We start from the raw sequence: 72089 nt of genomic DNA, 5'->3' as shown, positions 1-72089 counted from the left end.
CGTTATTTCATACTGCCACATTTATCATAGAAATCATTTCTATACATATATATATATCATGTTCCATCAATTTTCCAGTAAACATATCCAGATTACATATTTCATCATTTTTTAGAAAATACTCTTCGATATATCACTTTTTCATTGTTTCTCAATAAAACAATTCTCTTATCATTACAGTTCAGTATATAAACATCACTGGGTTTCTCTTATATTCTTTTCTGTACAAAAATATTTCAGTATATGTTTATCTCATATTCTCATAATTCACCATGCAGTTCACACAACTTAGTTTCAAACATGTTCTCATTATAACTCATATGCCACACAGTTTTGTCTGTTATTCATATCAATATATATAGCTAAAATATCATATCACCATTTCACATATTTATTCCTCTTACCTAAATTAATGAGAGGTCCACTAACACCCTAAATCCTACGCTCAACGACGTTCGCAACTCAAAAATCTAAAATTCACATTTCCCCAAATTTATCAACTCAATTTTCAGAACAATTCTCATTTAGAACTTTCTAGGTTCTGAATACTTCAAATAGTCCATTAAACCCTAAAAAACTTCACTTACCTTGATATTGGAGTGGTACCTAATAACTCCAAATCAACAATCCGCTCCAACTAAGTTGTAGAGAATCTCCCCACAAACCTCATGGCAGTTCCTAATCGTCAAAACAGGCTTTAACGAAATCGAAATAGAAGAGAGAGAGAGATAGAGAGAAGGAAAACCATAGGGTAGAGGGAGAAAAAGAGAGGAGAGAGAAATTGTCACTAGAAATGACAGAAAACCTATTTATAGGCCAGGCTTCGTCAACGAGTTAAAGTGATTCGTTGACGAGCCCACGAAGGCACTTCATCAACGAGGAGGCTGGTTCGTCAACAAACCTAAATTCTCTGAAATTCCCAAACTCTCAGTATCTTCTCATCGACGAAACACATGTACTTCGTTGACGAGACCTAGAGGGATATTCATCGACGAAGACCATTGGTTCATCGACGAACACCTGCTGATCCCCCCTTTTTCCTTTTTCCTTCTCTTTCATTTCTTTTCTTTTATTACTTTCATTAATTAAATTTTTCGGGTCTCTACAAGAAATCTAAAACCTCAAGTGAAATTTGTGACTTTTCTCAAACTTCAAAAGAGATTAGTCCCTTTGTGCTATTTTTTTCATATAAATATATTACAAAGTAAAATTAAATGTTAAAATGAGAACAAAAAACGAACTAGAGGAACAAAAGAAATATAAATTAGAGGAAGAATGTAGAATTAAAGGAATGAAATAACTCTATTCAATTATATATTTTACAACAACTTACAAACCCTATTTATACTTGTAATTGGGGAACGATGGAGTAAATACAAAATCAATCCTAAATCAATTTCCACACTCCTTTTTATGATAAGAAGATTTGCTAGTTTTTCTCAAAGGAAATATCACATAATTGGGGCCTCATGTTTGCTCCTTGATTTGTGGTCTTCCTCAACACTGCCCCTCAAGTTGGAGTGGATATTTATAACACCCAACTTGCTAAGTAGGTAGTTAAATTGTGCAAGTCCAAGAGCTTTGGTAAATAAATTAGCGGGTTGTTGGCTTATGTGCATATGGAATGATCCCATTTTGGAGTTTTTCTCGAACCATATGACACTCTATCTCGATATGCTTGGTTCATTCATGAAACACTGGATTTGAGGCTATATGTATAGCAGCTTTGTTATCACAGTACAGTCTGACTGGTTGAGAATATGTCACTGCAAGATCTGAGAATAATAATCTCACAGCTTGTAGAGGCCATAGATCTATACTCTGCTTCAACTAAGGAGCAAGAGACCGTTGTTTGCTTTTTGGTCTTCTAGGAAATGAGTGATTTTTCGAGCAGGATGCAATGCCCGGTGATTGATCGTCTAGTGTCCCTGCTACATACCCAATCTGCATCATAGTATGCATGGAGTTGGATTTCACTAGAAGTCGATAAGAAAAACCCCTGGCCTGGAGATTTCTTAATGTATTGCAAGACTCTGTGTGTTGCATCCAAGTGTGGTATTCGTGGCTTGTCCATAAACTGATTGAGTACATGTACTGAATAGGCTAAGTCTGGTCTTGTGACAGTCAAATAAATCAGTCTTCCAACAAGTCGTCTACATGATGAAAGATCTATAATGAGTTCACCTTCACTCTCACTGAGTGCGAGGTTTTTTTCCATGGGGAAGTTGCTAGGCTCACCTCTAACGAAGCCAACGTCTTCTAGTATCTCAGGGGTACTTTTTCTAAAACAGAAATATTCCCTTGGCTAAACAAGCCACTTCAAGTCCCAAGAAATACTTGAGAATTCTCAGATCTTTGAGCTTGAAGTGGTCACTTAGAAATTTCTTGACTACATTGATCTGCTCCAAACTGTTTCCTGTAACGATAATGTCATCCACATATACTAAAATGGCTGTGAAATTGTTCTTATGGGATCGGACAAAAAGTGAGAAATTTTCCTTATGCTGTGAATATCCTACATCAATAAGGGTGGATGAGAGCTTGGAATACCATTGCCTTGAGGCTTGTTTAAGGCCATAGAGAGACTTAACGAGCTTGCATACTCTAGTCTCCCCATTTCGTCCGAATACCGGTGGAAGCTACATGTATACTTCTTCTTACAGATCTTCATAGAGAAAAGTGTTCTTGACATCAACCTGATGAAGACGCTAGTTATGCGCGGAAGCAAGAGCCAAAATGGGGTGAATGGTGATCATCTTGGCGACTGGAGCAAATGTCTCGGTATAGTTAATGCCTTTTCGTTAACTGTAACCCTTGTCAACGAGGTGAGCCTTGTATCGTTCGATGGATCAATCTGGATTGTATTTGATCTTATAGACCCATTTACATCCAATAGGCTTCTTACCAAGAGGGAGAGGAGTGAGAATCCAGGTCTTGTTGAGCTCGAGAGCATCAATTTCAACACGCATAGCAGTACGCCAGTTTGGATCAGTCATGGCCTGCTAGAAAGATTATTGTTCTTTGGCAAGAGAAATAGTTGTAGTGAAGGCACGGTGAGAAGGAGTTAAGCGGGAATAAGAAAGGTATTCAGTGAGAGGATAAGGAGTACCTAATGAACCGACCAGCGCAGAGTCAGATGATTGAATGGGCTGAGATGGTAGAACCTGTTCCACATAAAAATCCTTTAAGTATGTCGGTGGCTGAGTGGGACGACTAAATCATTGGGGCACTGGAGAAGAAGATGTTGATGGTGATGGTGATGGAATGGGAGACGGGTCATCTAGAATATGGTCAATGGAAAATACAGGACAAGGTAGGACAAGTTTTGTAGGTTCAGATTTAGAAGAGGCAAAAGGAAAGATATCTTCATGAAAAATGACATCCTAGGAAACAAATACTTTGTGTGTGCTAAGATTATAGAGTCGGTACCCCTTTTGACCATATGGGTAACCAAGGAAGACACATTGGATGGCTCGTGGGTAGAATTTGGCTAGGTTCTGAGAGTGAATGGAAGCAAAACACAAGCATCCAAATACTTACAAGTGATTATATGTGGGTTTGACACCATGCAATCTTTCATAAGGAGATAAACCATCAAAAACGAGAGAAGGTGTGCGGTTAATGAGATAGGTGGCAGTAAAAATAGCATCCCCCCATAAGTGTGTAGGCATATCGCTTGAAAGAGTAAGGAGCAGGCATCATTAAGAAGGTGACGATGTTTGCTTTTAACCACTTCGTTTTGTTGACGAGTGGAGACACAACTGGTTTGGTGGACAATACCCTTGGGTGCATAAAATGTGGGCATGTGAAACTATGGCCCATTATCACTTCGTATGATTTTGATGGTGGTGGAGAATTGGTTTTCAACAAAATGAATGAAAGATTGCAAAAGAAAACGGATGCCAGATTTTTGGTGCATTAAGTCAACCCAAGTACTATGGGTAAAATTGTTGACAATGGTGAGAAAATAATGTGCACCAATAATAGAAGGGGTGCGACAAGCCCCCTAAATGTCAACATGTAGTAGTTCAAAAGGTTTGTGGGAAGAAATGGAACTATTTGGAAATGGAGCACGAGTTTGTTTAGCCAACGGACAAATTAAACACGATTTCAAATTAGAACTAAAAATTTTTGGTATTTTATTGGAAAAAAAAAAAGACAATTTTTTATTGGACAAATGTCCTAAACATTGATGCCAAATATGGGAAGTCGAAGTGGAGGTGGCCACCTAACAACAAGTCTTTTTGGTGTTTGCAAAGTGGTAGAGGTCACCCCGCTCAGTTCCCATTCCAATCATCTTCATCGAGCGCAGGTCCTGAATAAAATAGAAATTAGAAGAAAAGATAATGAGACGATGATGTATTTTGCATAACTTATAAATGGAAATTAGGTTGAAACGAAAGGTCAAGACACAAAGAACATTATCTAAAGTGAGAGTGGGAGATAAGCGAACTGATCCAATATGAGTAACGGTGGCATGGGAGCCATTCGATAATTGGATTGTCTAACCATGGACTAGAAAAGATTTGGTCAGAATAGTGGGTGTGAAAACCATATGGTTGGTTGCACTACTGTCAAGAATCCACAAATGATCATTATTGGGCGTACCTGCCAATGAAGAGTCAACACTACCTACTTGGTGTGTCATGGATTGCGGAGGGGTGGAATTGTTGAGAATAGCCAAGAGCTGATGGCATTGCTCTTCCTTTTTAGCCATGAGGAAAAATGAAACCTCTTTTTTTTTTTTGAAGTATGGATCGAGTTGGGATCAGACCGGACCGGGGCGCAGTTTGAATCGGGGCGCAGGTTGTAGGGACCGGGCTTCTTGGTGTAGGTCGTCTGGGCTTGGATCTGTAGCTGTGAAAAGAAGGTCATCTTCAACCTCTAATTCAAACAAACTAATGTGTTTTCTGATTTGTTGAAGTTGACGACGAAGATGATCTGGAGATGACATTAAATCATACGGAAGAGCGGAAGGAGAATGGTTCCATGATCCCATTACTCGAGATGCGTCACTGATCCGCGAAAGTGCAGATCTGAAAGAGCAATGAACTAATTGAAAAAGATGACATCAGAGAATGAAGTCGACGGAGACAACGATGACGGAGATGCCGATGTCGAAGACTTCAGTGAAGAACGATGATAAAGACAACGACGTCAAAGGTCGTTGATAGCAGAGATGAAGATTAGATAGGGAAGGCCTGGTTAGCGCTGGTGATCTGCAGTGAAGGAGTGATGGTTCCTTAGTTGTCATTGATGGCGGAGCTGGTGGTGAGCTCACAGGACAATTAGAGCATAGGTTCGACGAACCTGCTCTAATACCATATTAAAATGAGAACAAAAAATGGACTAGTGGAATAAAAGAAATATAAATTAGAGGAAGAATATAGAATTAGAGGAATAAAATAACTCTATTCAATTATATATTTTACAAGAACTTACAATCCCTATTTATACTTGTAATTGGGGAACAATGGAGTAAATACAAAATCAATCCTAAAACAATTTCCACGCTCCTTTCTATGAAAAAAAGATTTGCTAACTTTTCTCAAAGGAAATATCACGTAATTGGGGCCTCATGTTTGCTCCTTGATTTGGGGTCTTCCTCATATTAAAAGTTGTCTTTATAAGTACAAATGTCACACACCTAAATTTAAAAAACATATATATAAAGTAACAGTCACACTAATATAAATTTTGTTCTTTATTGTAAGATGGGATTGAGATAAGTTGAGCATTGATTTTTGCATTATAAGGTAAAAAATAATGAGTAAAGACAAGGTTTTGGAAAACTTTCTAATTCTTAAGTTTGTGACTTAATTCAAAGATGGAGAGAGTATTGAATGATGACAATGATCTGCTTATAAATAGCAGTGAGAATATTACGTAGTAATTACCTACTAGTAGCACTAACCATAAGAAATAGGCTCACGAATAGTAGATGTGAAATCTATTGTCATGAGATAAATTATTTTACTATGTTCAAAACAAATATAGGCTTACTAATAGTAGATGTGAAATCTATTGTCATGAGATAAATTATTTTACTATGTTCACAACAAATCTTCTATTGATCCAACCATTCTTCTTATTATTGGCTCGCATGAATTCGTATCTTTTTCTAACCAAGATATCGCTTACTAGCTTTTATGTGTGCTCTACTTGTTAGTACATTTTGTTAATGATGATCTTGTTGGAGTATATATTTTAGTATTAGCTCACTAGTTGGATTCATTGAATTACTATGCGATTTTGGTAAAAGAGATGAATATTGGGTGAATTTCCTCTTGTACTCATGAACAATATTGTATCTTATCCTATTTTTCTAAATTCAATTCATCTTACTTAGTTTATTAATTCTGATAAGACCCTATGACCCTATAAATATTTCCATCACACTAATCTATTTGATATTATGTCCCTAAAATAATTTTAATTCATAAAGCTTAGGTTTTTTAAATCTTATCGATGAAACAAATGTATTTCTGTAAAACTTTATGTTGGAATTAACTTTAATCCATAAATCAAATAATGCAAGATCATCATGCTATTCAATTAAGAAAACTAAAGGCGGATAAATACCCGGATTCATACTAAATGTGGAATAAATACATAAATCCATAGATGTGTCTCATTTGATTGTCTAACAGCCTTTAGCGGAGAGTTTTGATCTTCCACAGTCAAATCCCTGAGTGTTTCACTTATGTTCTTCTCTTTAGATGGGAAAAGCAAGAATGTGAAAATTGTTTCTGATTTGACTTTGGGGACCATAACCCTATTATCTTTTCTTTATATACTAGGTAAAGTTTAGAAGCCCATCAGTCCTAAATTAACTTAGTATTGGGCTTCTATACATTGCAAAACTCATACCCAATAGATGTTAAAATAGCCTAGTAAAACAATTGTTTTTAAATATGTAAGCCCACAATAGGAAATTAAAATTTCCTAATAATCTCCCACTTGGGCGATACATAAATATCAAAAACAATTATATTATCCAAACCTTAAGTGTGCACAATATGGCTATTATCCTTATAGCATCTCTTTAATTCAATCTTGTTCATCTCATATACTAGCATAGGATCAAAGCGGCATTCGTTACACTCATATTCGTAACTAAACCTATCAATGGTCACCACACCAATATACTCAATGGCATAGATCGAGTATGGATGTGTAGCATGGTAATATGCATGCTCCTTAACCTTAACATGCATATCCCAACTGGTTCTACCTTATTTCTTACGAAATCAACCTTAGTTCCTTAGTCCTTAGCTCTTCCAAAAGGAAGATAACATCCAGAGTCACAAATACATAAAAATGCATTCCTTTATTACTTTATTTCTGCAGAAAATAATCTGAAACAAGTGTCTATAAGAAGGAACATCAAAAAACAAATACAAAGTCCCACTAAACCGATACATCGTCAAATAAGAGGACACGCATACGAGCAATATGCTCATGTAACACCTTGGGCGGTAAACCCTTGGTGATTGGATCTACAACCATGGAGTTTGTCCCAATATGTTCAATCTACACTTGATGACTCTGAACCCTTTCCTTAACCACCAGAAACTTGATGTTAATATGCTTTGACTTGGTGGAGCTTTTTGTTGTTATTTGAATATAACACTGCAAACTTATTGTCACAATAGATCTTGAGTGGTTTTTTCAACCCTATCCATGATATGCAGCCTCGTGACAAAATTTCATAACCAAATTTCTTGATTAGATGCCTCGTAGCATGCTATAAATTCTGCTACCATGGTCGAAGGAGCTATAAGAGTCTGCTTAACACTTTTCCATAAAATAGCACCTCTAGCCAGCAAATAGATATAACCTAAAGTGGATCTCTTGCTGTCTTGGCATCCGGCGAAATCAGAATCAGAATACCCAATGATCTAAAGTTGATCTCATTTCCTGTAGGTGAGCATGTAGTCTTTTGTTCTCTGAAGATACCTTATAACCTTTTTGCCTTCCAATGACCCAATCTTGGGTTACTCAAATATCTACCTAAAATTCCAACTATGTATGTCAAATTTGGACATGTACATACCTGAGCATACATATGACTCCCTACAGCTGATGCATAAGGAATCTTCTGCATTTCCTTCTTTTCAACCTCAATCTTGGGGCAATGACTGAGACTGAACCTTTCTCCCTTAGTTGTGGGTGTATCTCCTTAGTGACAGTCCTTCATGCCAAATCTAGCAAGTACCCTTTCGATATAGCTCTTTTGTGATAACCCAAGCATACCTCGAGAGCGATCTCGATGTATCTGAATTCCTAATACAAAAGAGGCGTCCCCAAGATCTTTCATCTCAAATTTTTTGGTTAGAAATCTCTTGATTTCGTGCAATAAGCATGTATCACTACTTGCAAGCAATATGTCATCGACATACAAAATCAGGAATATAGCCTTACTCCCACTAACCTTATGGTATACACAATCATCAACCGAATTTACCTTAAAATCGTATGAGATGATTAATTGATAAAACTTGTGATACTATAGACAGGAAGCTTACTTGAGCCCATAGATGGATTTCTTTAATTTGCAGACTATATTTTATGGATTTCCAAAAATAAAATTTTTTGGTTGCACCATATTAATCGTTTCATCAATGTCATCATTGGAAAATGTTGTCCTGACATCCATCTGATGAAGCTCTAAGTCCAAATGAGCCACTAATGTCATTATAATCCTGAAAGAGTCTTTCAATGAAACTGAAGAGAAAGTCTCTTTATAATCAATGTCTTTCTTCTGAGTAAATCCCTTAGCAACTAGATGTGCCTTATATCTCTCAATATTAACCCTTGAATCCCTCTTGATCTTAAATATCCATTTGAAACCAATGGGCTTCACGCCTTTGGGTAATTTAACGAGACCCCAAACGTCATTTGCTTTCATGGAATTCATATCATCATTCATGGCATCAATCCACTTATGAGAATTAGAACTTTGTTTGACTTGATGGAAGTTGATTGGATCATCTTCCACCACACCTATGTCAAACTTATGTTCTTGGAGAAAAACAATATAATCATTAAAAACCGCACTTCTCCTCTAGTGGATCTCCTTAATGGCATCACTTCTTGAGGTTGTTGAGTTTGCTCTTCTGGAGCAATATCCTCATTTTGTGTAAGGAGTACAATGATATTGTCTTGTATTGTTTCTTGAACATGTTCAATAGCAATACTAGGAAAAGAAATAAATTCATCCTCAAAGACAATATCCCTGACCTTATCTCCCCCCCCCCCCAACAAACTCATCTTCCTTAAGAACCTGGCGTTTCTCGTCTCAAAGAAGGTCCTTGTCGAGGAATCATAAAATTTATAACCCCTTGACCTTTTAGCATACCCAACAAAGTAGCAGCTAATTGTCCTAAGGTCCAGTTTCTTTTCATTAGGCCTAGCCTTGGTCGGACACCCCCAAATGTGTAAATGCCTAATACTTGGATTTTTACCGGTCTAAAGTTCATAAGGGGTTTTAGCTACTACTGTAGTGACCCAGAGAATTTATAATATTTAAATGATAAAAGGAAGGGAGAAAAGGAAATTAAAAAGGAACGCACAGCAAATCTTCGTTGACGACGCGGTATATTAGACTTGTCGACGAGGGTGTAATTCGTCGACGAGAAAATACCGAGAGAGATTTTGGGTGATTCTGAATTTTGTCGATGAGGAGAGGGTTTGTCGACGAGTCTTCTTCATGACCTTGTCAACGAGGTGACGTGGCTCGTCGACGAAGGCCAGTGTATAAGTAGGGGTAAAATTCATTTCTAGCTGAAAACCTGCGCAAATCACTTCTCTCTCTCTTCTCTACGCCCCTCCTACCTTCTCTCTAAGATCTCGAGCCGATTTTTTGTCGGTTCAACGATTTGAAGCCACCACGATGCTCCTTGAAAAGTTTTCTACCAGTCTGCCGGAGCGGATCGTTGGTGGGACGAGTTCGGAATTCATCCCAAATTCAGGGTAAGGCTTTCTACTTAGTATTTGACTTTTTAACAGTTGTAGAAAGCATAGTACGCGTAGAAATACTGAAGTTTAGTTCTGAGGAATGTCGTTTTCAGGGTGTTGATTGGAGAACCCTGCGGGTGTAGGACTGTTTTCTTAGGGGGCTTTTTCAGGAATCGGGTAAAGGGATAAACTAAGCTAGTTATTTTATGAAAATGTATTATGTTATTGCAACATTTGATTTCAGGAAAATAAATATATATTTATATATGTTTTATATTTGAAAAATACTACTGAAAATGATGGTATGTTAAATATATGAAAAACCTATTTCGTGTGGCATGAGTAAAAATTATAATGAAATACTGTTTTTTGGGAATATGATAAAAATATGGATTTTTATAATGAAAAATTAGCATACAGGCTGAGATTTTATATGATTTGCCAGCGTACGGACCGAGCTATGGATATGTTTGCCGGTGTATGGGCCAAGCTATGGGTATGTTTTGCCGGCGTACAGACCGTGCTATGTATACGATTTGTTGGCGTACGGGCCAAACTATGAATATGTTTGCCAGTGTACGGGCTGAGCTATGGATATGTTTGCCGACGTACGGTCCGAGCTATTGATATGATTTGCCGGTGTATGGGCCGAGCTATGGTAACATGTGAAATATCGGCGTACAAATTGATGATTTTCATGATATACGTATATATGCAAAATGACATGATGATATTGATTTGGCAAATAATAGTATGAAATATCCATGTATCACAGTTTCATTATATACTATATGCTATCAGAACCTAGTTGACTTGGTTTAGGTTAGCACTTGTACGGTACCGATGCTATGTGTTCATGATTTATCATGATATTTGTGTTAACGTTGTTGTATGAAGTGGCGTGAGGTTGGATGGTCGATGTGGTTTTAAGAAGTGTAAGCGCCTCTGGTGTACAGACTAGGTCTGGCAGACCCATCGGACTTATAGACTATACTTTTGACTTGGCAGTGATTGACCAACCATTGTCAGGTCCTGCCTTCGAGCCACACAACCCAGTCATGTGGGGGTAATACATGACAACAGCCAGCTAACCTACCAGGGTGGTTTTCGTATTATATTTATATAAGACGAATTATGTTATGAGAATCTTGTATGTTCTACTATGCTTTGATTATGCATGTTTTTCCCAGAAATGAGATATATAGTTTTACTAGTTATGTTTATGTAAATGATTATATATATATCACGGAAATGCTCATGTTACCACACACTAGTATTAGTTTATTTTTTTTACTGAGACGTATCTCACCCTAAAATTTTATAAACATTTTAGGAGCCCCTGATAGGAAAGCGGGTAAAGTTCCGCTGATTTAGTACTGTTGATCTGCCCTCTCTAATGGGTAAGTTTTGGTAGGAACGATTAGATTTTGTGAAAAATTTCCCTAGGTCTTTCTTTTGGGATGTATATACTTAAATACATTGGATGTAATAACTCTGGTATTGTGAGGGATGATTTTGTATTTATGATATTATGATTGTATGTTTCCTGCTGCTTAGGCTTCTGTTATGTGTTTCTGATGTATCCCTGGTACCCACGGGTCCAGGTGAATTATGATTTGCAAGATTTATTATACAGATTTTGTATTATTTTTAAGGAAAAAGAAAAAAAATATATGGAAATTAAGCAGGTCGTTACAACTGTCTTGCTTGGAACCCTATTCAATATATATGCTGCAGTCTTTAGTGCTTCTCCCTAGAGAGATTCTGGCAAAGAAAAATTACTAATCATACTTCTTACCATGTCCTTAAGCATCCTATTTCGTCTCTCAGCAACACCATTAATGCTAGTTTCCCTGGCATGGTGTACTGTGGGACGATACCGCATTCCTCTAGGAATTTAGTAAAGGGTTCTGGACGCTATTCTTCTGATCCGTCATATCTACCATAGTATTCACCACCACGGTCAAATTTGATGGCCTTTATTTTCTTGCCTAGTTGGTTCTCAACTTCGGAAGCCTTGAACACGTCCAAAGATTGTGACTTCTCATGTATCAAATAAAGGTACCCATAGCGCGAGTAATCATCTGTAAACGTGATAAAATACTATTGTCCATTCCAAGAAGCCATAGGGAATGGACCACAAATATCAGTAAGTATCAATTCTAAGATACTTAAGGCTCTATTGGCACCTAAATTTTTTTTGTTTGACAGTTTCCCCTTAATACATTCCACACAAACTTTAAATTCCGTTAAGTTAAGGGGTCCCAGGATTCTGTCCAACACAAGCCTTTCCATTCTCTATTTAAAGATATGTCCTAACCGCTTGTGCCATAAGGTGGCGGAATCCTCCTCAATCAATTTGCGTTTAGTATCTTGTGAACTAACAGCAAGGACTCATTATTAGAGACAATAGTATCCAACATATGTAAATTGTCAACCAAAGATCTTGTTGCAACCATATTTGAATTTTGAAAAAGACAAGAATAACCAAATTTGTCCAATACAGAAATTGAAACCAAATTCCGTCTAGAAGACGGTACCACATATGTTTCTTCCAAATCCAAAATACAACTGGATTTAAATAATAATCTAAATGTCTCAATTGCCTCAACCTCAACTTTATTGTTGTCGCCTACATAGATGAATCTTTCAGCATCAAAGAAAAGAAAATAAAAGTTTTATGTCCTAGTGTGAATGCATATGAATCTTACATTCTCTTTAGTTAAAAAAAATGAAATAGATTGAGATTAAAGTGACTAGTGTCTATGTAACACCCCGACCCCGAGGGGTCTGGGATATTAACTTTTTACTACTCATTTACAGCGGAAGCAAAATAAACTCAATTTTTATTAAACGAGAGCACTAATTATCCATATTACAATCATTTATTTAAAAAAAAAAGAAAAATTTTACACAAACATAAATATCTGAAACCATACTAATATTTCTAATCAATCTTTATTTTTCTAATCCCCACCCGCATGCTTGCTAAGCCTGATTTCCGACATGTCCTTCAGAGTTATCTGAAATAAAATATAATTGGGGTGAGACGACGCTCAATAAGTAAATAAGATTATTATTAGTGTGTGGTCAAAATGAGTTTTTAAAGAATTTCGTAAAACAATATTTAATACTATAACTTCAAGACTGCTTTTAGAATAAACATAAATTTAAAAATTTCTGCATAAAATTTTTGTCATAAATTTCAATAGTAAATTTTTACAATCATACTATAACTGTTAATTTAAACTTTTAACTTTAAAACTGTAAAAAAATTTAATGATAAACATACATATACTTTTCCTTATACGTTTTCCTTAGATCGTCATTTAAGTACCAAAATGATCATTTTCACGTAAACTTACACTTTTCCTTCAAATCATCAGTAACTTTGTACACGTAATTAAATATGTATAAACATATATTATAAAAATCACCCTTAGGCCTGTTTGCCGTAAGTCATGTTTACCCCCATGACTGGGTTGTGCGGTCCGAAGACTGGACTTAGCTGGCTGACCGACCAAACTAAATCAACGTACGTAAACTTTAAGTGAGATTTTCCTTATTAAGTCCTGGTCTGGAACCAGGTCTGCACTCAGGAGAAATCCACTAACATAAATAACCACTCTGTAAACAGTGTGGGTGCACTCTGATCCGTATAAACTTTAAGCTGCGGTACCGAGCATCTGTAACTTTGAACTTTCGTTGCCATAAGGGGTTTTAAAATCATCTTATTATAATTTATGCAATTTAAAAATAATATCGTGAAAATCTCATCTTTACTCATATTTTCATAAAAATGCAACGTACAAATAAACTCATGCCACACAATTTTTGTGTTAAATATATATATAATTTTATTTTGAATAGAAAGAAATGTTGAAAATTTACCCGAGGGGATTGGAACATTTCTTAACCCAAAAATAGATGCAAGTATATTAAAGATAGAACTGGTATAATTAAATATGCGTAAAAATAAACTCATGGAAATTTTGTGGAACTAAGTAATATAATTAAAATTTACGTACAAAATAAACTCGGGTATGAATTTAAAATAAAAAGAAACTAACATAATCAAAATTTACTTACCTTCTTCTTTTACCGTGTGCTACGAACACAATAATTATCTTTAAGAAATAAGATCGAAAAAAGTGGGTGATTGAGAACTTATTTAAAAATTCTCTCTCCACCACAGTTTCTTTCACTCACTAATCCTTCTCTTCCTTGGAAAATTGTTGTGAAAAATGAAGGTTGAGAGTTCCCTATTTATAGGAAAATTTTGGGGAAGAAATGAAATTTATAAAAGTGTAGGGAGATGGGGTGAAATTAAAATTTTAAAAATTAAAGAATGGGCAAGGTATGGGTAAGGTATGGGTTGAGTGTGGGATGGGAATGGAGGCCATGTGGGAGTGCTTGCCACCATTCCCAATAAATTTTTAATTAATTACTTACCTAATTAATTAATCAATTAGTTAATTTATTATTTTATTATTTTATTATTTTATTATTTTTCTTTATCATTATTATCATTATTATTCTTATTATTATTACTTTTAAACTATTTTTAGTAATCATTTATTTTATTATTTATTTTTGAATAAGAATTAAATTTCAATTTTGAAAACTCATGTGGGCCCCACATGGTCTTGTGGGTCCCACACAACTTCGAGACCAAAATGGATCGTACGTAACTCCAATAACTCTTATACGATTTTATGTATCCTACATAACTTTGAGATTCGTGTAAACCTCCATACGGCTTCGGGACTCATGTGGGCCCCACATAGTTTTGTGGGCCCCGCATAGGATACCTATATTATTATTATTTTATCATATATTTTTACAAATTATATCAGTCAAAATATTATTTTATGTACTTATTTACGTATATAAATAGTGTCTTGTGGCTCCGGGACTCAAGTAGACCCCACATAGTCTTGTGGGCCCCACATATGATACCTATATTATTATTATTGTATCATATATTCCTGCAAATTATGTTAGTCAAAACATTATTTTATGTATATATATATACTTATTTACGTGTACAAACAGTGTCTATCCTATTTATCCTATGAAATTTCATTTTGACCAGGCCGACCTCCAGGGAGCGACTGAGCCGCAATGGTCTCTGAGCACTCGCTAAGACAAGGTCTTTCTTAGGCATCAAACATGGAATCAAGGACCCTACAAAAAAACACTTCTATATTGATATTAACTTAATGACCATTTTTATTTTATTATAATTATGCTTTAATCGTATATATATTTTTGGGTCATCACAGTCTAAGAGGCCAATAGTATACATAATAAAGTTGACATGCATCATCTTAATGCAAACAATTCTGAGGATAACATTATTTCAACAAACATGAAATAAATTTAGATGAACTATTCTTAATTTATTATAAAAATTATTAATGTATTTAATATTTTAAAATTATTAATTTATAGGGCAAAAGATTCTCACATCTCTTAAAATTTGACAAAAAGATAGCGACCTCACTTGAGGTTTCAAATATTTCATTGACTTTCCCTAAGATTTCAAAAATGTCACCAGACTCTTTTAAGACTTATTAAAAAGACACAAACTTTTCTTCAAAAAATTTGTCATTTTACAAAATACAAGATGAGGTTTGTGTTTTTTTGGCAAACCTCAAGGAGAGATCCCTAAAATATTTGAAACTTTAAGACAAATCCCTAAATTTTTTAAAACCTTAGGGGAAGTAAATGTTTTTTTGTCAAACTTTAAGGGAGATTAGTGCCTTTACCCTAATTTATATATGAGGAGAATATATCTTTAGATAGGGCATGTACCTTGGATTGAGAAATGTATCTATATTTAGTTGAATCTTTTGTTTATATATTTCAAAATGTCATAGTCATTTATGTGAGTGTGACTTGATTTTAGGTTTGTATCTATTTATATATTAATTGTTCGGATAACAAAAAGTTAGTGTGTCTATAAATAGATCCTTCTAATTTTAGCTCTACATAACATAATTTTATGCACCAACTTCTTCATATCATTTTCATCGTCATTCGAGTTTAAAGAGTTTGATAACTTAAGAAATGTGCTTTTTGTAGAGTTTTGAACTCTTCCTTTTGTGCAGAATTAGAAAGAATCATACAATTCTAATTAAATTGTCATATCTTGGAGAAGACAAGTCAAATAGAGTTGTACTGAACTAGTCTATGGGTTAAATAAAAAAAATCGTAGAGAGCTTGAACTCCTTTAAAAGAGCGAGATATCTGTATCTCAACCTAATGGTAAATCACGTTTGTATTTAATTTGAGTTTAAGTTTTTTTTTTGTTATATTTGAATTAAGTTTCCTAACAATTTCAAGGAGATTCCAAATATAGAGTCTATCGTTGAAAGGTTCAATAAAAATACTCAAGATTTCAACAAGCATTTTTAATTTAAAGGAGTTTGTTTCAAGAGATGGAAAGTGATCAAACTCAAAGAGATGGACTTAAACGAGGTAAGTTCAATCTTTTGAATGGTGGTAAATATGAACCAAGAGATGGACTCAAAGGAGGTATGTAACACCCTGGACCCGTCACATGGGCCCCAGAGTGTTATGAGACCAACACGCGTCTTTGATACCATTCATGCAACAGAAATAATAAAGTAACCTCGAACATAATACCAGAGTTCTATATTTACATATGCAGATTCATAATAATTACAAACTTATTCTTCATATAACCAAATCAAAATTAAAATAAGTAATCATAAAGCTAAATACATATCCATTCTGATATTCAACTCACAAAAACTACCCCACCCTAGGGCTATCTAAGCTCGATCACCTGGATAACCTGAAAAGATTAAATCATCAACGGGGTGAGACATCTCTTAGTAAGGAAGAAATAATTTACAACAGTGTGTGGCTAAAGTGTTTAATATATAAATTAAAATATCCATACAAATGCAATCATAATTTAATAGCAGTCAAGATAACGTGCTCGTAATCACACCATGTTCATCTTCTCTGTCATCCAATCACATGCCACATACATAAATATTTTTACTGATGATTCCCGAGAATAGGAAAGTCTACCCGCCCATACAAGTAAATTTCCTCTGCTCTAGTGGTAACACCAGGGCACTCACCTTTCTCAATAAGGCCTCAGGTTATGTATCCAGTTAAAGTCTCCGAGAATAGGGAAGTTCACCCGCCCATACAAGTGGCTTCCCTCTACTCTGGTATCTACAAATAATTACCAGGGTACTCGCCTTCCTTAGCAAGCCCTCGGGTGGAGTAATCTACTTTACCATAAATACTTAAATAATTAAAGTCACACACAGCCAACAATATTTGTTCCACAGAACTCCACACATATATGCATACCACAATCAATCCACACAGTCTTCAATCATACCCACACAAGGTCTATATCCACACAAAATGTAACCATCCACACAGGAATCTAGCACATACAACATACACGTCCACACAAGACTATCCACCATACGACATACATGCCCACACAGGATTGGTCCACACACGACTGTCAATCATACAACATACCTGTCCACACAGGACTGGTCCACACAGGACTAACCAAACACACAGATTACACAGTCCACACAGGACAGACCATCACACATATTACAGTACAAACCACTCTGTTCATGGTAAATAAGTAAACAACCTCCTCATACCACTGCCAATGTTTACCTCCTAATATAAACGCCCATATAACGACCTCCTCATACCACTGCCAATGTTATATGACGGTTATATCAGGTACGAAATAATGACCTCCTCATACCACTATTAACACTATATCGCAATTTACATGAACCACACACACAATAACAACAAAACCAATCACTCAACACATCCATAGATCTACCACAGTATACATAACATCAGTATCCGCAACCAACCAGTATATTCAACCAAGTAGAAATCACAGCCAAGCAATATTCATAATCACCATAAATTATCATTCCACAGTACTCGCAACCATTAAATTTTCAAAGCTATTTTCATGCCACACAATTTTTCCCAATATATTAAATAAATAAAAATAGTATTTTCAATACCAGTATGGTTCAGAAAATTATACCTGAATATGTAGAAGTTATACCCAAAATTAGTTAGTTTAAAATTAATAAAAATACTATTATAAAGTATTTCCCCTTACTTGCTCCTAGGAAATTCCTGCTCAAAATCCGAACAAAACGAGACCCTATATTCCAAAAATAACAACTTCCTCAAATCTCATAAAAATACCCAAATAATACTTCCCAAGCTCCAAATATCTCAAAATAATAATAAAATCTTAAATTATCTCACTTACCCTGGTTTTGGGATGTTTCCCAAACTTCTCAAATCGAAAATCCGCTCCGCCTATATTGCAGGGAATCTTCCCAAGAGTCTCGTGGTAGCTTCCGATCGTTAAACAGACCTACATCTGGCCCGAAATCAAAGAGAGAATGCAAAGAAGCCGTGGTTTAGAGAGAGAAATAGAAGAAAATAAAATTTCCTCCGCTAGAATATGATTTTTCCCTATTTATAAGCAACTTGGCACGTGGCCTCGTCGACGAGACATCTAGACTCGCCGATAAGCCCAAGAACACCACTCGTAGACGAGACTGTGATCTCATCGACGAAATTCAAAATGTGAGAACCTCTCTTGGTAAATTCTCATCAAAGAGACATGCATACTCGGCGACGAGGCTCAGAAGACTGCTCGTCGACGAGAAAATTCCAGCTCGTTGACGAGCGCCTGCTTAATACCCTTTCAAAATTTCTTTTCCCTTTTCTCCTTTTTCCTTTTATTATCTTCCTTATTATTTTAAATAGTTAAAATTTTCTAGGTCATTACAAGGTAAGTTCAAATTCTTTTAACATAATATTTTGTTTGATGATCATTTTCTTAAAAACCCCTCAATTAAAGTTTAATAAAAAAATATAAAAAATGATAGAAAACTCACACGTTATTATTAGTATTTATGTGGATGATTTGCTAATATTTTATCCAAATTTTCATGCCATAAATAAAACAAAAATATGCTTAAAAATTTTTTTGAGATGAAAGATTTAAGTGAGATGTTATTTTAGGCATGAAAATTTAAAATCATGTAATGGTATATTTCTTGATCAGTCACATTATATTGAGAAAATTTTGAATAAATATGGCTACAATAAATGTAAACATATCTTGAGTCATTTTGATTCAAGTAATCACTTATATCCAATTAAGAGTGAAAATGAAGTAATTAATCAAACAGAATATAGTAGCATTATCAATAGCATAAGATATACAACTAATTTAATCAAACATGACATTACATATATAGTAAAAGTACTTAGTAGATTTTCTAGGAAGTCAAGTCACAATGAAATATTTAGTTAGTACCAAAAGTTTTTGTTGGCCCGGGAGTAGAGTCTAGAGGGGGGTGAATGGACTCTTTCGTGTATTTTTGCTTTTCTGTACAAAATAATAATCTTGACAAGATGCAAGCAATTATATTATAATAAATGAAGTTTAAATCATGCACAAGATATGAAATGAAGAGTAAAAAGTAGAGAAGCTTAACACCAGTATTTTAATATGATTCAGCAAGCCTATGTCCACGCCTCGAAACCAACTTAAGGATTCCACAATCCACTATCAACTCCTTCAACAGTGGAGAAACCTTACAACACTAGAACAAATCCCTCAATGCTTACCAAGAGCCACAAGGTTCACCAAGAAACCTTGCAAAATGGTCCACCAAGAACCTTCAACAATGGTTCACCAAGAATCTTCAATACGAGAACCGATCCCTTTACAACAAGAAGATGAGAGATACAACAATGCTCCTTGATTGGGCTAATATCAAATACAATACAATCCTCAGACTATTCTCTCAAGTAATGAATCAAACAAGATTAGAGAGTAAGAGAGAAATAAAGCACTTGATAGAAGGAACTAAAATGCAAAGTGCTTAGGATTTGTATTTAAAAGATGTTAATCACTAAAATCATGTAAGAACCATCAAAACCATGTTTAATCAAGTCTATGGACTTGTATTTATAGGTAAAATGGTGTACTAGCCGTTGGGGTGATTTATTATATGTTTAAATTAAAACTAACTGTTTATAGTCGTTGGGAACTGAATCCCGAGGCAAATCGTCGACTATTTGACCCAAATCATTGACTATTTGACCCAATTTGTCATTTATTTCATCTGGGCCACATTATGCCTGAAATCATCTAAGAATTACCCCTAATATACCCCAAATATATCACCTACCCTAAAGAGAAGTCTTGTGCCCAGCATTAATGGAGGAAATCACCTACCAAGTCAATCGCTTGACCAAAGCCATTGACGCTGGCCATATATTGACCAAAGTGATCCACGCCAAGTGCTATAAGTGATAGATCTACCAGGGGTCAAACTTGGCCAATATAAAATGGGTACTATGGAGAAGCTAAGGTATCTCATTCTAACCCAATTTCACCGTTGCTTACAACCTCTCTAAAGCACTCCCTTACTAAGGCATCAGAGAGATCCCTTGGAGTACACCCCGGGTCCTCCAAGCCACATTTGTTTCCATCTTTTTTAGGTGATTGGAATCAAAAAGCTCGTCGAAGGTCAGATCGATATTTTTGGCAGCAATAGTTGGCACCGTCTATGGGAATGCTTCTGAGAGATTTTAAATTTTTTATCCTTGATCCCTGCATCATGACAACAACCACCAATTCCAAGTCTGACCATGTTGCGAGTGATCAATCACCCTAGTTCGTTCATTCTGCACCCAAAGACTGTTCGGGAGTGATAAGGGAGGAATTCATTATCTTCCAAAAGAGAATGGAAGCTTCCTAAAAGAAGATGGAGGACATGTTCAAAATGCTCTTACAACAAATGAGTCATGGAGAACTTGCCCCCCACCAACAGTTGGTTGATCCTAACTCAAAAAGGGAAAGCAGAAGACCCGAAGGAGGGTAATGGAAAAACTAACCCCACAAAGAAGGTGGAGGACGCGAACAACGTGGGAATCAATGAACAAAAATTGAACAAGTTGGAGGAGAGGATCAAGAAGATTGACCAAATAGAAAAGATGATGAAGGAGGCTCGTTCCAACTTGTCCTACAGGGAGACCTCGTTGAAGTCTTTAGATCCACCATTCATCAAAAAAGTGGTGGAGGTCCCGTTTCCAAGTAAGTTCAAAATGCCTACCTTAGAAAGGTATAAAGGCTTGACCAACCTGGTTGATCACTCGGATACCTGTTGGAATTGGTGTATTCCCAAGAGGGGGGTGAATTGGAATTTTAAAACTTTCTCTTAATTCATATATCAGTCATACACAACCTAGGGTCTGTCAATGCAATCCCAAATGAGCAGATAAATATATTGTGCAAAAATTTAATCATGCGCAACATTCACTGTCTATTGAAAATAACATACATGTGCAGTAAATAGATTGCGGAAGTATAAAGTGCACACAAGATATGTTATCGGGGTTTGAAAAATACTGCCTACGTCTCCGCCTCAGCTCGCAAGCCTAAGGATTACCACTATTGCTCACTTAATGAGTGGAGCGACACCGTTTACAACACCTTATAGGCTAGTGCACCTAGTTCTCTTAATTGGGTTTGAACCAGTCTAGGACTATTCATAGTGCTAGTCTCCCTTTTCTGACCATATGTCGGGAATACAACAGATAATCAAATATTTTGTACAAATACAGTGCTTCTAATACAAGAAAATGATGTACAACAATTAAAACACAATAAATACACTTACATATGATAAGGATTTATTGCTCAAAATGAGATTGGTCAAATAATGTATCAACTCACGATAATATGTGCATCTATATGTATATGCGTGAGTGAGTGAGATCATTGAATCATAATGGTATGATCACAATATGAATATTCAAAGATACTCTACAACCCTAAACAAATATCTCAATAAGATTTTTCAAACATCAAGCAAAATGGATATTAGGGTTTTTGGCTCAAAAAATGTTTTCGCAAAAACAAGCAAGTGAGCCTTTGAATCTTGTAATGGATGTACAAGATTCACAAGCTAAGAACATATTTCTCCACCAAAAAATATTTGCCAAAGATAATGTGGGAGAAACTTGAATAATACTGTAACGACCTGCTATTTAATTGAGGTTTTTTTTTTTTTTTTTTCAATACTGTAACATTTATAATGCTCTGATACCAAACTGAATTAAACCCAACCATCAACCTAAGCAGCGAGAAGTGGAAATCAAATGAACACAACCATATATAATTATATACAATACCAGAGTGCTAAAATGTTTTCCAAAATATACATATATGACTGTTTTCCAAAAATACCCTCAACTGGCTAGGGCTATACAAAAAATACTCCCAAAATACTCACTCTACTGTCAGGGCAATACTGAGGCCCCTTTATCTGCGAGCCTGGTCTGCTCGCCTACTTGAAAAATGTTAAAGTAATGGGATGAGCCAACACTCAATAAGACGAAATATGTTATTACTAGTGTGTGGCAAATGAGTAACAATACTGTGAAAATCTATTACTATATAATCATGTATCACTGAATCTATAAATACAATACCAGTATATAAACCATCACCTTTTTCTTGTTACTTAACATTTATTTACTTTAGGTTTCGACTCAAAATATTTCTAATATATATATACATATATATATATATATATATATATATATATATTCTATCTCTGTAAATCTGTATAAACATAATAATAACTGAAAACTTCCCTATGGATAACTGTGTGTCATGATTTAATCCCTCATGACAGAGTTGTGCGACCCGAAGGTGGGATCTACCCTGACTGGCCAACTAGGAATAAACCACTATACTCCATTAGTCTGATCAGCCCTCCTCAACCCATATCTGATGTGGAGCATGTCCACTCGTGGGCTCTATACGATCAACCTTTATACTATGTATTATCTGAATAGGTGGTTGCACTCTATGTTGTATATAGCTACAATACTGTGCTCTGTAAACTGTAATGGTCCAATAGGGTCTAATACTATATAATACATCTATATATACCACTATCTGTTTTACCATGATTCTGTAATAACTGCATCAACCATGACGTTGCAGAAAACTATATCTATATCAACTGTGTTTCTATAATTAACTGTAAATATGTATGTCATGGTACTGTAAAACTATATAATCATGGTATTTCTGTAATTATTGTAAAATATATTTACTATCTATATATTCTGTAAAACATATCTCTGAAAAATACTGTAAAACATGTTTATGTACTATATCCATATTCTCAAGCCACACAGTAATTTTAAAACATATTAATCATACTTGATAAACTGTATAAATCTCTATTGTGAATAATATTCTGGTAGAATAATAATATATTTTTATACTAAAATCATACTCTAATAACTTAGCATAACATATTTCCCTTACTTGTTTCTTGCTAAAAATCCCCTACTATGACGAGTCCTACACTCGCAGAGTTCTCCACTCAAAACCATGAAAATCAAATTTCTCAAAACGAAACATCATTATTTTTTTGTCTACATCATTTCCTACAACTTTCATAAGGTGAAAAATTGACTAAAAGACCCTGATTCTGGGAAGAAATTCGACTCGAACCCACTGACAATCCGCCCCAGCAGACTTGAAGAGAACTCCGCCACGAGTGTCGTGGTGGCCTCAGATTGTCGATCCAGTGACCGACGGGGCCAAAATCGAAGAAAAATGGGTAAGGGACCATAGAGAGAGAGGAGAGAGAGAGAGAGAGAGAGAGAGAGAGAGAGAGAGAGAGAGAGAGTCTTTGCTAAAATTTCTACATAAAAACTGAGTTTAAGCACTATTTATACTGCAGGATTCATCGACGAGTCACGTCACCTCGTCGACGAGTCTTGTAGAGAGTTCGTCAACAAACCTGCACCCTCGTCGACGAATTTCAGACTTCTAGAAATTCACTCTCGGTATCTTCTTGTCAACGAGACGAAACTTTGTCAACGAGATCCTGAAGAACACTCGTCGACGAAACCCCTATGTTTGTCAACAAGGCCTAGGAAATTTCTTGGAATTATCACCTCCAAAGTGTAATGTTGTCAACAAACGTGAAGCGTTCATCGACGAAGTCGGCTGCCTCCTTTTGTTACTGTTTCCATTTTCCTCCCTCTTTATTATTTAAATATCATTATTCTTCGAGTCATTACAAATACTCTCAAAATAGGATGTGAAAAATAAATGCAATATGAGAGTAAATAAATTTTTGATTTGTAAAACAGATGCCCAAGATGAATAAAACACTCTTTTTGAGAAATGATTTTCAAAGCAATAACAAATCAAGGATCAAAAATAAAGTTTGGAAGATGAAAATAAGATTTAAAAATTTAAGAGAATTTTCTCACTAATCATCTTGCTAATTATGTATAATGAGGGGGTATATATAGAGTTGGATTGAAACCTGACCGTTGCGGACCTATTGGGTATTTTGAATTTGTTAAATTAAAGTTTAACCCAAAATAACCTTAATTAACCTTAGTTACTGCAGTTAAAAAATATGGTAACCCTAGAGTTTCGGTCGACTATATTTTAGCTTCGGTTGACCCAATTGCCAAGTTCAGTCGACTGAGGCACTTTTTGAACTAAAGATATAGTCGACTGAATTAAGGCGATTTTGAAAGCGTTCGAGGTTCGGTCGACTATATTTTAAGCTCAGTTTGCCATTCATATGGTTCAGTAGAATCAATCATAAATGAACTAGAGGTTTGGTCGGCTAAATAGTTGGGTGTCAAACACGAGCTAGTTTGGTCGACTGTGGAGGATATGTTCAAAACTATTCGATCGGCTGAACCTTGGTCAAACTGTTGACCCCTGAGTGGTTCAGTCGACTAAGCTGAATATAACCAGCTATGTTCAGTTGACCGAGTGACTTTCAATTATTTATTTAGGTCCTGATTTTGAATATAGTTTATCCCTACTTGCATAGTTATGATTTCTAAGATAGAGGGGATTTGTGCAACTAATGTGTAGGGACCTAGGGTCAATCTATGGCCTAGGCTTTTTAATTAGTCCCAATAATCCGACGTTTCCCTAAGGTCAATCTATGGTCTTGAGCATATAATCCTTATCATGCATGATGTAGTTATTACAGACCATTATAATTACAGACCAAATAATTAAATGCATTTACAATAAACACAGATATCTTCTTCTTCTTTTGCTCTTTGTACATGGAAAATGCTGAATGATGCGAGCTTTAAGTTTCATCTAGGCTTCCATTAATCCTCTTCCATGTGTGTGATATGAATCATAAACATGTTCAAGTACTAGGCACACACATTAGATCCAAGTGCTTGTCAACATCAAAGCAGGGATCGGACTCAAAAAGTCAATAATATCCCCCTTAAATCACAAAGGAAAACTCAAGCTTACTCTCAATAAAAATCAACAACAAATAGAGAATATGAGAGTGTAAGCTTATATGGAAGATCTTTAAAACACTCTTACCAAAGTATTTTAACAAGAAGGATGAGTAAGAATGAAATTTGTAAGCTTGTATGAGAAAATGAGTATTCAAAAATTTAGAGGATTTTTGCTAATGATGTTCTCTAAACTGATGCCAATCAAGACAAATGAATGAGTATATATAGACACTTCAAAAATTATAACCATTTGGGACTCAATGGGTATTTTTAAAAATGTTTCATTATGTTTAATGAAAAATAACCTAGTTTAACCCTGGTAAGCATTTCACCAACCCGAGAGGTTCGATCGACCATTTTCAAGGTTTGGTCGACCATATTACTAAGTTCGGTCAATCGTGGCAATTTTGAACTACAAAAATGGTCGATCATCTTAAGGTGATTTTGAACCCTTCGTAGGTTTGGTCGACCATGGCTAAGGTTCCGTTGACCACTCATCTAGGTTCAGTCGACCGTGGCCAAAATGAACTACACATTTGGTCAGTCGAAAAGTTAGGGGTCAGACACGTTTCGGTTCGGTCGACCTAGGACGATACGCTCATTTCAGAACGGTCGACCACGTGAAGTCAACAAGTTGACTTCTGACCTGTTCGGTCAACCAAGGCTTTTACACTACCTGGGGTTCAATCGACCGAGGCTTAGTCAACACTTTGACTTTTTAGCCATCAAAGAGTTCGGTCGACCAAGATAGTTATTACTAGTTTGGTTCGGTCAACTGAGGCTATTTACAAGTATAATTTTGACCCTAAATTTTATCCCTATTTGTATAAATGTGACATTTTTAGCTTAAGAGATTTTTCATTTATGTGCATGGGATCCTAAGGTCAATCTATGGCCATTGAGCTTATTTTACCTATCATGCATGCAATGCATCAATTATTACAGACCATTTTAATATTACAGATCCAAAATAAAAATGCAATTTACAATAAATAAATGGTTTTCATTTCTTTTTGGTTCTTCAGCTTCTTTGCTCTTCAAATGCCATAGTTGATGTAGAAACTTGGAAATTTATTTAGGAAAAATAATAAAGGAAACGAGAAAATAAAAAAGGAAAAAGGAAAAAGGAAAAGGATTTTTAAAAGAGAGTCAGCAAGGAATTGTCGACGAACCAACTCGCTTCTTCGACGAACATCCTTCTTTGGCCCGTCGATGAAGCCATGCCTTTAAATAGTGTGGCTTTCATTTTAAGCGAGGATTTCTCTCTCCTCACGCCTCTCTCTCTCTCTCTCTCTCTCTCTCTCTCTCTCTCTCTCTACTTTACGGCTCCCTCACTCTCTCTCTTCAATTTCGGACCCATTTCAGCCTAGTTTGATGATTAGGAACCGCCACAGAGATCTGGGGAAGTTTCTCTACAACCTAATCGGGATGGATAACTAATTTGGAGTTTTGGGGAACAATCCCAAAATCAAGGTAAGTGAGATATTTTAGGGTTTATGTGTGTATTTGAAGTACGCTAGCCTAGGAAAGGTATTAAATGATTTTTATACTGGGTTTGAGTTGATTTTATTGGGGATAATGTAATTTCAAGGTTTGGAGTTTTAAACACCTCAGACATGGTTAGAATTTTAGTAGACTTTTCAAGAATCAGGTAAGGGGATTAAGTTAAGTCAAGATTTTTATTAAATATGAACAGATTAAACTTTTATATATTTATTTATTTATTTATTTATGAGTTCAAAGATTATTTTGAAAACTAACCATTCAACGGAGATTTTACAAATCTAGGATATATGGTACAGTATTTTTGAATATTACGAACGGTGGAAAATATGAGTTATTTTATGAACTAAAAATACTGTGTATCTTTGGTTGTCTCTTGGATTATTTTCAAATATTGAAATTATGTGGCCGATGTATGATTTTATGATTTATCGTGAAACCAAATTTGAGAATGTTTGTGAAACATACTGGAACTGTTTATGAAATATACTGGAACTGCTTATGAATAGTGTAGGGATGTGATATGATGGCCGAGGGCTGGGTTTTATATGATGGTCAGGGCCAAGTTTTATTTGAAGGCTGTGAGATGGGGCTTGGGTGTTTATTAAATGGCAGTTGAAACGAAATGATTTAAACTACAGTTTTTAATTACTTAAATTGCATGATATGCTTTAGGAACCTCGGGGACCAGTTGTTTTGTGAGCACAATACCGTTGCTAGTGATTGATTATTAGACCATGTGCACCCACACTGTTTTGGATAAAAGTGTAGGGGGGTCTCAACTAACTGCTTGCGTGAGGTTGAAGAAAGGGCATCGGACCTGCAGCTTGGCTGTGGATGCTTGCAGACATACTTGCAGAGGATGATGTTTTGACTTTGTTTTGTACTGATCACCTAGACTTAGTCCAGCCTTCGGGTCGCACAACCTATGCCATGGGGGAAGTAAATGACGTTAGTCACAGGAAGTTTTCTTATATGCATATCTGTGGATTTATGTAAATGGTATTAAATGTTTACTGAACTAGTTTATACCGTGGAAAGGAAATAAGATATTTTCAACTATATGGAATGACTATATGTTTTTAAATGATATTTTCGGTTAAATGAGAACTGGTTATTTTTAGTATACACTAAAATTCATGTTGGCCACACACTGATTTTAACTTAGTTTTCCCTTACTGAGAAATGTCTCACCCCAATATACAATCATCTTTTCAAGACCATCTCGGGATTCAGCTTAACGAGCTTAGGGGCTGGGCAGTAGCTAGTTTTATTTGTGAAGGTCTGTAAGATGTTTTATAGGCTTTAGTTAGGTTTAAAATCCCCGATTATGTTTTATGGTTGTTGGGACTAGGTTGACTTTGTACTGTACTATGGTTTGTAATAAGGATATTGGGAGACTCCTATGTATGTTAGAAGTTTAGAACTCTGGTATTATATTTAGGAGAATGTATTACTTTTTTTGCTGCAATTATATTATGAATATGGTATCAAGTACGCAGACGTTACTTAAGTAGCACCCTAGGCCCCACGTGGTGGCTTGGGGTGTTACAATTGGTATCAGAGCCTAGGTTTTTTAGGTTCTGCAGACTTTGATGATTAATGATTATCAGAGTATAGGTTGAGATAGGATAAGGAGTAAGAGTGTGTAATAAACCGAACTTAGAAAAATAAAAGAAAATAAATAAAAGATAAAATGGGGAACATAAAAGAAAGGGGAAAAGAAATTTAATAAGGTATCAAGCATGGACTCATCGACAAATTTGTTCTCCTCGTCAAAAAACATCCTTCTGAGTTTCGTCGATGAGTACACGTGTCTGGTCAACGAGGAATTACCAAGAGCAGGGAAAATTCAGGTTTTTAAACACTTCGTCGACGAACATTTTGACCTCGTTGATGAATGTTCTTCTTAGCTTTGTCAACGAGCCCACGTGTCTCGTCAACGAAGGCCTAGTTATATATAGGCCTTGGATCTTCTTTTCCATGAATTTCTCGCTCCTCTCTCATTTTCTATCTCAGGGTTTTGTTTACTCTACTTACTTTTTTTGAATCCGACCCGGATTGAGCCCTATTCGACAATCGAAAACTACCATGAGATTCCTAGGAAGATTTTCTACAACATAGGCGGAGCAGATTTTCAGTTTGGAGTACTTGGGTACTACTCCAAAACTAGGGTAAGTAAGGTATTTTAATATTAAATTAAGTATTGGGAGTGTGTGGGCCTATGAGATGATAAATGATAACTATCCTAGGGTTAAACTAATTAAGTTAGGATTTTTGGAATACAAGGTCTCGGTTTTCGTTCAGTTTGGGCAGAATCCCGAGGAGCAGGTAAGGGGAAAAATGTTATAGCAGCTTTTTAAATAATTTTTAAAATTGGATAAATTCGAGTATATAAAATTATGTATATTTAAGTATAATTTTCTGAATGGGTACACTTTTGGATAAAAAATGATTTTAATTAAATACATCTTATTTGGGAAAAACCGTGTGGTATGAAAATAACTTTCATAATTAAGTGGTTGCAAGTACTGTGGGATTATGATTTATTATGTGCTTGTGGTTACTATTTAGGCTGCTAATTTTGCTTGGTTGTAAATTTCATTTGGTTGTGAATACTGATCAACTATGAGTATTGTTTGATTGTGAATACTGTGATAAATGTGTTGATATGTCTGGATGATTGGTTATACAATGGATGTGTATTGTTCTATGGTTCATGTAAATTGTGATATAGCGTTGCCAGTGGTATGAGGAGGTCGTTATATCGTACCTGATATAATCACCATATAACATTGGCAGTAGTGTGAGGAGGTTGTTATATGGGCATTTATATTAAAGGGGTAATGTAAGACCCCAAACTGTGAAAGATGACTTTATTATGTAAAAGAGGGGTAAAAATGGAATTGCATAGACTTCGTCGACGAGGCCATAATTCATCGACAAAGGTTGAAGGCTTCTCGTTGACGAAATTCAAAAGCTCATTGACGAGTGAATACCGAGAGGTTCAAGAAAAATTGAAATATCTGGCTCATCGATGAGGCCACCGACTCGTCGACGAAGCTAGTGGAGAATTCGTCGATGAGGACATCAATTCGTCGACGAATCCACTTGGGTCAAAGGGGCTAAAAATGATATTTTTTGTTGCTTTGGAGCTAAGTTTCCCCAAACTCTCTCTCTCTCTCTCTCTCTCTTATTCTCTCTCTCTCTCTCTCTCTCTCTCTCTCTCTCTCTCTCTCTCTCTCACACTAGAACTCGAAGCTCTCTCTCTGTCTCCTCGATTTCTTCATCGTTTGTCACCTAATTCGCAAATCCAAGGTAACTGCGAGGATCAGTGAAGGATTCTTTACGTTTCCAGCGGATCAGAATCTCGTTTCGAGCGATTTCTGGTTTTAGGCTAAAATCGAGGTAAGACTTGGTTTTCATTTCTGATTTAATATATGTGTAGTAGTACAGATTGTAAGCCCGTATTGTACTGTGGTTTGTAGGTTTTGGAATCTCGGTTTGTAGTTTTGGGGACCATAGAGTTCGTAGTTGGAATTCGGGTTAAGGTAAGGGGATTCTGTTTATATCAATTTATTTTCGAAATCGGGATTAGTAAGCTTGTAGGCCACAATTGTATATTTGATTTGACTGCTTTTTTGGGAAAATCTATCGAGTAAAAATGCAGGATTTTCGGGTTACAGTTTTTGAGAAAATTAGGGATTTCGGGTATCATCTCTACTTTGTTTGGAAAACTATTGGTTATGTTAAAATTATATTATTGAGGTGACCGTAATCCATATTTGCATAAACTGTACACTTGAATTTGTAAACAATATGATTTTCCATAAATCAAATAAGTGTGGTATGTATGATTGTATGTAATTGTTCCAAGTATGTTGTAAAACAGTTAGGTGGCAGCTTATTACCATACGCTGAAATGTATAGGAACGTCAGTTCCAAAATGATTCCAGGGATTTAGGGATTTGTAAAACAGCCATGTATCGGTTAACTACTATGGGCGAGAGTGGCCAACTCTATATTCGGGGTGTGAAATATCACCAGTATGTTTAGGTTGGCACCGAAGGGTGTGTTCTACACCATTTGTAGCAATGTAATCACTGCGGGCCTGAGTCGTCGCATCATAGTTGCGTATGTATCGACCTCAATTTCTTAATATGAAATGTAACATAATAAATGAAAAAAAATCAACTCGAACCCGTGGGTAACGGGGACACCTGTCAATCACAGCGGAAACCTAAGCAGCAACAAGCATAAAATCTCGAACATCCAACCATAAAACATAATACCAGAGTTTACTATATCGTCAAAATACTGTTACTATATACAACCTCCAAAAAGTCAAAATAACACTAGGATCATATAACAAAAATCTCCCGATCCTAGTTCAACCCTTACCCTTCTAGTAAGGAAGCTCCAATCACTCAACGACGACCCTGACCTGCCGGTCTCTTTGGGTTTCCTGAAAATCATTTAATGTTTAGGGGTGAGACACTTCTCAGTAAGGGAAAATAAACTAAATACAATTGTGTGGCAACATGAATATTGAATGTAATTTTACGTATATAGTACATTTCATATATCTATAGACATTTATCGTAACATATTGAATAATCATATACTTTCATAATTGCTGATAAATCATATCGTACATAAACATCTGTTATACTGATAATACTGAAAACATACCCAGGATGAATAGCTAGTTGGTGTCATGTATTACCCCCCATAACGGGTTATGCAGCTTGAAGGCGGGACTCGACAATGGTTGGCCGACCATTACCGAGTCAAATATGTCTGTAAGTACGATAGGCCCGCCACACCCTGGTCTGGACTACCAGGTGAACGTCCACACTCTACTGAAAGCCACATCGACTATCCATTTTCCACCCCCTCGTGGGGTGGTTAGCACTAATCTAATCATAAACATCTTATCTATAAGCTACGGTATCGAGCCCCTAAACTGAACTAAACTAACATCTGGATTCTGATAACATATACTACATAATCATATATAACATCATTACGGCCTCGTTCCGAACATATCGTAATTACGGCCTCGTGCCAAACATAACATAATTACGGCCTTGTGCCGAATATATCATAATTACGGCCTCATGCCGAACATAATATAACTACGGCCTCGTATCGAAATCATTTCAGGTATATACATTCTGAAAATAAATTAATTATCATGTATTCGTCAAAATCATCATAACATAACATATCTTTTCATAATACTTGAAAACATACTTTGCTCATTAAATATTTCATATCATAATACATTTCACGTAAAATAATATTTATGTCACACATGCGCTGTATAAAATCATACTTCTTATTCAAAAATCGTAATTCTCTGGCATCTCATACATACATATACATTTCAACATAATAGTAGTATTTCCCAAATGTACATTTCAACTATAATATACAAATATAACATATGCTTTTCTGAAACTAAATTTACTCATAATTAATAATAATTTGCATGGAAAGTAACTGCTTTAGTTTATTCCCTTACCTGGCTATTGAGAAAACCCCTAAAATATCCTGGTCTAACCCCCCGTAGGATTTCCTGATCAATATCCTGAAACTAAAAATTCCTAGTATTAAACCTCAGTATTTTCGCGTGTATCATTTCCTATAACTATCACAAGACCAAAATTGGCTTAAAAAACCTTACCTCAACTCAGGGATGATTTCCAACTTGCATTCACCAACGATCCGTTCTGGCAGATTTGGAGAGAACTTCCCCAAGATCGTCGTGGTGACTTCGGATTGTCAATTCGGCATAAATCTGGCCCAAAATCAATGAGAGAGAGAGAGAGAAAGGGCCGAAGGGGAGAGAGAGAGAGAGGAGAGAGTTAGCTTAATTAAGAAGATAAAAATCGGATTTTTGTATATATATAGAACTGGATTCGTCGATGAGCCACGTCATTCGTTGACGAATCCTTCATTAATTTCGTCGACGAAATTCAGTCCTCGTCAACGAAATTCATTCGGTTCAAAACCTCTCTCGGTATTTTTTCGTCGACGAAATTCAGTTTTCTTCGACGAATTATCTTATACCCTCATCGACGAATTCCTTGTGTTCATCGATGATTCCTCTTGGTATTTCCTTTCCTCTTTATTATTTAAATTCCATATTTATTCGGGTTGTCACAGCATATGTAGCAATGTAATCGTTGTGAGACTAGGTAATCTTGTGTAGTTGCGTATGTAGCAATGTAATCACTGTGGGCCTCGATCGTCGTAGCGTAGTTGCGTGTGTAGCAATATAATCGCTATGAGACGAGGTGACCTTGTGTAGTTGCGTATGGAGCAATGTAATCACTATTGGGCCTCGGTCGTCGCAGCGTAATTGTGTGTGTAGCAATGTAATCGCTATGAGACGAGGTGACCTTGTGTAGTTGCGAACTAGTGTGACGACACTGACCGTATGCTTTGGGTATTGTATGTACTGGAATGGTTTTTGTAAAAATACTGGAATTGTTTGTAATTGTACGAAACTGTATGGGAATGTTTCAAATTGTTTCATATTTTATAGTGTTATGAAGTATGTAAAATAACACTGGTATGTCACACACTAATATAACCTGCTTTCTTCCTTACTAAGAGGTGTCTCACCCCGAACGTACAATGTCTTTTAGGTCCTTCAGGTAGCTGTAAGTAGCATCCTAGCGTCTGGAAGTAAGGTTGTCGTAGCTAATGTTAGTACCTATTAGGTACGAGTTTTGGTATCCAGGTTATCGGGATGTTTTTTTTATAGACTCCTAGGTTATGCTTGGTATTATGGGAATGTATATCCTAACTTGTATAGACTCTGGTATGATACTTTATATGTGTAAAAGACAGTATTCCGTTGCATATTTTGGATGAGTATGGATGTTTGTGTGTATGTATATGGGTATCCGTTCACCCCACGGGGTCGGACCCTCTATTTGTATTGTATCATGTATGTTTTAAATTGATACAGAGACAGGTTAGGTTACTATATTCACACCTGGGACCCACCTGCGAGTTCAGGGCATGACAGGTAAAATATTGATAGTGGAATGAGGAGTTTGTTTTACCGATTTACTATGAACGAGATCGTGTGTATGAATTTGTAACTTGTGTGGTTGAGAAGCTTGTGTAGTAACTTGTGTGGTTGATAGTCTCGTGTGGACGGTATTCTTGTGTGGATGTGAGTCCTATGTGGACGATATTCGTGTGTGGATGTGAGTCATGTGTGGACGTTGATTTCTGTGTGAATATGGACCATTTGTGGGTGTGAATAAAGAATGTGTATATCCAGTGTGGATTCGTTGTGATATGCGTATACATGTGGATCTCTGTGAAATGACTAGCATTGGATGTGTGTAAATTTAATTACATAAGTATTTATGGTCAAGTGGAATTCTCCACTCGAAGGCTTGCTGAGAAAGGCGAGTGTCGTGGTAATTTTCTATTGGTACCAAAGCAGAGGAAAGCTACTTGTATGAGCGAGTAAGCTTCCCTATTCTCGGAAACTTTGCCTAGATACATAACCCGATGGCTTACTGAGTAAGGTGAGTGCCCTAGTATTAGTACTAAAGTAGAGGGAAGCTACTTGTATGGGCGTGTAGTCTTTCCTATTCTCGAAAATTATCAGTAAAAATAATTATGAATGTGTGTATGATGTCAGATGTCGATGTTGTTATTAATGATGTGGTTTCTCAACTTTTATGATATTAAATACCATATGAATATTTTTGTATGTATTAAACTCTCTGCCACACACTGTTTATAGTTTTTTTCTTCCTTACTAAAAGGTGTCTCACCTCGATGATGTATTAACATTTTCAGGTCCTTCAGGTGATCGAGCTTAAAAAGCTCTGTGGCGGAGTTTAGTTTTGTGAGTGCTTAAAAGAACATATATATGTTAAGTGTTGTGTTTAACTTCTTTTCTGGTTATGTAATATGGAGAATTTGGTTACATTACTTTATGGGTTTGTATATATGTTTATAGTACTTTGGTATTATATTTCAGGTTGTTTTCTGTTGTGTGAATGAATCAGAGACATGTGATTGGTCTCATAACACCCTGGGCCCCACTTGACATGTTCATGGCGTTACAAGTGGTATCAGAGCTTTAGGTTATAGATTATGCAGACTTTAGGAGGATTAATACTCGAGTATAGGTTTGAGTTGGATAAGGGTAGGGATGGGTAGATTAAGGTATTGATAGGAATTTGAGTTTTTTTTCGTAGCTTGGAGGCAGAAATCTCGTGAAGGACTTCTGTGATTTTCTGAATTAGTCGACAGTTTTAGAAAACCATGGTAAATCCATCAACGGTGATGTTTCCAAGCAGAGAGACTAAAACTTGGAATTAGAATTTGAAGGTTAAGATGATTGTGAATAACTGGATATTGGATGATTAATTGAGGATTTGGATATTAATTTGGTTTCCTGTTTTACGATTATGTTAGTCATATTAAGATGTAGAAATTTTAAACTTGCCATTGCTATATATATTCAGGATGGATTTGAGAGGTAAAGGCGTGGATGATGAAGGAGGAAACGAGTTGGGAGTTTCCAGCGGAGATGAGATTGAAACCTCCCGACTGTTGCGAGGTATAGCTCATTAGGTCAGGAAAGAGAAGAGACGAGATTTCGGGAAATCAAGCTACCCACCGGTGAACCAGGGCTACAACGATTGATCAATTCACCCTCTTGAAACCTTCTTTTTTTGAGGGTGGCACTGACCCGATCAAGGTTGAGGCTTAGATGCAAGAGATGGAGAAGATATTAGCAGTGTTGAATTGCATTGAGGAGTAGAAAGTTCTTTTCACCACCTTCAAGTTGACCGAAGAAGCTGAACGGTGGTGACATGCAGTGAAACTGTTGGAAGAGCAATGAGCAGTACCTATAGCAATGACCTGGGATCGTTTCAAGCAGGTCTTCTACGACCGATATTTTCCCACCACCACCAAAAATGCGAAGGTGGAAGAATTTTCCAACTTGACTCAGGGGCGTCTCACTGTTCAACAGTATGCTGCTAGTTTCTTAGAACTTTCCCGTTTTGCACCTTTTATGGTTCCAGATGAATATCAAAAGGTAAGATGGTTTGAAAGGGGCTTAAATCAGAGTATATTCATAAGCATATGGCGTATTTGCAGATTGACGACTTCACAAAACTAGTGGATAAAGCCATCGTTGTAGAGTCAAGTCTGTAGAGAGGTGCAGAGGCGTCAGAACAAAGGAGGAGACCCGTGTCTCCAAGACCCCAAGCAAATGTCAGATAGGGGTCGTAGAGGGGAGAGAGAGATACTACATGCTAGAAATCAGAAAGGAATGATCAAGGACAACAGGAATACACCAATTCCAATAGGTATACGCTTAGAAAGACCCTAGATTGTGTATTACTAATATCTGGTTTAACCTACGAAGAAGTTTTAAAAATTCCAATTCACCCCCATCTTGAAAATACACCAATTCCAATAGTATAACCTTAAGTATAGACCCAAAAAAAAAAAAAAAAAAAAAAACCCTTGCAATGGGCTTTAATCCTCTTATTCTTGAACCATATTAGACTCTTCTATCATCTCATTAAGAAAAGAGGATATAATGACTTTTAATTAGGAGTTCTTATAAATCATCTATTTTATGCTTTAATGCTATTAAGAATTAGTTTTATAGAAAAGTAATGTAAAAGACGCTAGCTCTTTATTTATTACAAAGCTCTTATCTATTTCAATATTTAAATTAAATTTCATACCGATCTAATATGTTATTTCTGAATTCATAAAAATTATCTTTGTAGCACTGAGTCTCTCTCTAAATCCAATAATTAATAATTAATGGTCATCTAATCTTTATTCAAATTGTAAGTATAAATTTCAACTTACCATATTTAACCGTCTTAGTAAATAGTAATTAGCTCTCAATTTAACTATCTTAACAATCAGCTTTCATCTTTTCATACTTTTTTTTATCAATGCTTATACTTAAATAAACTTAACCATATTAGATCAAAAGTCCAAATTTACTATAATATATCGGTTTAATATGAGTCAAGCCAAGTGTGGACCTCACATTCAGTGAATCCTACACTCTAACTTGTAATTTGTCATTTCGAGTCAAGCCAAGTATGGACCTCACATTCAGTGAACCCTTTGTCTTAATATAAATCAAGAAGACCACTATTTTGATAATTTAGCTTCTTGAATTAACCACTTATCTTTTTCCGTTTTACATATTGATGAAATAAATACATAAATAAATAAATATTTTTTTAGGGTGCTCATCACTCGGACACACTATAAAATCTCTCTCTCTCTCTCTCTCTCTCTCTCTCTCTCTCTCTCTCTCGGACATACACAACGCTGTGATTAGAAAAAGAAGATGGTCTGGTTCATGAACTTGGTTTGCTCACGGGTACAAATGTCCCACAACCTCAACCAGTCCAACCGGTTAATCAACAACCCCATCAAGAACATTCCCAATTCCAGTTGTTCCCTACTCTTCCTCCCAAAACGAAATCCACCGTCCTTTTCTTCTACCTCCGTCTCAATTTCTGCAACAATCACTGAGGAGGACTCCCCCGGAGAAGAGAAGGAGACCCCAAAATGGCAAACGCCGGCGAGTTTCAACTTCAAATCTTACATGCTCGAGAAGGCCAACTCAGTCAACAAGGCCTTGGACGAAGCCGTCTCTGTCAAGGAACTCAAACCCATACACGAAGCAATGCGTTACTCCCTCCTCGCCGGCGGCAAGCGAATCCGGCCGGTGGTCTGTATTGCAGCCTGCGAACTCGTCGGTGGCACCCAGTCCGCCGCCATGCCGGCAGCCTGCGCCGTCGAGATGATCCACACCATGTCCCTGATTCACGACGACCTCCCCTGTATGGACAACGACGATCTCCGGCGAGGGAAGCCCACCACCCACAAGGCCTTCGGCGAGGACGTAGCGGTCCTCGCCGGCGACTGTCTCCTCGCGCTCGCTTTCGAGCATATTAGCATCGCGACCGCGGGGGTATCGCCGGAGAGAATCGTCGCGGCAGTGGGAGAACTGGCGAGTTCGATCGGGACAGAGGGGCTGGTGGCGGGGCAAGTGGTGGATCTGGAGAGTACGGGGTCGCCCAAAGTGGGGTTGGAGCAGCTTGAGTTCATACACGTTCACAAGACGGCGGCGCTGCTGGAGGCGGCGGCGGTTCTGGGGGCGATAGTGGGGGGCGGGAGCGGAGACGAGGTGGAGAAGCTGAGGAAATTCGCGAGATGTATTGGGTTGCTGTTTCAAGTGGTGGATGATGTTCTTGATGTGACGAAGTCGTCTGAAGAATTGGGTAAGACTGCGGGGAAGGATTTGGTGGCCGATAAGGTAACGTATCCGAAGCTGATGGGAGTGGAGAAGTCGAGGGCATTTGCAGAGAAGCTGAAGAAGGAAGCTAGGGATCATCTTTCTGGGTTTGATCCAAACAAGGCGGCACCATTGAATGCGCTGGCGGATTATATTGCTTATCGGCAAAACTGAGGAGTTTGTACTCTTTCAAGAGGGGAAGTTGATTTTGTCTAGGCATGTTTCGTTTCAGGAAACCTGTTTCCCATTCCGCAATGCGGTCAATTTTAAAAGTGAATGTGTTAACTCTTCAAATGGATCAAAACCCTACGGAGTATGGAGTCCAAAAGTAAGTTTTGAACTACCAATATTGGAGAAAACTAAAATGTTAACGCCGTTGCCGGGGATCGAACCCGGGTCACCCGCGTGACAGGCGGGTATACTCACCACTATACTACAACGACTTTGCTGGTGAGTTCGTAAACATTGTTAGAATAATCGTCGAGTTTCAACTCGTGCATTGCCTACATGAACGTGTCTGAACCGTGACACAATGTTATGCGGCTAATACCATTCACAAAAGACGCTTCTGCACTTGACACCATCATTACGAGTATTTTTTTTAAGGCAAAACAAAGGGAAAAAGAGAGAGAGAGAGAAAAAAAAAAAAGGCCGGGTTAACTCACATATTAATAATGATTAAGATAAAAAACACTCACGAGATTTGATAAAAAGATAAAAATTTTCCTTAAAATTTTAAAAGTGCCACAAACCACTTTTGAAGTTTGAAAAATGTCACAAAATTTATCGAAGAATTGTCATTAAAAAAACAAATCTCCCCTAAAAAAACTTATCTTTTTAAAAAATTTAAGAAGATATTTGTATATTTTCGACAAAATTCAAGAAAGATTCTTGAAAATTTTAAAATCTTAAAAAAAAAACCTTTGAAATTTTTGAAACATAAAAGAAGGTCATTATTTTTTTTATCAAATCTCAAGAAAAGTTAGTATCTTTTGTCTTAATAAATTTAGAACTAATTGAAAAAATGAAAGAGGCAGACAAAATCCAAACTAGTAATCCTTTTCCAACTCTAATGTCACATTTTATTTTTCAAGAGGCAAAGGAAATAAAAAATTTTATTTTATTTTATTTTTTTCACCCGATAAACGTGCTTCATAAATCATCTTTTTCAGTTTAAAACTACAGTTATAATTTCAAGCTGACCAAATTGCACTTCAAACTACTAAATTTTTTGTTGAGAGTAAGACATTTAAGTCTTGAATTTGTAATTTTTAAAATTTAAACAATTATAATATAATTTATTTTATATTTGGTTCAAATTGACATAAGCTTGATGATGAAAAACCCCATCCCTCATACGCACCCTATTTCAGCTTTTATTTCTTAATTTTTTGGAAGGATATAAAAACAAACAGCACAACAAAACACATAAACCGGTTCACCAATGGAAACAGATCCAAAATTTTGGAAAAAGAGAAAAGAGGGAAGACAAAACAGCCACCCATTTTGAAATTGAATTGGAATAATAGTAGCCCAAATACAAACAAATTCCGCAATCAATTCTTTTTTCAAGAACAGACTTATTAGCTGATGTTGTCCTGTTGATATGAATTTGGCTTCTTCCGCTGTAATCAACAACACCATTACCCAAAGCAATCATCAAGATCCCCCCACCAGCAAAACCATCAAAGCCCACTTGACTCCTTGCTCAACTTTCTGCCTCCCTGAAAGCTCCAGGCAGGTGAGTGGTGACCCTATCAGCAGACGATCTTCAGAAGATTTTTAACATCATAAATGCAATCTGCATTTGAAAGTAACGCTTCACACCCCACAAACTTCAGTTTTCAAATTCCCCTTCATTCCACCAGTTGAAACTCTGGACAACATGGAGTTCCTGGGGAGATCGATGAAACTCAAGTTTTCAAAGAAAGGAAAATAAACATGGGTAATGAAAGTTCCCGTAATGCCCTAGCCTGTAAGGGTAAGATGTATTGCTAACTTAGAGGAGACATATGCTGAAGAGAGAACTCACTAGGTAGTTCCCAACAAATGGCTTTATCTGATTATATTAGTCGTCCGTCATCTTCCCTTCGAAAATATATTGACTCCTGGAAGTGAAGAGGTTCATTCCCCCAAGAAGTCCATCCAGCCATCATTTCTCTTGCAAATAACTCAATACATCGGGCAGGCTTGAGTCCTGGTACATACTCCAGCAGCAACTCTAAAAACATCAAGAGCTTGAGAAATGGAAATAAAAAAAATCTCGCCACATGTAAATGTCGCCTGGTTTAAGCCATTTTTGAATAAAATTTAAGATATGCAAAAGCACACTGCAGTACCCAAAGAATATGTATCCATGGTAAATATGTTCTCATTCCTTCCAGAAATAAAGCAACAGAGAATTGCTCATCAAACAAGAGCCAATTTTTTCCAAAAGGAATTCTTTTCATGAAAATGAGGGCATATGATAACTTTTAATCAAATGTTATGTCGGAACAGGAACAAGGATACCTCCAACTGGGGGCTTCCTCGAGTAATCCCCAGGGATGCTAATAATTACTTGATCATCTTGTACAGTTCCAAAATTTGACAGGTTTCTAGTATCCATAGCCTGCAAAAATCCCAGAAGCCAGCCATGAATGCTAATCTGTAAACAGTCCAGGCAAATGTACCATCACCAATCAAAGTTAGGTCAGCTGCAACTGCATAGGCTCACCTCCACATGACAGCATCCTAGTAGGAGACATTCATATGGCCTATGATGAAAGAGGTCTAAATCACAAAGTAATGAGCCGTCTGCCTTCACCTGCAATATCAAGTAGCATCAGACCACAGGACATAATAATTTGCAGTTATAAAAGTTAACCCTAAACCAAGTCACACACACCTAAGAGCAAAGAAAAAAATCACCTTCAACCAGTAAAAGGTAGCCACATATCTGACTCCCCATGCAAGGAACAGTTCTTTCTCAACAAAGGCCCGCAATTTCTCTCTATTAGTCACCCATAAAGCCACAAGTGCTCCTTCTGTATGAGAAAGTTGCTTAATAGGAAGGGATAAAAAGTGTTTGTTTGGCAAAGTCAGATACCTGCAATGTTGAATTTACCAAAACACTAGTGAAAGTAATATAAGTACCATTACTACAATTAACCTATAAACAAAATTGTCCATATCAGAGTTTAGAAAAGGAATGGCTGTGAAAAATGATAACCCGAATGCAATTTTGTAAATACAATTTCTCAGACCTCATGTATCTGTAAGCTATCTAAATACCTACATTTTATGATAATGATATACAGACTACAGTTTCAAAAACATATCATTTCCATTCGTTTTTTTGGAGTGATCCTTCCAATATCTAGATAAGCCCCTGATCAGCCAATCCAACAAGCTTCAAACACATGCAAAATCCTCAGTCAATTAGCAGAGTAACAAGGCAGGCAAAGATGATCATTTCGAGGTAGATCAGAAAAAGGACTAGAAAAGCTTTTCTCATTAGCAGGTTATGTACACAAATATTCATTTATATAAAAAATCAGCAACAACAACAATAAAAAACCAAGCCTTAAGTCCCACTAGATGGGGTCGGCTACGTGAATCATTTTCCGCCAATTTAGATGATCGTGGGTTATTTCTTCCGACAATTTAAGGGCTATCAAATCCTTAAAATAAGACCAGCTATGCAACAAAAGCTTGTAGATTTTCAAAGCAAGAAAGAATTTAAATAGATAGGAAAATCAGAAATACGGAATACATACATAGATTTCTGATGAGCACTTCTGTTTTCCCACGGTGGATCAACCACAATAAGATTGAAACCATGATCAGATGAAGCTGAAAAAAATAATTAGTTAACATACACAGAAATTTAAAAGTTCAACTGGCATGAACAACTTCATTTGAAATCATGAACTAATATCTACTCACAACTCAAGAAAAGGAAACAAAAATGTAAAATCTTAATGAAAAGATCAGGGGCACCATCACCATTAAAGCATATCAGTCAGACTAGCAACCAGCGGAGTAACAAATTACAAACAACCCCCACCAATCAATGGATTCAACAAGCATCAAAATTCAGTGTAAGTTCTTTAAATGGAAAAAAGGAAGCAAGGGAATAAAGAAGACACAAAATGATACAGGAATATCCCATATTACACAATACATAGGCAAAGCTAGGTCTTTTTTTATACAGATCAGCCATAAAATTCACCAGCTAATGGACACCCAGAGCAAGGGATTAAAGAAGACACAAAATGATACGGGAATATCCCATATTACACAATACATAGGCAAAGGTAGGTCTTTTTTTATACAGATCAGCCATAAAATTCACCAGCTAATGGACACCCAGCACAGCAAACCAAACCCTTCCAACCCATCCAAGTTTAATCTTGCAATTAATAAAACCCAGTACTTCCAAGTTGACAGCTTGCCCTTACTGCCAGCATAACCTGTGCAGAATAGGCGTCTAAACATCTAATAGTCTGATCTGTCTGATCCTCAACTCCAAAATCGAGACATGGTTGAATTGTTGACACTTTAGTTTTTCTTTAATGCAAATATAAACTGGTGCCCTTTTAACATGGCACATTTGTAATCTGTACTTCACCCACTCTAAAATATTAGCATACTAAAGAACTGATTTTAAAATAAATAAATAAACACTCAAACGTAAACATGCCTGTTCTACATGTACGTGGTGGAAGCTGCAAATGAGCCAAGCCATTCACAAGCTACTCAGTGTTTGGCTCAATAATGACTCATTCGCACTTGTTCACTAAAATGAGCCGGGTTCAAGCTTAGGTTTGAAGCTTGAACACTCAATGACCCGAGTTTGAGCTAAATGATACATGGCTCGCCAAGCTCGCCACCTAGATCATTTAACTAACTCACAACTTGGTTTGTTTTGGCCCTACAAGGCTTAACATCCTGTTTTGATGCTAACAAACAAGTATAACTTAACATATTTGGTTAAGTAATGACATTTCAGGACTCAACTATGAGAAAGCAAGATCAGGTGTTCAGAAGGATTCAGGAAAGCTTATATTTCAAAGAACGATGATCATATGAAACTTAAGGCATGGATTCCAAGAGGATCTATTAAAACTTGAAGAATATGAGAGCATGGATATTAAAGAGCTTAAAGTATATCAAAGCTTGAACCAAAGCAAGAGAGCTCAAAGAAAAACAAGCATGAAGACTCAAGCATTTAGAATGTCAAATGTCTGAAGAAGTCTGTATGTAAGTGCTACATATTTTAAATATCTCTTGAAATATGTTGAAGCTCATTAGGATGCAACAACTTAAAGACCAATTTTTTTAAAAAAAAAAAACCCTGAAAAATGTTTTTGAAAAGTCACATTTAAGTTTTTCAAATAACAAAAGAATTAAAATCTTAAAAAATAGAAGTTTTGGAAAAAAATTAACTGGTCAGCCGACTGACCAGAATGCTCTGAAATTTCCCAGCCAACTAACAAATATAACAGTTGAATAAATTGCCCAATTGACTAACCATTTTGACCTATGATCAGTTAGTCGATTGACACGACCAGCCGACTGACACTTTTTAACTATATTTAGTCAACCAACTAACAATTTAATGGAATTAATTTCTGGCAAACAAAAAGGTCTCAGCCGCCTGTCTAACTGACTGACCCTACGAAAATTTAAATTTTGAATTTCAATAGAAAAATTCTAAAAATTAGTTTTTCAAATGTGAACATTATAAAAACTTGGTGGACACTTCAAGTAACTTGGGAAACAAGAAAACTCACCCTAAAAAGTTTATAAATACTCCTTTAACCCAAGGAATCAAATCATCAAGCAATCAAGCATCCTACTTTCAATCTCTCACAAAATTCACTTTTGCTCATACTTTTGTTGGGAGAATTCTACTGAATTGCTATTAATCAAAGTCATGGTTCTAACTTGCTACTGAGTTTTTCAAATCCTAAAAAAGAACCTCTGGTGATATCTTATCTTGAGCTTCAATTCTATTTCATCTTGATATTTAAATTTTGAAGTACATAGTGCTGAATTTGTACTAATCTATTCTGTTTGAAAGTGTTCTTGTACACAGCGTTTATTTCGTATTTCTTGTAGTTCTTGGACAACTCAAGGTGTTTGAATCGTTGACCAAGCGTGGGGTATGACTTGGAGAGGTGATTACTCTAGTCTATTGAATGAGTGCCCGAGCGTGGGGTTGGAGAGGTGATTACTCTAACCTATTGAAGGAGTGTGTAACGATTTTATTCCGCTCGGAAAGGAATTGGTATAGTGGAATCCTTAGGTGGTTTGCCTAAGGCGAGGACGTAGGCTGGGGATATGCTAAACCTTGTAAAAGTCTTGTCTCTCTCTCTTTCCCTTACTCTCTTTATTTTCAGCATTGATTAACTGCGTGGATGATTTATATTTCTTAATCATAAAAACTATGTAGTTTGGATTTTAAATAAGCTGAAATTTAATTTGTTTTTGGGATTACGGAAACTGAAAGGGAGTACGTTGGTTGATTAATAATTTGCAAAAACCTTAAGGGAGTAAGTTGATTGGTTAACAACCCAAAACATATTAACGGAAGGTTTATTTGAAATATGAATTTTGGAAAGAGTGTGGATGTTATATTGATTATCATATTGAAAGATCAATTACATTAACTACAGGGCTTTAATCAAATTCATATACACAGGGCTACATACAAAAGCTGAGAATTGTCAAAGTGTTGAATTGTATTTTGTGGATAAAACACTTTGGTTGTTGATTGGTTAAATGTTTAAGTTTTGATCTACTTGTGTTGTATATTGGATTGTGTTTGAATAATAAACTAAACTTTGCTGAGTAATTGGTAAATCAACAAGGGGTTAAGAATTCTTGCAAAGATTTAAAAGAAATTTTTAAAACCCAATTCACCTCCCCCCCTCTTGGGACTACACCTTGGTTTTCAGTTTGTTTATAAGCTCAACTTGTTAAATAGACACATGAGCTTGTTTGTATATACTATATAGGCCCAAAACTTGACTCGTCAATTTGACCTATTAAGAGGCACATCTATAAATTTGTTTTAGAACTCATTTTAAATGAAATTATGTCACATACAAACATTTTTTAAAAGTATTCTCTCAAAGCAACACTAATCGCACATTTCTATTTAACTAATAAGTTTTTCAAAGCATAAGACAATAAAACACAACGAAATATTACACTTATGGTAGTAAATGAACTAATTTTTTGTTTACATTAATGCGCAATTTTATGTATTAATTTTAGTAAATGAACTAAGTTTTTGTTTACATTAATGCACAATTTTATGTTTAATTTTAAATTTAATTAATACACTGAAAAATTGAACAAGATTAGCTTTGGCTTGTTTTAGTCTCATTTCATAAATGAGCCAGCCATGAACAAGACTAATCTTGGTTCATTAGTTAAACGCGCTAAGCTTGAGCTCAATTTTAAAGCTCGTTTATTAAACAAACCAAGCATAAACAGGTTAAAGCTCACTCAGCTTGGCTAAATTGCAGCCTCAGTGGCAGTACGTTGTTCAAAAGAGCTCCTATACCCATACTTGATTTTTGTTGCCTCCAACTCAGACACTCTAACACAATTAAAAGTGTCCACGTAATGCAGGCAAGAACCAAATGGTGTCATGTCTCCAAGTGCAAGTGATTGTTGTCACCATAAGCTACTAATATATTGTCCAAAATGTATAATCAATAAACAAGGACCTAAAATTCATTAATAATAAAGAGAAACTGCCTGCACAAACAGTGTGAGACTCAATATAGAGAATTGATCCATGTGTAACCATTACCAGGAATCAGGTTGTGAATCTGCCCCAAATCTGACTTCCATGTGATGCAAAGGGAAAACAAAAAGAAACGTGTAAGAAACTTGAAAATAATCTAGGCACCCAAGCATACAAAAAGAAACCAACAGAATTCTGATTCATCAAAATGGGAATGGAAATTAAGAAGAAAAACAACTTCAAGAAAATTTATACAAAGATAACTATTTTACGAAGTCCTTATTCTCAAGCTAATATATATACACATAAAGAAGAAAAAGAAAAAGCCAATGTTATACCATATAGAAGCAACTCTTCCTTGGTATTATATACTGGTTGTTCAAAAATTCAGCCTCCACATCCTCACTTGTCTCATTCATGACTAAGTGGTCAAATATTGGGAACACTCTCTGTTCATTACACTGAACAGATGGTGAACCTGAAATACAAAAAAAAGCACAAAATATTTAAGTTGAAAGATGAAGTTTAAAATGTTCAATGCTTAAAATTAGTTCTACAAGCAGAATGGTAAACATAATCTTTCAAGAATGAACATAAGCAGACCTTTTAAACATAAAAACCAAGAGCAAGGGTTTTTTATGCTCACATAAGCAGCCTAAGGAAACCAAAATCCATATCAAAGACAGCGCAACCTCTGTGAAAGGTAATAATGATATGATGCAGTACTTTTATGACACTAGACATTCATTAAACAACATTTTCACCAGCACTATACTACAAGTCCAGTTATATCATACGCTATATGTTGTCCTCCAAAAATTTTTACTTATCCTCAACATAGTATAGCTGGAATTGGTTGGGCCTCTAAGCTTATTGATGGAGAGCAAATAATGAACTCCAATGTAGCAGTAGCAATAAATTAAACAAAATTATTGCGAAGTAACCCCAACTAAAACAAATACTTACAAAAATAACCCCAAAGTACTTAAAATACATGAAAAGAACCCTTAATTAACTAAAATTATAGATATCTAGATCTACTAATTTAAAACTGTTAGATTACAGTTTTAATTAAAAGCTTAAGCTGGTAGATTATAGGTCAACAATGTATGTCAAGCTTTAACACTCTCCCGCATATGCAGCCCGACAACATGCGGAGAGACAAACAAACAGTAAATAACACTCGTTACAAGGAATACAATAATTTTTAAACACCACACAATAAATGCAGGCAACATGACTAAACCGGGACCTCCTACTAATCAACTCTAATACCATGTTAGATTACCACTTTACCTAAAAGCTTAAGTTGTTTTGTGGGTCAAATATCAAGCTTTAACAAAAACAAAGTCCCTAACTTCTAAACTTTTAAAAAAAAAGGAAGTATGATCACCTAGAACTATCCACAATTGATCTTCCATCAGCACATTAAACAAATATTCTTCAATTGAATTTATTGTCCACCAAATCAAAGCTTTCATATCTCCATTAAGTATAAGCAAATGGTCTTGTTGAGAAACAACAAGCCACTACTACATATTTCTAATTTCAAACTTTACAAACTTCAAATTCTCAGGTTACAGTTTGTTGCATGGTCGATACTTCTAATTTCAAGCTTAGTAATTTTCGTATTCATAGACCTCAGTTTGCTACATCATACTATCATAGAAAAATGGGAAGAGAAATGGGAATGAAAATGAAAATTTGAATTGTGAAGTGCAAGATGCACAACTATCATCACCCTAACATGATCCACCTTACCTTACCATGTTTTTTCTTTTCACTCTTAGTTTCCATTAATCTATCATACAGCTACACATCCGTCTTTCTAATTGAAAGAATCTTTAAGAGCAAAGTGCAAACATACAAAAAAATACTGAGTTGAAAGACAACCTCCATCATCTGTTGGCTCGCTATGATGACAAATATTAAGAGTTATCTCGTAAAATGGAGCTTGCCAAACCTTCCCAAGCTCCACAAAAGATTGTCTAACTCCTGGTGATGCCAACTCCTCACATTCTGTTGGGAAACACCCATCACTCCTGAAGCTGTGCATGGCCAATACAAGCTCAGAAGCTCCAAGTAAAGACTCATGTGCTCGCACCAGCAAAGGCCTTGCTTGCTGCAATAATCACATAAACAAACCAACTCACAAACACGTTTTCCTCGTTGTAATGTTCAAAGTACCGAATAATCCGTACAGTCCTTTGGGTACAGAGCGAACTAAACAAAAAATTCTTATATATTGCCTTCGGGAACTAATTTGCCGTTATAAATTTGCTTGTGAATTCAAGAAAAAAAAAAAAAAAACAAGACTTATACCATTTGCATTCGAACTTGTTCAAATTCACACAAGTTCAAAATTCACAATATACAATTTTGAATATATTGCAGTATACTGATTTGCTTTCGAACCTAGTAGTTGTATGGGCTCAGACTTGCAAGTCCATGCATAATCGTGTCTTGCGTCATGAAAAATCCAAGAATGACGGCCTTTTATTCTCTTTTCATTTTTCCTCACAAACATTTTCGCAGATAACAAAAGGGTATTGTATCAATCAGAACTGTGCTTTACCTGGTGCCGACGATCCGCAGCTCGTTCTTTCTCGTTGAGAGCCCGGGGCTCGTGTTTCGCTCTGCGTTTTCGTTTCTTTGTATTTACAGAAACCCTATGCTGGTCCGCACGCTGGGGCTCGAAGAAGCGAGAGTAATACGCCGATGGAGAAACCCTAAATCGGGTGTAGGAACGGTTGAGAACTCGGACGGGATCTATAAAAACGGCGTTGGAGCCTTCGAGTCGGTAAATGCCGGACTTATGGAACTTTGATAGCTCATCGGTCACTCCGGAGTCCGCCATTAACGGTGGCGATTCCTCTCTTCAGCGGCCAGCTGCCGCTGAAGTACGAACCGAAGGAGAAAATATTGGTGTTTTTTTCGGTTTTATTATTTATTTAAAATAAAATATTAATTTAGACGTGCAGCATTTCTAGTGGTTAGGTATGGTAAAGTGGACGAAGCAAATCTCGCAAGACCAAGCTGTAAGATTTTTTTCGGAGATAACCCGTGAGCTGATGCGAGGCAAATCTCACAACTTCGTCATGCGAGATTTACTTTGCCCATTTAGATGCTTTTTCTCCTTCAAGTAAATCTAGTCTTGTGAGATTTATTAGGTGTGTGTATATTTTAAATTAAAAATACATTATACCCAATTAAAAAAACAAAGTATTCTAATTCGAAATTAATAACTCAAAATGTGTTTTAATTTATAATTTTAAAAAAATTATAAAATATTTTTCCATCTAATTGAATGAATGAATTGTTAATCTAGTTTAATGTCCAAACATAAAGAATTAAGTAAAAATTATATGAATGAAATTTTTTAGTTTATTCTTTTTTAACAATTATCATGGTTTAGGTTTTTTTTTTCTTTACTTATAATGTTTTTTAAAACAATATGAACAGATTAAATAATATTCATTAATCTAGTCAAATTTAAAAATTTTATTTTTTATGAGAATGCACATATATATTGTAGACACCAAATTTTATTTTAAAATCTAAGGTCTTGGGTTAGCCATGTTCTCTCCCTCACTTTTTGTATACATTTCTCCGACATACATATTTTACACGTGAAAGTGCGAAAATATCTTATAAACAAGAGTTCATAAAAGTCTATTAATGCATATAACTTCAAACCGTAAGTACATTTGAATTGCATCACAATGTAAGGATTGGTAACTTAAGATAAATATAAGTAGGCATCATAAAACATATGATGGTGCAAATATTCTATTTTATTTTTATAAATTTCAACATGAAATAAACAAGAAACAACTTTTTAAATTCCATAATAAAAATGTAGTGCTTATGTTAGATAAAATCATATAAGTTTTTTTTGTTTTTTTCAAAGTTTACATTTCTTAAATGTCATTCTTGATAATATTTTATGAAGCGTGCACAAGACACATGGCTATACAAATGAAATGAAAATAATCAAATGTTATACAAATGAAATGAAAATAATCAATGATATACAAATGAAATAAAAATAATCAATACTATACAAATGAAATAAAAATAATCAATGATATATAAATGAAATGAAAATAATGTTATACTACTCGGTGCTGCAGCGAGGTCATCTCCAAGGTCGTGGTCGCTATTGTCTGCATCTACCATCTCCCTACTAGTCATCTGCATCAGGTGTCTTGTCCCGTCGTCCTGTATGTGGATCATCTCCGCCAAGAGGTACTGCGTAATCATCATCCATGCGAAGTTGCACGCAGAGAAAACTGATATAATGTCTCTAGACGATAACGAGATGGCATAGCGGGTGCATCGACCTCCTCCCCACCGAAAATATCGTCCAATAAAAATGACATCGATGGGGTGGCAGTAGAGTCAGATAGGGCGTCAGCTGATCTATTAGACAGTCCTGCAATATTAGCTGCACTAGAAGGCACATACGGTGCTGACGAACCGAATACGTACTCCGCCTGTACAACCGATGGCGAGGAGATGGGATTCACTGGACGACTAGAGGAAGCATGTCGTCCTCCTCATACTGAAGCTGGTCGACCTCATAGTGCTGGTACATCAGGTCGAGCAGTTGGGATCCGTCGGCCGTCCTCATGGACAAGATCCAATGCAACACTCATCAATCGATGGATAGCGGAATTTGGCGAGATCTAATTTGCCTCATGTAGTATGTCAGCCTGCAGGATACGAAAAAATTTGGTTAACTCATGCAGATCGTAACGTACAAATAACAAAAGGAAGTGTTGGTTAAAGTCTTCTTACGAGGCTCAAATATACAGCAGCGGTCCTATCGACGAAGCGACGTGTGATGGATCTATACCAGGTGAAGTATGGGTCATCTGAATGCATCGAACCGTCCTCTGCCACTCCTAGTACAATGTACTCTCGCCAATGCTCCCACATAGTCCCGAATATCACGTATGTAGTTGCCCAATCTGTGACCCCTCGACTGCGCCCATCCATGCCATGGAGATCATCCCCAACTACATCTACCCTCGACGTCAAAAAGCGGTTGGGAATGCCCTGTCGATAGCCAAACTGCCGCATGACTTGGTCAGGGAGATACCACTCAATAATATAAAAGCATATAAGTGGCATTCGGGCTACCTAGAGGTCACTCCCGACTACATAATAGGGAGGTAGGTCTGCTAGAATCTCAGCCGTGCAGGGCCTCCATAGGAACTACGCTTAAACATAAATAAAAGTTAAGCGAACTATACGTAACTGAAAGAAAGAAAGGGAATACTATGTGCTGCACTTTAATTGGACTATACCTCATGCTCCCGGTGCATGTCCAACTCAAACTCGTACCAAAGCAATGTGTGTAGCGCAACCGTCGACACCCTCAAGTCGTCTCTCCATCTATATAACATGAAACGTAACTTTATGAATGTAACAACTAGAACTACGAATTAGTATTCGTAGTACTTATAGAATGAATAAGGAGGGATAAATGATGTTGGTACTAACCAGTATGCGAGTGGGAGTGGGTCAACCGGACGACCTTCCTGACCCCTCTGAATATGAAGGAAACCTCACCGCGTAGGAGCTAAGGACGAAAATCTCTCCCAAGCCCAAACCTGTAGTAGGCAAAGTGGGCTAGCAATCTGTGTCTTTGAGTGGTGAGCGCCGCGACACATCTCTCCCGTTCTCGCTCCCCGAATGTCTTTCTCATCTCTCTCGAGTTTCCGGATCAATTTCTACGGCAATTTCGTAAAGTTAGGATCTTCATCTCCCGATCGTTTTAGGCATTTTCTCAGGATCAAGTAAGAGAAATAAATTATGCCAACTTTTTATTAAATTTGAACCGATTAAACTAGAATTTATGATTTTAGAAACATTATGCTAGTTGTATTTTCAAAACCCAACCGATTGAAACTGAGTATTATGTGATATAATTTCTCTAGTCAAATTATTAGGGTATGATATGACGTTCAAACCGTATAGCATGAGATTAATTCTTCATAATAAACTAGTTGTGATTATTGTGGAATATATATTGATATGTTTGGGTGATTTGTTTTGTGTGGTTATTTGGGTATCTCACAATATAACGTTGGTAGACCTGAGGAGTTTGTTATATTACCCTAGATATAAATCACAATATAACGTTGGCAGGCTTGAAGAGTTTGTTATATTGTCATTTATATAAATGGGTGTAAAACGTTGGCAGACCTGAGGAGTTCGTTTTACTGGATTACTATGAATAGGTCATTATGGAAGTGTAACAGTGGATGTCGGTTGTGAAATACGTATTGGGAACGATGGGGAGGGATGCCTTAAGAACCATGAAAAGTGAAGTAATTGTGCTGTATCTTGTGTGGATGTGAATGAAATGTATTGTAAATGTGGATATGATGTGTTGTATGTGTATATAGATTTCGTGGTATGATTGATGTTGAATGTGTGTAAGTACATGTATGGGAATTAAAATGCATTAATGATTATGGCGAAGGAAAACTCTTCACTCGAGGGCTTACTGAGTAAGGTGAGTGCCCTAATAATTATCAGTTGTAACCTTACCCAAATTAAAAAGGGCAAGGTTACAAGCGGTATCAGAGCAAAGGGGTGTTATATGTATGGGCGTGTAATCTCCCTAATCCTCGGGAACTCTCACCTATAAATTATTATGTATGTGTGAGTATAGTCTGCATGTGTCTCCTCAATTGATGTTAATTAACAAACGGCTATATTTTGTATACACTAAAACTCATCTACCACACAATAATATAATTTATTTCATCCTTACTGAGAAGTGTCTCACCCCCAACGTTTTATTAACTTTTGAGGTCCTTCTGGAGATCGGGCTTGAAAGCCTAGGCAGGGTTTAGTTTTTGTGACTATGAATGAATATAAGATACTAGAACATATAAGTTTTTGTTTTAAATGCTGGTTATGTATTATGGACCAATGAAAACTCTTTTTGGTTATAAAGTAGAGTACTCTAGTATTTTATTTGAGGCAGTTTAATAATTTTCCAATGCATTAATGATATTTGTGGTATCAAAGATAGGCGTATGGAATACATAATACCTTGGGCCCCACTTGGCGGGTTCGGGGCATTACAAAGTGGTATTAGAGCTTTAGGTTGTTAGGTTTTGAAGACTTTAGGGTGGATTGATACTAGAGTATAGGTTCAAGTTAGGATGAGGATAGGAATTGGTAGATTAAGATACTGTTAGGAATTTTGAGTTGTGCTTCGTAGCCTAGAGACATAAATCCCTTGACGGATTTCTGTGATTTTCTGAATCAGTCGATGGTTTTAAAAAATCACAGTAAATCCATCGACGGTGATGTTTTCAAGCAAAGAGACTGGAACTTGAAATTAGAACTTGAAGGTTAGGATGGTTGATTTATGGGAATAAGCCTCTGAAAGAGAATTTTGGTAATTTAGGTGTTGTGATTTGATGATTGAGGTCAATTGGGTGTTTGATGTTTAAATTGAGGATTTGAATGTTAAACTGGTTTCTTTGCTTTATAATTGTACCAGTTATGTTAAGATATGGAAATTCTAAACTCGCCTCAACCCTAACTTCAGGATGGATCCCAGAGGTAAAGACGTGGACACCGGAGGGGATAATGATTTAGGGGCTTCCAACGGGGATGAGATTGAAACCTCCAGATTGTTGTGAGGTTTAGCTTGGCAGGTCGGGGAAGAGATTAGGTGGGACCCCGAGGGTCAGAACTGCCAACCTGTGAACTAGGGTTGTTCGATCGAATAATTTACTCACCTAAAACCCTCCACTTTTGCTGGTGGTGCTGACCCAATCATGGCTGAGAATTGTGTATAGGAGATGGAGAAGATACTGACAGTGCTGAGTTGCACTGAGGAGCAGAAGGTTCTCTTCACCACCTTTAAGCTGACAGGAGAGGCCAGACGATGATGGCTAGTGGTAAAGCTACTGGAAGACCAGCGGGCCGTACCCACAGTTATGGCATGGAGTTGCTTCAAAGAGGTCTTCTACGACCGGTACTTCCCCTCCACCCCTAGGGATGCAAAGGCGAAGGAATTTCTTAACCTGACTCAGGGGCACCTCACTGTTCAACAGTACGCTGCTAGGTTTGTGGAGCTTTCTCTTCGCCCCCTTTATGGCCCTAGACGATTACCAAAAGGCGAGGAGTTCTGAAAGGGGCCTGAAACAGAGGATTCACGAGTAAGTGGTAGTTTTGCAGATACAGAACTTCTTGGAGCTGGTGGACAAAGCCACCATAAGAGAGTTGAGCCTACAGAGAGGTGCAGAGATGTCAGAGCAGAGGAAGAGACCTATGTCTCCCAGCTCCAATGCAAATGCCAGACAAGGTTCATAGAGGGGAGATAAAGATACTATGGGTCAGAGGTTAGATAGGGTTGACCGAGACTACTAGGAAAATTCATCACGCCCCCATTGTGCTAGATGTAATCGGAGGCATTGGGGGGAATGTCGGGGTGGGGGTATTGTGTGTTATTGGTGCGGCAGGTACGACCATATAGCTCAAGATTATCGTGGACCGCCGAACAACGCATCCGCTCCTAATTAGAACCGGAGGAACAATCAGGTGCCTCGCTGCGGCCCAGCGCGTGTTTACACACTTACCCCGACCGAAGCAGATATTGCTCGTGGCGCGGCAGCAGGCAACGTGTCCATGAATTAAGTTAAGCAATAATTTTATTTAATATTGAGATAACGTAGTTATTCGTATATATGGCGTAGAAACTCAAACCTTGAAAATAAAAGGAAATAAATATAAAATAGGGAAATAAAGGAAAATAAAATGAAAATAAGGAAATTGGTTTAGCAGGACCCAAACCGTCGACGGTTTTCTTAGAGTTTGGGAAAATCGTCGCCGGTTTCAGTTAACTGGGAGAGCCAACTACTAATTCGTCGTCAGTTTTCAGAGGGTAGGGAAAATCGTCAATGGTTTTCCTATGAGTTGGCTTACTTAAGGGCTAAGCTACACATCATTTTTCATAACTTAAAAAATCTCTCTCTCTCTCTCTCTCTCTAGGTTTTTGGACTCTCTCTCTCTCTACTCTCACTCTCTCATGGCTCTCTCTCTCCCATAAGCTCGCCCGGAGCCCGTGCTCGGTCTTCAATCACTCTCCTCCTCTTTCTTGGCTTGTTGGTTTGTTTCCAACGGCGGATTGAAAAGCTAGGGTTTTTCGTTTTTCGAACAGAATTGGTTTCTTTTTCAGGAATAGGTAAAGGGATTAAGTTAAGTCAGGTTTTTATTAAATTTGAACTAATTAAACTATTATATATATAATTATGCTATGATTTCAAAGGTTGTTTCGAAAAACTGACCGTTCAAAAATGGATTCTTCAAAAATAGGATATATGATACGGTATTTTGAATAAAACGAATGGTGGAAAGCTTGTTTATAAGCTAAACATACTATGAGGTACTGGTTGGATATTTATGGATTATGTTTAAATACTGAAATCGTGTGGCAGGTAAATAATTGGTATAGTTATTTTGTAACCGGATTTAGGGTATGGTTGTGAAAATACTGAACTGTTTGTGAAATATAGTGGAACTGCCTTTGCAAAATATTGGGATTTGATATGATAGTCAGGCACTGGGTTTTATTTAATGGCTGGGGGCCGGGTTTTATTTAATGGTCGGGGGTCAGGTTTTATTAAATGGTAGGTTCTATATGAAATGAGATTTATACTACAGTATTTACTATTTAATTGCATGATATGGTTTAAGAACCTTGAGGACTAGTTGTATTGTGAGCACGGTACCGTTGCTAGGGAATTATTATGAGATCGTGTGCACCCACACTGTACTGAGAGGTGTAGGGTGGCCTTTTCTGTTTATCCTACGTAAGGATGAAGTACGTATCCTGGGGACCGGACCAGGAAGTGATAAGGCTAGCGGACCTACAACTAAGTTGTGGATGTATGTAGACGCACTTGCAGATGGTTACTTTGATTACGTCTGGGTTAATCCCCCAGGGCATAAGTCTAGCCTTCGGGCCTCACAACCCGTACCATGGGGGAAGTGTAACGCCCCAAACCCTTAAACCCAGTCCGGTGCGTTATACCTAATAAAATCCCAATAATCCACAAATCAATACGCAGTGGAAAACATAAATATAATCCTCAATCATATAATACCAAAGTTTTCCTATTCCTATCCATAATCTAAATTAACTATTCACCACCTATAATCACATATATACATGTCTCCAAAACATAATTCCCAAATACCAGTATTTTCAACCATCCGTATCTTAGAAAACTTAAAACATATAACATAAAACATAAATTTATACATCTCAAAATTAATATAAAAATACACCATTTTTCTCTTTCTATTTCCCAAAAATACTATAAAACCTCGAGCTCTCTAAGCTCGATCTCGAGAAAATTCTGAAAAGATAAATTCATATTTGAGTGAGACACATCTTAGTAAGGGAAGAAACAATATATTAAAACAGCATATGGCTAACATGAGTTTATATAATAACATAATATTTAACATTTGAAAATTGTTAACATAATTTCTGAAATTATTCTCTGAACCTAATCAATCATATGTAAAAAATTTAACGCACAAGATTACCCAAGGATAGGGGTAATTACCCGCCTATACAAGTAGCACCCCTCTGTTATGATACTTAGGCAACCCTAGGGTCGCTGCTGAAGCATACCAGGGCATTCACCTTACTCAATAAACCCTTAAGTATTAGATTGATCTCGTACTCACACAATTCAAACAAAGGTTTACTGGCGAAGTTCCCAACGATAGGGAAATCTACTCGCCCACACAAGTAGGTACCCTCTACCCTAGTACATTATGCAGCTACTGCCACATCTGAAGTTACTAGCGCACTCGCCTTTCTCAGCAAGCCCTCAGGTGAAAAGTACACCCAACCCAATCGTAACATGTTCTACAAGTATAGATACTTCTAATATCATAATACATTATTCTTTCTGTCATTATTCAACCATTCACATCTGTTCATGTTCATAGCTTAAACATTGCATTGCATTTCACTTTAAAAGACTTTTTCCCATTTACATGGTTTACATTTCACATTTCATTCCATTGTCATTTTATTCCATTTTCATTTCATTCATTCGTACTACAACCGCTCTTTAGCCGTCATCAGTTAGTCCACATAGAAATGAGTTAGAATTTACTAACACAGCTCCTTTTAACTATCATCAGTTAGTCCACATAAAAATACACTAAAATCTGCTAACACGGCTTTCAACTATCATACATTTACATGGTTGCATTAACATACACAAACAACATAGTTCATTTCATATTTTATTCTTAATGCTTTACTTACTTAACATGCATCTCATATATTTAACATATGTTTACACAAAACTTACATTTACTCATGCCACATAATTTAACAATAAAATTCATACATTGCTTGTAAAATAAGCCAACCAACAATTAAAGTTTATATATTGAAAATATCTTTCATTTCTTACATAATTATCTTGAAAATATTTGTAATAACCCAAAAAAAAAAAGTTATTAAAAAATTAAAATTAAGAGTAATTAGTGATTAGTTAATTAATTAAACATTATTAAAATAAATAAATAAACAAATAAAAGGAATAAAAAATTAATTAAATTAAATTAAAATTATTTATTATTAATCAATTAATTAATTAAGTATGGTTAAATTTAAATTACTGAATAAATAATATGATGGTTAAAGTACATATGTGTGTATATATATATATAATATAATATAATATTATTATATTATATGTAAAGTAAGTAGACAAAAAAAAAGAGGATAAAGAAGCTTTCTCAGACTGAATTGCAAAGAGAGAGAGAGAGAGCTCCAACGCTCTCTTTCGTTCGTCTCTCTCGTTTATCTCCTCTCTCTCTCCCCTTATTTCTTGACGAATATTCGACTGATCGGGAAACAGAAAGTGCTGTTGGATTCCTAACTCCACCACCGACATTTTTACTAGAGCGAATTTGTCGTGGAAGTGGCGTAGGCATCACTCCTGGGGTAAGGTAACTTTCCCCTAATTTCTTAATTTCTCGTTAAATCTACTATTAAATCGACGATTAAACACCACCACGAGGTCCTAGTCATGATCGACATCATTTTGACATAAGTAAAGTTCTAATTGGGGTTTTCTAGGCCCCACTCCAAAGCAAGAATGAGATTTGAGAAATTTGGTAATTTGACTATATTTAAGGGTATATTTATTTATTTAGAATTTATGGGCCTAAAAATCTAAAAATAATATTTTATTTAGGGTTGATTTTATGGAATTAGGATTTTTGATTCAGAATCCGGGTGAGCGCCACAAGTATTTTTTGAGGTCCCTGTTGGCGTAGTTCAAGAAACCATATAAGGGGAAATTATATATTAAATCAGAATTTATGAAATTAAAGTTAATAATTTACGTTATATTATATGTATGTTTTGGTGTATATTATTCAAATGTCAACCATGTAAAATTATGATTTCTGAGCTTAGGACCACTTATTTAGTTATGTATTTGTGGAAATGAACTAAAGAAAGTGGAAGGAATTTTCTGGATAATTATATAAGAAATGGAAATTGTATTTTTAGTAATTAAATGTTAAATATGGGTTGACCTATTTTACATGAATATGTATGAATTTTTACTAGTAAATTGTATGACATGAGATTCTGTGCAAATATATATTAAATGTATGAAATGCAGGCTAAGTAAGTAAGACATTATGAATAAAATGTGATATGGACAATGTTGTCGGTGTATGTTAAATGCAACCATGTAAATGTAAGACAACTGAAAGCCAGCCATGTTAGCACATCTAGCTCATTTCTATGTGGACTAACTGATGATAGCTGAAAGGAGCTGTGTTAGCAGATTCTAGCGCATTTCTATGTGGACTAACTAATGATAGCTAAAGACCAATTGTAGTACGAAGGAATGAAATGAAAACGTTATATAACAAAATGATAATGGAATGACAATGCAATAAAATGAAATATTAAACGTTAATTATACAAATGTGAATGAGTCACTTAAAGTGAAATGTAATGCAATGTTAAGCTATGGATATGAACAGATGTATATGATTGAATAATAATAGAAATAATGATATATTATGATATTAGAAGTATGTATGTACATTAAAAATGTTACAATTTGGCGAGGCGTACCTTTCGCCTGAAGGCTTGCTGAGTAAGGCGAGTGCACTAGTAGCTACAGATTTGAAAGTAACCGCATAACGTACTAGGGCTGAGGGAACCTACTTGTATGGGCGAGTAGGTTTCCCTATCCTTCGGATCTTTTCCGGTAAATTATTGTTGAACTGTGCAAATACGAGATTAATCTAATACTTGAGAGCTTACTAAATAAGGTGAGTGCCCTGGTATGCTTTAGTTGTGACCTTAGGATTGCCAAAGTATCAGAGCAGAGGGGTGCTACTTGTATGGGCGGGTAATCACCCCTACCCTTGGGTAGTCTCGTTGGTAAACCTTTGCATGTGATTGTTTAGGTTGAGAAAATGATTTCAGCGTTATGTTAATGATTTGAAAATGTATTTTAAAATGATATGTATAACCTCATGGTAGCCACATGCTGTGTTTAATACATTGTTCCAAGACCCTTTCATTAAAATCATAGAAAAAAAAGAAACAAACAATTAAAAGTGATCAAGATGGAGGCTGGGTAAAAAGTGAAGATTCCTAAAGCTAGGCTTCTTCCGGAGATGCCATTAATAATAATGAAAAGGGTTGAAAGGAACAAGTGGAATTTTTCCTACTAGAAGAAAATGAAGAAAAGGGGTCTGAAGTAGGCGAAAAGTCAGAGGTGCTTGTCCATTGTTTTGATTCTTGTTGGCCTAACATGACTTACGAATCTTATTTTGATGATAACAAATTAAGGGTATTTAACGTGTTTTGGTTAAAGTGATGATGTTTCAGTAATCAAGTATATGAGTTCAAGATTTAACAGCATATTTAAGAAAAAATTAAGGATTTAGAGGAAATATACATTTCCCCAGGGGTGGTACCTACGTCGCTCCCATGGTAAATCCGTTTTAGTAGAAATGTCAATGGCGGAGTTAGGAACCCAATGGTACCTTCCGTTTTCTTATCGGCCAAATATCTGCCGAGAAATTGAGAAGAGAGAGAGGCGGAGACGGAGGAGTGGATGAACATGCGGAGAGAACAAAAGAGATGAACACCTGGGGGGGTTGCCTTTGAAATTTGATTTCAATCTTCTCTGCTTCAGGAAGTAATCTATACATATATATATATATATATATATATATATGTATAATCTTATACTATAATATAATGTATTATATTATTATATTATATTATATCATTTAATTATTATTATTAAAAATTTAATTATTTTTAAATTTTAATTTAAAATTTAAAATTTTATTTATTTATTTTTTAATTATTTTCATTTATTTATTTTTTTTTAAATTTTTTTCTCGAGTTATTATAGGAAGTAAATGGTGTGTTAGTCTCAGGGAGTGTCTTTTACGCATATCTGTTAATTTATGTAAATGGTGTTATTATTTTTTGAACTGGTTTATATTGAGAAAGCAAATACATATTTTTCAACTGTAAAAATGTTTATGGCAAAGTAAGCTCTCCGCTCAAGGGCTTGCTGAGAAAAACAAGTACCCTGATAAGAATTGGTTGTAGCCATACCAGGTTACATAACGTGTTAGAGTAGAGGGAAGTTACATGTATGGGCGTGTAATCTCCCCTATCATCGGGAACTTTCGCCCATAAATAATTGTGTGTCTGAGAGAGTATGGTTTGGGGAATGATTTCATAACTATGATTAATTAACAACTAATGATATTTTGTATACACTAAAATTCATGGTGGTCATACACTGATATTAATTTAATCTGCCTTACTGAGAAGTGTCTCACCCCAATATACAAATCATCTTTTCAGGACTATCTCGAGATCGAGCTTAGTGAGCTCCGGGGCAGGGTGATAACTAGTTTTTATGAGTGTCTGTAAGAACTTTAATGTGTTTCAGTTATGTTTGATGTCTCCGGATGTGTATTATGGTTGTATGGACTGAGTTGATTTTTTTTTTTGTATTGTATTATGGTCTGTAATATGGATATTTGGAGACCTTTGTGTATAAAGGTAGTTTAGAACTCTGGTAATGTATTTTGGAGAACGTATCATTTATTGCCGCTGTATTTATATAATGAATATGGTATTAGGAACATAGACGTCACTAAAGTAGCACCTCAGACCTCACGTGACGGGTTGGGGCGTTACAGGTGGTATTAGAGCCTAGGTTTGTTAGGTTCTGCAAACTTCGTTAGTTAATAATTACTAGAGTATAGGTTGAGATAAGATAAGACTAGGAGTGGGTAGATTAGGCGAGTCTTGGTCTGGAAAAGGGTTTGGTTAGGACCAAACCATTGAAGGTTTGGTGGGACTCAGAAAAACCGTCGACGATTTTCCTGCAGAGCAAACTACCAAGAGCATATAAGGGCATTTTTGGTTTGACAAATGGTCAAACCATCGACGGTTTTTTTCGGGAAGAGCTTGCCTATAAATAGACATTAGGTCATTTTTTTTTATAGAAAAATCAGTTCTCTCTCTCTCTCTCTCTCTCTCTCTCTCTCTCTCTCTCTCTCTCTCTCTCTCTCTCTCTCTCTCTCTTTCTCTCTATTTCTCATTCCTCACATGACTCTCTCTCACTTCTACGCTCGCCCAAATCTGCTCTCACTCCCCGAACGTCTTTCTCATCTCTCTCGGGTTGCTAGATCAGTTTCTATGGTAGTTTCGTAAAGTTAGGATCTTCATCTCTTGATCATTTTCAGCATTTTTTCTTGATCAAGTAAGGGAAATAAATTATGCTAACTTTTTATTAAATTTGTACCGATTAAACTAGAATTTATAATTTTAGAAACGTTATGCTAGTTGTATTTTCAAAACCCAACCGATTGAAACTGAGTATTATGTGATATAATTTCTCTAGTCAAATTATTAGGGTATGATATGACGTTCAAACCGTGTGGCATGAGATTAATTCTTCATAATAAACTAGTTGTGATTACTGTGGAAAATAAATTGATATGTTTGGGTGATTTGTTTTGTGTGGTTATTTGGGTATTTTACAATATAACGTTGGTAGATCTGAGGAGTTCCTTATATTACCCTAGATATAAATCACAATATAACATTGGCAGACCTAAGGAGTTTGTTATATTGTCATTTATATAAATGGGTGTAAAACGTTAGCAAACCTAAGGAGTTCGTTTTACTAGATTACTATAAATAAGTCATTATGGAAGTGTAACAGTGGATGTCAGTTGTGAAATACATGCTAGGAACGATTGGGAGGGATGCCCTGAGAACCATGAAAAGTAAAGTACTTGTGCAGTATCTTGTGTGGATGTGAATGAAATGTATTCTAAATGTGGACGTGTTGTGTTGTATGTATATGCATATTCTGTGGTATGATTGATGTTGAATGTGTGTGAGTATATGTATGGGAATTAAAATGCATTAATGATTAGGGCGAAATAAAACTCTCTGCCCGAGGGCTTACTAAGTAAGGTGAGTGCACTGATAAGTATCAGTTGTAACCTCACCCAAATTAAAAAGGGCAAGGTTACAGGTGGTATCATAGCAAAGGGGCATTACATGTATAGGCATGTAATCTCTCCAATCCTCGGGAACTCTCGCTTATAAATGATTATGTATGTGTGAGTACAATCTGCATGTGTCTTCTCAGTTGATGTTGATTAACAAGCGACTATATTTTGTATACACTAAAACTCATCTACCACACACTAATATAATTTATTCCATCATTACTGAGAAGAGTCTTACCCTAGCGATTTATTAACTTTTCAGGTCCTTCTAGAGATCAAGTTTGAAAGTCTAGGCAGGGTTTAGTTTTTATGATTGTGAGTGAATGTAAGATACTAGAACATATAAGTTTTTATTTTAAATGCTAGTTATGTAATATGGACAGATGGAAACTCTTTTTGGTTGTACAATATAGTACTCTGATATTTTATTTGAGGCAATAATTTCTTGCTGCATGAATGATATTTATGGCATCAGAGATAGGTGAATGGAACACATAACAACCCGGGCCCCACTTGGTAGGTTCGGGGCGTTACACACTTTATAGATCAAAAGTAAACAATACTTTATCAAAGTTAGGTCAAAGATCATTGCATTTGTTGTCAAAGTTACCCTGAGGTTACTATCATCTGGGTGGATTTTATATAGAGGTGTGAACTGGTCTAACGAGGACTTTTGATATTGAATAAAGGAGCAAGTCATAATTCCACATCGGATGTGTACTAGGGAGATCTTACTCTAATTGCTTACGATGCATTTTATAGGATAAACTCATAAAGCCAATAAGATTGGTTCATACTCTAATTGCTTATAATGCCTTTTATAGGACAAAATCATAAAACTAGTAGACCAAAACAGATAATACCTACTATAAGGTATGGGGAGAGAGAGAGAGAAAGAGAACCTCAGCTCCAAGGTTCGATGAAGTTAGAAAAAAAAAAAGTTGAAGCAGAGAGAGAGAGGGAGAGGGAGAATGTTAGCTCCAAGTGTGACGACTCGGATATTTTCGCTGATACCATATCTAGGGGTGAGCATAATTCGGGGAAAATCGAATTAACCGAATTAACCGACCGAAATTGGTCAGCTCGGTTCGGTTAAAAAAACCAGTTCGGTCAGTTCGGTTATACATTCCAATATTTCGGGGAATCGGGTTTCGGTTCGGTGAATAGAAAACATTAATTCGGTTAACCGATTAACCGAATTAATAATTAATTAAATTTTAAATTTAAATTAGAAAATTTCCTGTTATCTTCTATATTTCCATTCCCTCTTCGCCTCTCGGCTCTCACTCTCCATCTCACTCTAAGTGCTCTCAGAAACTTAGAAGTCAGAAGGCCGCCTTTCTCTCGCTCACCCGAGCTCAATCCACTGCAGTTCGCACCACCATCTTCACGCGATGCTATCACTGGTGACCATCGCCATCGTCGTCGCTGGTCATCGTCACCGGCACACAAGCTCCCTCTCATTCTCATTTTTATTCTCTCACAGTCTCGCGCACAGAGCAGTTCACTGAGAACCACCCCAGCTCGGCGGCTCCTCCTCACTAGCATCAAGCTTGCCCGAGCCCAATCGTCTCCCTAACCAACCACCTTTCCTCCACATCAATCTCCACTTCTCAGTTCTCCGGTTCTCCCTCTTCGCGAATCGCCTCTTCCTGGCTTCGCGGCTTCACCTGAGCCCCTCTTCCAGTCTTCCCAGTTCGTGACCCGTCCCGATCCCGAATCCCTCTTCGATCAGCTTTTCCCTCGCGTGGGCAAGGCGATGGATCAACACTCAGTGACTTAGGACTTCAAGGTTTCAACCTTCCCCCACCTTTCCTTGTTTAAGACGGATACACAGTCCAGTACACCTTTCCCCCTTCCGTTCCTCGTTTCATGGTTAAAATCGGTTAATCGAATTACCCGAAAATAAATTCGGTCGAGTTCAGTTCGGTGAGACCAAACGATTCGGTCGGTTCGGTTAACAGGATTCTTTAACCGAAATTTTCGGTTAATTCGGTTAATTAACCGAATTTAATCAAACCGACCGTTTGCTCACCCCTAACCATATCTGTGATGTGCAGAACCTGGTGGGGTCTAGGGTGCCACTTTCCATAAATATTTTTTTAATGCAAGCAGAAGAAGCAATCTAAAATCTCAAATATCATACCAGAGTACTAAACCACCATATTTACATAGGTATCTCCAAATAACATTATTTACGTCACGTGGAATATAAAACAAATTTGGCTAATATCATACAAACACTTACGCTAAACTATATATCTAACCCCACCCCAAAGCTCGCTAGGCCTGATCTCTGGTACGTTTTGAAATATGAATTAAATATTAGAGTTAGACACTTCTCATTAAGTAAGGACTAGATCATTATCAGTGTGTGGTTAAAATGAGCTTTAGTGTATAAATAATTTAATAATAATTTTAAATAATTTTAATATACTAGAAATTGCATTTATAAACTTTGAATCACATATTTAAATAAATTCACGTACTTTTCTCTAAAACAACATATATGTCTATTTAATGGCCAAAGTCGCATAAATACACAAATATGTATAAAAGAACAACTTCTGGCTAATGCATGTCATGTTTAACCCCCATGACAGGTTGTATGGTCCGAAAACTGGACTTAACAATAGTTGGTCGACCAAAGTTAAGTCAAAAGTTTATGTTTGTAAGATCAGTTTGCCTACTACATCTTGGTCCGAAAACAAGTGGGTACAACTCTACTCAAGCCAAACTGACTATCTACCGCCAACACTTCCACAACAGTGTGGTTGCACTAATATTCCTCTGTAACTATAGTATCAAGCATCCACCACATCCAGCCCATCAGGGTTCTTAAAACATATAATTTCTATTTATATAATAAAACAGTATCATAATTTCATCATTTTCTCAACAAACAGTTTGTAATAAAATTGCCTCAATATTTTGCCATAAATCATGTAATAAGTATAATATCATAAAATTCCAAATTTGTTCAATTATGCAATAAAATAACTCATGTTACACAATTTATAATAATTAAAATTCCATAGCTTGCCTGTGAAATTTCTATTTATATATATATTTGGTAGATTTAAATAAAAACACGGGTATGATCAACTCCCCATATTTAAATTTAATCCCCAATATATTTTGAAAAGTCCTAAATGTGATCAAATCCCCGTAATATTATTTGACTCAAATATATTTAAATCAAAGTTGTCATAATATCACCATAATCGTATACTCAAATTTAATCAGTTAAATTTTAAAATAAAACTGACATAATATCTCCATAATCATATACTCAATTTTAATTGGCTAAATTTAAAATAAAACTAAGATAATATCCCCATAATCATATAATCAAATTTAATTAGTTAAATTTTAAAATAAAAACTGACATAATATACCTATAATCATATACTCAAATTTAATTAGTTAAATTTTAAAATAAAAACTGACATAATCTAGTCCACTGTTGAAAAACGGAGCTGGAACTCAAAAATGATGTCCGTTCTTCAATTTGGCAAAAAATGTAAGAAAAATTAAGAGAGAGAAAGAGAGAGGGTGTCGAGAAAAAAAACAGAGACAGGGTGAGGAGAGAAGAACTTTCAAGATCCTTTTCCTTGTAGTTGTAGGAAAACATTAACAAAAGTCATATTCAGTGTTTTTTCTGCAATCAATTTGGACACTACAGCACCCAATGTGTTCAAAATCCTAGATCCATGAAGATAAAAGGAGAAGGCAAACAGAGAAATGACTTAGCTACAATCAATAGAAATGTTTCAGAATTCAGGAGGGATAGAGAAACAATTGAAGTAGATTTTATGATTGAAGATTTTCTGGGAAGGACTCTAGAAATTACGAAGGGAAAAAGAGTTTTTCTAGAAGGATTAATTAATAATCCAGCAACACCAGCAAACACACCTTTTTCAATAAACCTTAGAGAAGTAGTAGAAATTTTGGAAGAATTCGAATCCATTATTTCAGAAGAAATTTTATAATAATTAAAATTCCATAGCTTGCCTGTGAAATTTCTATTTATATATATATTTGGTAGATTTAAATAAAAACACGGGTATGATCAACTCCCCATATTTAAATTTAATCCCCAATATATTTTGAAAAGTCCTAAATGTGATCAAATCCCCGTAATATTATTTGACTCAAATATATTTAAATCAAAGTTGTCATAATATCACCATAACCGTATACTCAAATTTAATCAGTTAAATTTTAAAATAAAACTGACATAATATCTCCATAATCATATACTCAATTTTAATTGGCTAAATTTTAAAATAAAACTAAGATAATATCCCCATAATCATATAATCAAATTTAATTAGTTAAATTTTAAAATAAAAACCGACATAATATACCTATAATCATCTACTCAAATTTAATTAGTTAAATTTTAAAATAAAAACTGACATAATCTAGTCCACTGTTGAAAAACGGAGTTGGGACCCGGAAATGATGTCCGTTCTTCAATTTGACAAACAATGTAAGAAAAATTAAGAGAGAGAAAGAGAGAGGGTGTCGAGAAAAAAAACAGAGACAAGGTGAGGAGGGAGGGATGATTTTGAGGGGGAGAGAGAGATGAGAGACGACTTGGGGGGGTATGATTTTAAATCTTCAAGCATGCTTCTTCAGGAAGTATCCTTATCATGTATATATATAATATTACTATTTGATATTATATTATATTATTTAATTAATAATTAATTAATTATTATTTATTTTTTAATATTTTTAGGATTACTACACCAAGGTTCGATAAATCTAGAAAAACAAAAAAAGTGGAAGCATCTTGACCCCAAAGCCAAAGAAGGCCAAACTATTAAAAGAAAAGAGTACAAAAATTTCAAGGTGTAAAGAAGAACTTTCAAGATCCTTTTCCTTGTAGTTGTAGGTGATCACCAACACTTTACAGTCAATTCTTTTGCAACAACACTAATTATATAAAATATATATTATATATCCTAAAATTACAAAATAGTACTTTGAGAGTATTAATTTTAATGGTTGATCTACATAAATAATATATGATTATATCCATTAAGCCAAATTTAAGCAAAAGACTTAGGGTCATTTAGTGTCACTGTCAAAAATTATAAAAATATAGATTGGAAATGAAAATAAAAAATTGGAAACAAAAACTAAAATAAAAAATCAGCAACCGATTTAGTTAATATTTATCAAATTAAAAAATTAAAATTTAGTTAAAAATATTCATTTTCACCTTTAAAATAAAAAATGTTATAAAAATATGATCAAAACAATAAATTTCAAAATAATACAAATGTTATATTTATTCTACTTAATTATTATATTTTCAAATTTTAATTTACAATAAAAAATTTATTGTACATGTCAACTAAAAAATAGTACAATATTCTGTAATTGGATTTATTTTATTTGAAATTTATGTATATATTTATTTTAATTATATTTAAATTCATTTAATAACTTAATTTTAATTTTAACTAAAAAATGTGTATAAAATGAATGATTTAATCTAGAAAAACAACTTCTGAATATAAAAATTTTCGGTAACATGCTACAAAAATAACTAAAAATCATAAAATTTAATTTTTAGTTTTTTTGTAAAGAACTGAAAACCAACAACACAAATAGAAAACTAACAATATGAAAAAAAATGCATTTTTTAGTATGTTTCTTCACTTTATAGAAATTAAAATAGAAAATAATAAATAAGAATATTTTTAAAAATGGCCATTAGATTTAAAAAAAAAAATTCAATGTTACAAGAATCGGAGCAATAATCAAATCAAATCAAATTGTCATTAACTAGAATGATAAGTTAATCATTGAGTTCAATTTCCTTCTAATTCATAAAATTTTTTATTTTCTTTTTTTTTGGTAAAAGATGGTGGCACCTTCTTTCTTAATTTTATTAATAACTCTCACTTATGGCGGACGAATATCGTGGAAACAAAAAGACACTTAGGGTTTACAAATAACAAATAAAACACCATATGCATCAAACCAAATAAAAGAATAAAACAATCATATATCAATACCAAAAGAAAACCAACTAAACATACATCATATAAGTCGTATCCATCTTATCCAATCTATACAAACCTTTGATAACTCTAGAAAGTTGACTACTATTTGTAAACAAATTATTCCTCCCCATGGTACCTTGTCGAGCCAACGCATCTGTCACTTTATTCCCTTCTCTATAGAGATGATTTATCGAAAAATCTACACCCTCTAATATAGCAATAGACTATTCTAAAAAATCCCACAAATACCATAAATAACATTTACTGGATCTTATCCTATTTACTACAATATTCGAATCACATTTAATGTCAATACTGGTATGACACAATTGTTTGCAAGTCTTTATTCCTTCCATCACTACTCTTAATTCAGTTTCATTATTAGAACACAAACTAAAATATTTTGAAAAATCAAAAATAAAAGAACCTGTGCAGTCTCTAAAGATGCCACCACCACCTGCAACTACAAGGAAAAGGAAAATTATTGATATGATACCTCTCAATGGATTTGGAATTCAAGAGATTAATTTGGTTACTTGGGCTATAAATTTTTATGGAGATAATACCATGTGGGTGAGTCTTGTATAGATGTATAGGCCACCTTGGCAAGGTCATCAAAGATTAAATAAGGACACTTATCTTAAATGCTACAAAAACCATACGAAAGGGCTTATATTTCAACCTTGTAAAGTATTTTTTTAAATGGAGAAAAATCATGAAATTCAAATAGATAGTATCTTGGTACTATTAAACTAAAACTAGCATGCTCATTGTTGTCTGAAAAAATTATAGGTGAAAATCAAATTGTAAACCATTACGACAGCGAACCATAAAATTAACCAATGGCTCATCCTTTGGATCAATGTTAAAGCTTTAAAATTGTTTATAATTAAATTAAGTAGGCACAACAAGCATATATATATATATATATATATATATATATAAAAATAAAAATAAAGCATTCTAAAACACATGACACGTGAAAAAGAAAAATAAAATAAAAATCTTAGGTAGTATTTGAGATCATAGATTTTGAAATTCAAATTTGAATTAGTGTAGAGTTAAAAGAAACACAATTTTATACTACATTTTATCTAAATTCACGCAAATTCAAATTCACATAAACCTAGATCGAAGATTTCAATTTCATATTCCCAAATATAGGGTTAATGTTTTGTACCAATTAGCCAATAATTTTTCAGTTAGCTTAGGTGTGTGGATTGGAGACGCTTACTTTTCAAGAAGTTGACTAAAAGAGTATAAATCTTCTTTACCATGAATCTTCATTGAAGTTTAACAAAAATACATAAACCTTCTTGATATTTCAAAAACCATATAAGTTTCCTTTAACATTTGATCTTCAAGACACTCATTAACTCATATTCCTTCCCTAATTAACTTGTTTTTTTTTGTTAAATATCAAAGAAAGGTTGCATCTTCTCATCAAACTATAGAGAAGGTTTATGAGATTTTCGAGACCTTAAAAAAAATTGTATCTTTTTCCCAAACTTTACGGGTATTTGGAACTTGAAAAATATTATAGAAAGGAAATAAAAATATAAAGGAATCTAATTTATCATGTTTAATTATTAAGAAAATTTAAAAATAAAATAAATATATATATATATATATATATCAAATCAATGAACAAAAATTTGATTTTATACACCATTAATATTTAATTTTTCTTAAATTCTAATCATATTAGAATAAGCTTTAATTTTTAGTTGTATTTAATGTAGAGAGAAAAATATAATGAAAAATATTTTTTTTTTTCTCATTTTCTTTTCCTTTCCTTCTCCCACCAAAATTTTTGGTTCAATGAAACCTAAGGGAGGCTAGTACAATTTTCAAAACTTTATAAAAAATTTGTGTTTTTTTTTTTGGCTAAATTTTATAGAACATACCATATAATGCAAAATCCTATTCTAAGAACTGTCGCCAAAATTTTTTATATTTCGTTTTAATTCTAACTTGAACATCCAAGTGATAGTCACTATCTATGGTATGGAGATCGAATCCAACTTTTAACATCAACAAATAATGTAATAATTGTACAAGACGTATTCCCCAAGTATGTTAATAACCGAAAAGAGTGGAGATGAAAGGGTGCACTCAAGGCGGCAGGGTGGAATGGACCCACACCCGGTCGTTGTGTCAACGGTGGATGAAGGCTGGCGGGCGGGGGATGATTGGTTGAATAATTATTATCATTATAATATTAATATTATTTGATTTAAATAAATATTTTCTTTTATTCTTTTTATGCTCTGGACATATTTAGGCGACACCAAACTGAAAAGATAAAATCATGGACAATAAGTGGAGAGCCCAGTTCCTAAATTTTCAATTGTCCTTTACCAAGTGATAAACCCAGTCACACAAAATTTTTTAATCCCATACTTTTGGCATTTAATTTCATCCTCCTAGAGTCCTACTTACTATTTATCGGCATATTACCACCCAAAAGAATTATCTCATTTCTTAACAAACAAGAAAAAAATTATTGGCTTGTTTATAGCTTTAAAAATTTAGAAAAAATGAAAGAAGATATAAAAATCGATATTATATTACCACTTCATTTAAAAAATTAAGATATTAGGTTGTGGACCAACAATATATATCAAGTTTTAATACTTTTCGCATGTACGGTCCGACAACACGTAAAGAGATAAACATATAATAACTAACATTCATGATATGGAACATTAAAAAATATATATATTTTTTTATTTTTTATAGCATTTTAGTATAAGTAATTAAAAAATTATATATTTTTTATTTATAATTTATAATTTATAATGTACAGCAAACCATGCAGTAAGTGTGATAGGCTTGGAAACAAGTAGAAGTTTTAAAGAATAACAATAAATATAGACAACACTAGCTCAAATAATTCAAAACAGAAAAAATAAAAATAAATCATAGTGATACTATGATTTAAATTAATTTATGTTCATGATCACATTGTGCATATTTAGATGTGAAAATATTAAAAAAAATTCAAAAAATATATGAACTAATTTACATGGAAAGAGTGTTTTGCCAAACTTTAAATGAATATTCTTATAGACTAACGACATATTTTGTTTGCAAATTTCTATATCAATATTTAATCGAGTTAACATCAATATTTTATGAAGGCATAGCCTATCAAGAACATAAATTTTTTAAAAAATATTATTAAGAAATTTATATACTTATTCCTCAATTATATTCAAAAATTCCACCTACCTCGTTATGTTATTTAGTCTGTACTTTTTGTACAAAAGTAGCATGTGCTAAGGATATTAATTACTTTTGATCATGTACTTACTTAATATATATATATATATATATATATATATATGTCAATATTTTCTATTTTAAGTATTTATATATGAGTGAAAGTTTATAATTTTTCTTTCAAATAGTTGCTTTGATAATGCCATTTTTTTTTTTTTTTGGGTTGGTTTGCATGTCTTAACACATTGCATGCAATATGTATTATTAGTGCAAATATAATTTCAAAATTAGATGTGTCGCTTGTCAAGAGGGGTGAACATTCGGT

The 72089-nt window shown here is 35.3% G+C and overlaps 2 protein-coding genes and 1 non-coding gene across 3 annotated transcripts; 1 reads left to right on the top strand and 2 right to left on the bottom strand.

Moving 5' to 3' along the window:
* The first annotated feature begins 37030 nt into the window (after positions 1–37030).
* On the top strand, positions 37031–38483 carry LOC131162918 (geranylgeranyl pyrophosphate synthase, chloroplastic-like). Its single transcript, XM_058119538.1, has one exon. The coding sequence runs from the start codon at positions 37226–37228 to the stop codon at positions 38351–38353; it is 1128 nt and encodes a 375-aa protein (XP_057975521.1). The 5' UTR covers positions 37031–37225; the 3' UTR covers positions 38354–38483.
* Positions 38484–38550: 67 nt separating this feature from the next.
* TRNAD-GUC (transfer RNA aspartic acid (anticodon GUC)) lies at positions 38551–38622 on the bottom strand. Its single transcript has one exon. It is a non-coding gene; the product is annotated as a tRNA-Asp (tRNA).
* A 1019-nt stretch (positions 38623–39641) lies between these two features.
* On the bottom strand, positions 39642–48852 carry LOC131162917 (methyltransferase-like protein 2). Its single transcript, XM_058119537.1, has 10 exons — positions 48499–48852; positions 47817–48045; positions 46262–46401; positions 45990–46023; positions 41938–42013; positions 41090–41267; positions 40896–40985; positions 40691–40790; positions 40212–40400; positions 39642–40073 (listed from the first exon to the last, which is right to left on the bottom strand). Exons 1-9 carry the CDS (start codon positions 48778–48780, stop codon positions 40243–40245), a joined length of 1287 nt encoding a protein of 428 aa, XP_057975520.1. The 5' UTR covers positions 48781–48852; the 3' UTR covers positions 39642–40073; positions 40212–40242.
* Between the last annotated feature and the right edge of the window lie 23237 nt (positions 48853–72089).

Source organism: Malania oleifera, chromosome 8, assembly GCF_029873635.1.
Source record: "Malania oleifera isolate guangnan ecotype guangnan chromosome 8, ASM2987363v1, whole genome shotgun sequence".
Classification (NCBI taxonomy): Eukaryota; Viridiplantae; Streptophyta; class Magnoliopsida; order Santalales; family Ximeniaceae; genus Malania; species Malania oleifera.
Note: the sequence above shows the minus strand (reverse complement) of the source record. Positions and strands in the feature narration are given on the sequence as shown.

Excerpts from the sequence above, each read along its gene's own strand:
- LOC131162918 (XM_058119538.1), top strand. The coding sequence starts at position 37,226 with ATGGTCTGGTTCATGAACTTGGTTTGCTCACGGGTACAAATGTCCCAC.
- LOC131162917 (XM_058119537.1), bottom strand. The coding sequence starts at position 48,780 with ATGGCGGACTCCGGAGTGACCGATGAGCTATCAAAGTTCCATAAGTCC. Across the intron at positions 48,046-48,498 it reads CTGCGGATCGTCGGCACCAG|CAAGCAAGGCCTTTGCTGGT; the intron begins GTAAAGCACAGT and ends TGATTATTGCAG. Across the intron at positions 40,791-40,895 it reads TAGGATGCTGTCATGTGGAG|GCTATGGATACTAGAAACCT; the intron begins GTGAGCCTATGC and ends GGATTTTTGCAG.